This window comes from Salvia splendens, chromosome 20 (assembly GCF_004379255.2).
Source record: "Salvia splendens isolate huo1 chromosome 20, SspV2, whole genome shotgun sequence".
NCBI classification, from domain to species: domain Eukaryota; kingdom Viridiplantae; phylum Streptophyta; class Magnoliopsida; order Lamiales; family Lamiaceae; genus Salvia; species Salvia splendens.
The window spans coordinates 8,084,987-8,139,688 of record NC_056051.1 but is presented as its reverse complement, the minus strand read 5'-3'; the positions used below and the strand labels follow the sequence as shown (position 1 = coordinate 8,139,688).

General features: G+C 39.0%; 5 protein-coding genes and 1 long non-coding RNA gene across 6 annotated transcripts; 2 read left to right on the top strand and 4 right to left on the bottom strand.

Annotated features, from left to right (window-relative positions):
* Positions 1-2,254: 2,254 nt before the first annotated feature.
* On the bottom strand, positions 2,255-6,049 carry LOC121782452. The gene is made up of 3 exons (XR_006046411.1): positions 4,919-6,049; positions 2,563-2,628; positions 2,255-2,477 (listed from the first exon to the last, which is right to left on the bottom strand). It is a non-coding gene; the product is annotated as an uncharacterized LOC121782452 (long non-coding RNA).
* A 2,685-nt stretch (positions 6,050-8,734) lies between these two features.
* LOC121782592 lies at positions 8,735-11,766 on the top strand. The gene is made up of 4 exons (XM_042180495.1): positions 8,735-9,143; positions 9,621-10,243; positions 10,663-11,178; positions 11,355-11,766. The coding sequence occupies exons 1-4, from the start codon at positions 8,876-8,878 to the stop codon at positions 11,511-11,513; spliced, it is 1,566 nt and encodes a 521-aa protein (XP_042036429.1). The 5' UTR covers positions 8,735-8,875; the 3' UTR covers positions 11,514-11,766.
* Positions 11,767-11,876: 110 nt separating this feature from the next.
* Positions 11,877-15,646, bottom strand: LOC121782593 (putative 12-oxophytodienoate reductase 11). The gene is made up of 5 exons (XM_042180496.1): positions 15,516-15,646; positions 13,432-13,572; positions 13,216-13,346; positions 12,700-12,873; positions 11,877-12,621 (listed from the first exon to the last, which is right to left on the bottom strand). The coding sequence occupies exons 1-5, from the start codon at positions 15,593-15,595 to the stop codon at positions 12,029-12,031; spliced, it is 1,119 nt and encodes a 372-aa protein (XP_042036430.1). The 5' UTR covers positions 15,596-15,646; the 3' UTR covers positions 11,877-12,028.
* Positions 15,647-18,201: 2,555 nt separating this feature from the next.
* On the top strand, positions 18,202-22,777 carry LOC121781419. Its single transcript, XM_042179162.1, has 5 exons — positions 18,202-18,899; positions 20,103-20,155; positions 20,633-21,255; positions 21,674-22,189; positions 22,366-22,777. The coding sequence occupies exons 1-5, from the start codon at positions 18,202-18,204 to the stop codon at positions 22,522-22,524; spliced, it is 2,049 nt and encodes a 682-aa protein (XP_042035096.1). The 3' UTR covers positions 22,525-22,777.
* Positions 22,778-22,887: 110 nt separating this feature from the next.
* Positions 22,888-26,632, bottom strand: LOC121782883 (putative 12-oxophytodienoate reductase 11). Its single transcript, XM_042180869.1, has 5 exons — positions 26,527-26,632; positions 24,443-24,583; positions 24,227-24,357; positions 23,711-23,884; positions 22,888-23,632 (listed from the first exon to the last, which is right to left on the bottom strand). The coding sequence occupies exons 1-5, from the start codon at positions 26,604-26,606 to the stop codon at positions 23,040-23,042; spliced, it is 1,119 nt and encodes a 372-aa protein (XP_042036803.1). The 5' UTR covers positions 26,607-26,632; the 3' UTR covers positions 22,888-23,039.
* A 16,233-nt stretch (positions 26,633-42,865) lies between these two features.
* On the bottom strand, positions 42,866-44,559 carry LOC121780977 (12-oxophytodienoate reductase 1-like). Its single transcript, XM_042178645.1, has 5 exons — positions 44,448-44,559; positions 44,146-44,286; positions 43,937-44,067; positions 43,621-43,797; positions 42,866-43,548 (listed from the first exon to the last, which is right to left on the bottom strand). Exons 1-5 carry the CDS (start codon positions 44,525-44,527, stop codon positions 42,956-42,958), a joined length of 1,122 nt encoding a protein of 373 aa, XP_042034579.1. The 5' UTR covers positions 44,528-44,559; the 3' UTR covers positions 42,866-42,955.
* Positions 44,560-54,702: the final 10,143 nt, after the last annotated feature.

Sequence of the window (54,702 nt, the reverse complement as noted above, 5' to 3'; positions counted from 1 at the left end):
GCATGGCTTTGGTTTCGCACGTTGATTTCCTCACCACGTGTCAACATGAGTATGGATCGGTAGTATATTCAACTTCATGTATTGATTTAGATTCAAATTTATTTTTTGATATATTATTAATATTATTAATTTTTACTAGTATTTTGATTAGTAGAATCTTGACTCTCCAGACGGGTCAAATTCCAACTTACTTTACTACGATACAAAAAAAAAACAAAACAAACAAAACAAACAAACGTTAAGAATATCTTTTATTGCAATTAATAACATTAATTTATGAATTTAAATATAACACCAACCTTCAAAAAATGTCTTTATTATTGGCGTCACAACTAAATTAGAGGACGCAATCCTAAAAAAAAGTTAAGTTAATTTGTTATTCATTTATTAATGCTTTCTTTTGCTTCGTAAATTGTTATTATTTCTTAAAAAATTTCAACATGGGTAATTATGCTTCAATTTTTATATCCTTAAAAATAAGTTTTTTATAGTGTTATATCTCTCTGTTTAAATCAATATTATATACAAAAATTTGTATCAGATTATCTGACGACTAAAAAAATTAACCGCCTACAATCTTACAAATTGATACTGTATTAAGTTTACATGCTTATTGAATTTAACAGTATTTAGACTATTCAAATTTCAATCCTTCAGTTATGATCGTGACATCGTGTAACACTCATCCTTAGCCAAAACAAAAGGCATCACTCTTGTGAATAAAATAATCCCAAATACCAAAAGCAAAAAGCTCTTTTGATTGCAATTTTTTAAAGAAAAAGGTGCTTCTTTCCCTATCACAACGCACGAAGGAGAAATCAAGTTGCAACTATTTTATTTTTAGGCCAAGAAAAATATTTATTGGTGTCAAAATATTCTATATAGGTATGCGAAAGAGAAGAAATTAAAAAGAAAAATACTTTTGTATCCAAAAAAGATTATTCCGTTTAATTTCTTATTTGTTTGTGCGTGTGGGCGGATTGAATAATTTGAATCCCATTTCCATTAAATATTATGTAAATTTATTTTTTTAAAGTTTGTATATGGAAAAAAAAATAAGGGGAATATTCTTGTAATTGTGAGTTGTATTGCCCTTGCATTTTGTCAATATTTGGTTATAAAAGAAAAACATCTAGCTAGTAAACTGTAGTATATTACTCAATATACTCATTTTAATGGGTGCCAACAATTGTATTAGAAATAGACATATTTAAAATAGATCCCTAAAATAATTTGTTCTCTAAACTTGTGCTTTGTATCATGAACTCTCTCTCGTCATTCTTTTGGCTCAAGTCTTTCATTTTACTACAAAAAAACTGAAGGAAAACAAGAGTGTTGCGTATGAGTGTTGGCCCAACTCAATTGATAAAATGCTATTTTTGCCACCTCTTTAAGCATTTGTTCCAATATTGTTTTAGATATTTTAGTGTTTTTATTTTGCTTTGTATCACGGATTTTGTCTAGCCGTTCTTTTGATTCGAGCCCGTCATTTTATAAAAAACACTTAATAAGCAAGGGTGTTACATAGGAATGTCGAAGTGGTCCAAACCAACCAATTATAAGTATTAAATTAATTTCCAAATATCTTTGTAGAATACCATGACAATGAGAATATTGGAATTCGATTCAATGTAGTCTAATCCTAACCCAAGAACATTAATATTACTCCCTCTGTCCCATGCTACTCGCACTTTTCATTTTAGGCCGTAAATTTGGGATTGATTTTTTTGTGTAATTAAAAAAGAATTTTAGGTGTAATGAGACATCACTTAATAAAAGAGCTCTTAACTTAAACTAACATATTAATTAAATGCATTAATTCTAACTTAAATTATAAATAGTGTAAGGACTTTCTGACGAGCCGAAAAGCAAACGTGCGAGTAGCACGGGACGGAGGGAGTATAAATTAAGACAACGAATTAAATAATAATCCTAAACCAAGAACATTAATAGTAGAATATTACTACAACGAATTAAATAATTGAGCTATTAGTAAGAGAGAGGTTGTAATATACGCTCTTCTAATTATCTTAGCCCTAAGCTTTCTTTGGATTTTTAGAACACATGTCACCTCCTAGTTATGTTTGATAAAGGATTTTCTTATTTTGCTTTTGTGTTGGCTTGACTAAGAAATCATTGATATATAAATACTCTTGAATAAAAAGAGACGAACGAACCAAGATCGTGTATGCGTGTTTTTTTGTTCGTTAAAGCAAAAGACAAGTTCATAATGGATACAAAGTCGACACCCTGGTTTAAAACGAATACAAATCCCAAAGCTTAATGCTAAATGCATAAGTGGATGTATATGAATTAAGTATTATAAAGTTTTTGTACAAAGGAATTTAAGAATACAAGATATACACTTGGGCCTCTTCTTCCCATGCCACAAGTACACCCTCCATGGCCATGTCGGGCTGAGGGCAGCGAGCCCGTGTCTCGGACAGCAACATGGCAGCCCAAGGTTCCCTTCCCATCTACAAAATACAAACAAAGCTAATTAAATTAATTGAGGTACCAAAGCTAGCAAATAAGTTAAGTAAGAGTAAAGGACAACTATACTTTTAAAGGAGACTTGCCCAAAGATGACAGGTATGCTCCTGCACCTTCACTCGTGTCAACTGAGAGCTGCATGGGAAAAAAACAAAGCCCTTAATTACTCCATGAAACAAGCCAAATGGCAGCTTAGAGTATCCACAATGGCGGCGAGCTCCAAATCGGCGAGAAAAACGGCGAGCGCACACCGATTCCCGGGCGCTCGCCGATCGGTTGGCCGCCATTGCAGGCTCCCGATCGGCGAGCCGATTTTTTATTTTTATTTTATTTAATTTTCAAAACACTATATATACGCGATTTGCACGTCATTTTCATTCGCACCACTTGTTTTAATGAGTTTTCTCTCTATCTTAATTTCTGTACAAGAGCAACAACGCGAAATGGAGAACAACAACGAGTCTACTCCAGTGACGAGCGGGTCTCAAACTCCCACGGTACCCGTGGGAAGTGGATGGGGTCCGATGGCCGGGTACTACAACATGTACCCTTGGCAGCAGATGATGCCCGAGATGGCATCCGGGGGTAGTATGCCGAGATGGCAGGGGATGGCAGGGCGGACCGGCGATGCCGGGCGGGCAGGGGGTACCCGAGATGCAACCCGGGATACAGATGATGCCGGGGTGGGCACCTGGGATGCAGATGATGCCGGGGTGGCACCCGGGGATGCAGGGGACGTCGGTGTGGACAACGTCTATCGCCCCAGTTTTGATTTTTTGACTGCTTCTTCGCACACATCGACCCCATCGGAGATGCAGTTCACTGGGTGTGATACTTTTTCCTTAGAGGAGTTGGAGATAGATCTCGGGGATGCGGACACTCCCGTTCAAACGGGGAGTAGGGCGGGGTCGGGGCGATCCAAAGAAGAAGAAGGGCAAGGGCAAGAGGGTGGTCGGCGAGTCGTCGCAGCCGGCTGATGACGAGAGCCCGGCACGGAGGAAGTGGACGAATGCGGAGAACGTCACGCTGTCCAAAGCGTGGGTGAGTGTTTGCGATGATCCCCTCGCCTTGAACAATCAGAGGATCGTCAACTTGTGGGCTAAAATAGCAGCAGCCTACAAGGCATTTTGCCCGGAGGGGAAGCCACGCAGCAGGGAGGAGTGCCGGAAGGGGTGGGACCAAATCAGGGTTGTGGTCTCCCGATTTTCGGGCTTATACACCAACGCCCTCCGCATGCAGACCAGTGGCCAAACTGACGAGGACTGCAGGAGGATAGCGCAGAAAGCTTTCCCCGTGCCCGGGCTTTATAAGGAGTTCACCTACTGGAACTGCTATGAGGTGCTGATGGACTCCGAGAAGTTTCGGGCAGGTGTCAATGCTGGCTGGCCGAAGAAGCAGCGACTGAACTATATCGGTGATTACAGCGGCGATTCCCACGACCTCCCCGAGGATGTTCAGGAGTTCTCGTCCCCTCCCGCGTTTACTCGCCGCACTTGCCCGGTTGGTCAAAGTCGGGCGCAACGGGCTCGCCAGGGGTCCAGGAGGTCCAATCGCCATCCCCTTCTGTTGGCAGGTCGACAGCCGAGCTCGCTTTCTTCGCGCGTCAACAAATGCGGGCTCAGATGTACAAGATCTTAGCTGACTGGAAGGCGGCAACTGACCCCAAGGAGAAGAGTTTTCTTCACTCACTGCTCGTGAGTATGCGAGCCAATTTGAATGCCGCCACGGCACATACGCGGGCTCAGATGCCGCAGATTTGGGGGCCCCGAATAGTGGCGACAACGGCAGCGGCGGCGACGACGGCGAGGAGTGAGGCAGAGGCGGGGGGCTCGTGTGTGGAGAAGTAGTTTTTTTAAATTAATGTACTTTTTTTAATTAATGTACTTTTTAATACTATTCTTGAATTTTCCCGTAACTGTGTCGTAAATTTAATTCCGTATTTTGTGTGATTGTTAATTATTTATTTTTTATAATTTTGTTTATTGTGGCTAGGCTATGGCTGGCCTATTGCTTGTCCAGTTGCTTGTACTGATGATGTGGCAGGAGGAGTTTTTAGTGCTGATGATGTGGCAGGAGGAGTTTTTAGGCTATGGCTGACCTATCTCTATTGGAGATGCTCTTACATACTCCCTCTGTCCCCGAATAAGAGTCGCTAATTTCCATTTTGGGTCGTCCCCCATTAAGAGTCACTCTTCATTTTTACCATAAATGGTAGTAGGCTCCACATTCCACTAACTCACTCCACTCACATTTTATTATAAAACCAGTATAAAAATGTGGGTTCCACATTTCACTAACTTTTTCAACCAACTTTTCTCTACATTTTTTAAAACTCGTACCCGGTCAAAGAGCGACTCCTATTAGGGTACGGAGGGAGTATTAGAGACGAGAGCAGTTGCTTTTCAAAAATAGAACCAGGACTTACCCAAATTAGAGTAGCCATATCCGACTCCCAACAAACCCCTGGATCCTTCCTTGTACACATGCAAAACCACCACCAAAAATTTCAGTTAAAGTTGCTGCAGAATCATAAAAAGGGAGTATTTGCTGCAGAAAAAGAACAAAGAAATACAGCAGCTCCAATTAAGGCTCACGAGTACACACTCTGCCTATAAAAAAAACCAGTAACACAACAAGTTTGAGAGTAAGAGAGCTGAGGTTTTAGGAGCTAAATTTCAAAGCAGCCGCAGCTTTCAACAGGTAAAACACACTACAACTTAGCATCATATAGAAGCACCACAACTTAGAAACCTCAAATAGCATGCTGAAATATATGGAAGAAACAGTAAAACTTGCACACTCTCTGCCTCGTTTGAAACGTCATGCTTAGGATAAGAAAATCTAAAGCTTTATTCCACTTCTAATGCATACCACAGTAAGCACAAGAACAACAAGCTTAGGCCTTCTCTCGCCCAACAGATTTTCACAATTTACCTCAGCTATGAAACTCATGTTTAAGAGTAGAAACTGACACACATATTAAGAATCAAAGTAAATAAAAGGGAAATAGGCTAAGACAGAAGACTTAGCTCTAGGCCGACAACCGAAGGGTTGCCGGCGACGAACGAGCACCAACGGAGCCCGGAAGTCGCTGTAGGTCACGGGACAGCAGCGGTTGTTCCACCGCGTCGGGAAGCGGCGAGGCCTCAGCCGCGTGGCAACGACGGCACCAGCTCGTCGTCGTTCTAGAGCTGGCGGCTGGCTGGAGGTGCTGCACTGCCGTGTAACAGCCGGGAGGGAAGAGTCACGGAGGCGACGCCTCCTCCTCTGTTCCGACGAGCTGCGCGGGGTGGCTGTCTGTGTGAGACGGAGGCCGAAGACTCCACGACGGCGGTAGGAACCATCGGAGCGACCCCCGCCTGAGTCGACCGAATCTTGGTCGATTGAGAAGGACAGAGAGGGAAAAAGACGGCGAGGAGATGCACTGCGACACCGGCGACAGAGCGCCGGTGAGAGGGCAGGGACGCTGCTGTCTCCGCCAGTGTCTAGGGTTTTCTTCCTTTTCAATTTGGGGATTTTGTGGTTTGGAAATGAGAGAGGAGACGATGGAGATGAGAGTACAAGGTTGGGCTTTTCCTTATGGGTCACTGAATTAATTTTTAACTTGGGCCTAGGATCATTAAAGAAAGAAATGGACAAAATCATTGTTGGGCATGCTGTGCCAATTTAAATCTGGGCCTCTTAATTTAACTATGGGCTAGGAAATTAATTGAAGAATGGGCTGTCTTCATAGGAATTAATCATGGAGTTGGGCCACCAATTAAAATAAAAGTAGGGGCTAAGAATCTAAATTATTTTTACGAGCCCTCCTAACGTTTTGACCGATCAAATAAAGGATGGTCCGCTATCTAATCCCGCGACAATAAATTTATTCCCCGGACTAAGGTTTAGTGCTCGAATAATTAATTTTAAGAAATGGCACGCTAATTATTTCCAAAGTGATGAATGGACCTCTGATTATTTTAATGCTCGAATAATTTGCATAGGAGGTAACGCTCTCTTTGGTAAACAAATAATTTTGTAAACCTCCAAATAAATTAAATCTCTCGATTTAATTAATGCTCAAGGACTTCCTATGAAATAAGGTAAAAGGAATAAAATGATCATGCATTTAACATGCATTCACGTTAAGTTATTTGGCTTCTTAAGCCTAATTAAGTATTATTTTTATGCTCCTAAAGGGGCGTCTTCGCGCGTTGTTTAAGACCAAATCAAGAACTTTTCGGCTAAGGAAATAACTTTTGAGGTGGGCATTCTTTTCAAAACGTAATTTTAGTACGAATATGTGAATCTTTTCCTAAACATGTTTGTCATGCCATGTTTTGCTTTTACGATTACCTATCTGCTTGGCTATGTCAATCATGTTAAATCGAATTCGGGTCCTAGTAGAGCCGCAAACCCTATTCGGACTAGTGTACACATATGGGGATCGTGAGCTAACTTTCAAGTTGGCAGGTCCAGTGACCGTCGTGGAATGTGGTCACATTCCCGGTTCACATACGTTTCAGATATGGTATTTATCTTTATGTGATTGTGCAATCAATTTTATGAAATTAAAGGAAATTTAGTGACTCGAGCCTTTTAAATAAAAACCTCGTGTTCACTCAACTGTGGCTGACAAATTTAAATGCAACTTATATTTTGGCACCATGTCCACTAAGTATATTAAGTACTCAGCCCTGCATGTTTCTTTTCTAACGTGCAGGTTGAGCGTGTACGAGGAGGCGAAAGTGTTGGGTAATTTTTTTTAATAAGTAGCAATAGGTAGCCCAAAGTAGTGTGTCTTCACGCATGCTACTTTGTCTTGGACTCTTCCGCTGCAATAGGATTATGTACAAGGAGTTATGAACCTGGTTATTATACTCTGATTTTATTTTGACCGTGTACCACCTTCGCCTTCGGAATTAATGTTTTGAGTTTGACTTATTCTTTATGTTTACCCCTTTATTTTAAGACTATTTAGTCACGTTATAGCCATGCTCACTAACAATAGGGAGATGTGGTCGTGACAGAGGTACCAATACCTTTAGTAAGATTCATAAGACAAATCAATATTGCAGTGGAGTGGTTTAATTAAAGTAAATTATCTTTAATATCCAACAATACTTAAACAAAAAAGTAGTCGTTCTAAGATTTTGATATAGTACCACTAACACTTTAAAATTTGTATGATAAATCCATTTCTGTTTATATCAATTAGTTAGGGGAATTCTATTTGACTTTAGTCATTAAGATGATTTTACAAATATCAGTATAATTTCAACTCGTTACATTTTTAATGACACGAACATTTAGGTTACAAGAAATGATATAATATAATTAACTAATCAATTCGATGTCTATATTTTTAGAATCTTTTTATTAAATATTTATACATTTTCTTCTTTGCTTGTGAATATCATGCTGCCATAAAAGTAATTATACTAATATCTTAAAATGGGATTCTTAGTCTTTGATAGGATAGGTTTATTCTGCAACACCTAAAGTCTCAATTATTTTAAGAACTGCCACAAACATCATTAAAGTACAGTTTATTATTTTTCAATTTATTGCAAAATACATTCCAATTCATCTAATCTCCGAGACTCAATTTTTCTAAAGATGTAAATTTGCAAAATATTACTCCTCCTTCATTTAAAAATATAATACATCCATAAAAAAAAAACTAATATTTTATCATTTTGGGTTATCTAGAAAATGCTATGAAAAGTTTTAAATAAATATTAACCCTACACGTCATTCTAAATATGAATCGCACATTTTCCCTCTCACTCTCTTACTTTACCAATTGCCTTTTAAAACTCGTGTCATTCACAATTTTATCTGCTTCTTATGGACGGAGACGGAAGTAGTTGAATTTATGATTATATTGGTATGTCTCATAAAACAAAAACTTTGTATTTTAGGATATACTCCATTAATAATAATTCAATCAATTTGTGTTTTTATCTCTCCTGTCTACTTATTGTGAATTAAAACTCGCAACTTTTCAAAAGTTTCCAATTTTAAAAGACGGAAAAGTAAAAAGTGGAGTATAATAAAGATAATCCAACATTTTTTAAAATATGAAAAATTCCAAGCAAATAATATTTGAAAATTGAGTAAATTAATTGATTATCCTAAATTTTAAAATCTATTTCCACGTAGGTGATGATTATCACTACGCACTATATTCATCATCAAAGATTATACAATTGACTTGGCCTTGCTTTGAAGACAAGTATATATGAATTATTGTTAGTTACACACCTTGTTTACCTCACCAGTCCTCCACTTGGCCTCAAACTGCACCTCAAAGCTCCACAAATTCCAGTTCAAATTATTACTAAGAAACAAACAAGAATCATTTCGCATTTCTGAATTCAACAAGCCAAAAAAAAAGATGGGTTTTTTTCATCTTCGTCTCTTCTTACCTCTGCTGATTGTTGTTCTTGAATTTGGGCAGAGCCATTTGGGTTCCATAACCCAGTCATCAGAAGGATATTCAAATTCTTATGTATCAGCATTGGGAGATCCTGGGATGAAGAGCCCTAATTCAAGATTTGCATTTGAAGCTTGGAATTTCTGCAATGAAGTTGGATTTGAGGCCCCAAAAATGGGCAGCCCAAGAATGGCTGATTGTGCTGATCTTCAATGCCCTAAAATTGCAGGTTTTTTTACATTTTTAATGTTTTAATAAAAATATATTGTTTGAAATGAAATACTACGAGATAGCTTTGTTAACAAAACAAGTTTGTTGATGTTATTTTTACTGAGATGAGATTATTAGCTGAATTCATAATCATTTTGGTTGCTGATGCTATTTTGTCACTTTGGCTTGTTGATTATGTTAGTTTTGAAGATTGTTGACTCCCACAATTTACTACTCCCTCTGTCCCAAAGAATATGCACTTTGAGTTCGGCACGGATTTTAATATAAAATTGGCAAAGTGAGAGAGATAGAGATAAAAATTAATTAAAGTATTATTAGTGGAGTATGAGAGAAAAAAGTTTTCAAAATTGGAAAGGGCATATAATCTTGTGGGACAGACTAAAAATGAAAGAGTGCATATTATTGTGGGACAAAGGGAGTACCAAGCTGCCTCCGCCTCTGTCTATACGAAGTTGAATAAACGTGTTGTAAACAGATTTTTCGAGCAGCTCGTTCGTTGATGAGGAAAGCAAGTGTGAATTACACCATAAAGTGAAGGATTCAGACAACAAACTGAAAGCTGGTGACAGATTCCCTATCAGAGACTTCAAGTCAACCTCAGATCCTGATGCTTATGCAGTCGAGAAGGAGCTTTACCTCGGATCGCTATGTGGCTCTCCCGATCCTTGGTATTTCTGGATGATCATGCTGAAAAACGGCAATTTTGACAAGAACACGACACTCTGCCCCGAGAATGGGAAGAAGGTCGCAAAAATAGTCACAGACCGGAGCTTCCCTTGCTTCGGTGAAGGGTGTATGAACCAACCCCTTATGTTCCATAACAAGTCCCGACTGGTTTTGCTTCAAGATGGAAATGTCTCTGTGGTTGGAGGGTATTACGGGACGTATGATCTTGATGCTGATCTGAGTGGGGGGGCAGGATCCAATTCTTTCTTCTCGGCTTCATGGCAGAAGAATCTGAGCACGGGGAGCTGGATTGTGTCGCACAAGCTGACAGCGTCGTCTAAGTATCCTTGGCTTATGTTGTATCTGAGGGCGGATGCTGCAAAAGGGTTCAACGGAGGATATCACTATGACGGGCGTGGCATCATGAAAACGGTCCGTTTTAGTAGTTTATTGCTTCTTGCTCGGATGAATATCACTTTCTGGTGCAAAGTATGCACATTTCTTCGTAAATGTCTCGTATTTTCGACAATGAAATGATTTATAGTATCCGATGAATTGATTTTGTAACAAAATCAAGGGCACACCTGCTTTTTTAGTACTAAAAAGTCGTACTGGCAACTAAATATCTGCAAAAAGTTGTCCTTTTGCAATTTATTTTCTGCCAGCACGACCTTTTGGTACTGGAAAAAACTTTGGTCGTCCTGTATTTAGATAAGGGTCGAATTCCTAAGTACTAATGTATCATTTTGGAAAATTTTGGACATTTTGGAAACACAGGGCATAATCTGGACTTTAAAGTGATATTCAAGTTTAAATGTTTTTGCTTAAATGTTTTTTTCTGCATTTTACAGGTGCCGGAGTCTCCCAATTTTAAGGTGAGAGTAACACTCGATGTCAAGAAAGGCGGAGGTCCGAACAGCCAATTCTATCTGCTCGATATCGGAAGCTGTTGGAAGAACAACGGAGATCCGTGCGATGGGGATGTCCTCACGGATGTGACGCGATATAGTGAGATGATCATCAACCCGGCAACGACAAGCTTGTGTCGTCCCGACAATCTGGTCTCGTGCCCGCCGTACCACACGAGTTCTACTGGAGAGATGATACACAGAAATGACACGTCACTGTTCCCTTATTCCGCATATCATCTCTATTGTGCTCCTGGAAATGCTCGGTATCTTGAGAAGCCTTACGACATTTGTGACCCGTATAGCAACCCACAGGCGCAGGAGCTCGTGCAGATCCTCCCTCACCCCGAGTGGGCCGTCCACGGCTACCCTGAAAGGAAAGGAGACGGGTGGATTGGAGACCAGAGAACTTGGGAGCTCGACACTGGAGCCCTCTCTAGCCGTCTATATTTCTATCAGGTGCGATCAATGAACCAAATCGCCTTAAACTGATGTTTTTTCTGCGTCTGCCCCTGTTCTAATCTGCTACCCAGCCTGAGTTCCATGATTGAGAATATGGATGCATATTTCCGTGGTTTGAGGTGATCGGTCTAGCAAAGCGCCTTCGTTTAATTCTTCTCTGAAATCTTGTGCAGGATCCAGGAACAAAACCAGCAAAACGAGTGTGGATTTCAATCAATGTTGGTACAGAAATATATGTTAGCCCAGCTGGGGTTACTTCGGAATGGACAGTAAGCGACTTTGACGTTTTAGTTCCTAACAAAGTTGAAGAGGGTCGAAGGGAGTACATGTAACGAGCAACACGTAGGTAACCACGTGATGAAATGGAAAGCTACCCGTCGCCATCAGACTAAGTTCTGAATTAGTGGATGCGGCGGCCGGTGAGTTTATTGAAACCATTGAACTCGGAATATGGTAAAGTTTGTGCCTGTATATATCTTATTTACCTAATACACTGATCAGTAATTAATGTTTGTATAAAAATCTTCTCTACCTATTCATGTAAAATTTGTTACGGTGAAAGAAATCCTCATATTTCCACATTAATATGATCTACATCGAGCAATATGTGGAGTCGCTTTGGATATGAAGGCACACAAATATTTCTTTACTATAAAGCATACAAGATAGGTGATAATTCAACCTACAACAAAATCTCAACACAAAGACACCCCTTTATTGATAATTTAATAAATAGATACCATGGAGATATGTAATTCCTTATTTGGCTACAACAGTTTCATATTTACTCCAAATCTTTCCAATCATACCATGGATCAAGAAATGTAACTTTCAAATCTTTCAGAAATCAAGTAGTTTCATCAAGAAATGGATAATCAGTATAGCCTACAACAGGATCAGGTATATAGAAAGTGTCCCTATCATATTTGTTCAAAGGAGCATTCAACTCAAACCTCTTAGGCAGATCAGGATTAGCCAAGAAAAGGCGTCCGAACGCAACGAGATCAGCGCGATCCTCCTCCACGGCCTTGTTCCCGTCTTCCCTGTCGTAGCCACTTGCGACAATGAAGGTTCCTTTAAATGCCCGTCTCATCGGGACAAGGCTGTGCGGGCACTCGAATTTCTCGTCCGCGGTTTCCATCCTCGGCTCGACCATGTGGCAGTAGAGAATCCCGTATCTGCTCAACGTCTCGGCCAGGTGAAGGCCAAGAGTGTTAGGATCCGAGTCCCCGGACTCCATATAGTCTGCAAAGGGCGAGAGCCGGATGCCGACCCTCTCTGCCCCTATCTCGGCTGTCACGGCCTCGACGATCTCATGAGCGAAACGACATCGGTTCTCGAGAGACCCTCCGTATTGATCGGTACGGTCATTCACCCCGTCTTTCAAGAACTGGTCTATGAGATAGCCGTGAGCGCCGTGCACCTCGATTCCATCAAAACCTGATGATGAGAGAGAGTTGGCAAGGATATTGGCGTAAAACAAGCGTAGGTTTGTGTGCACAATCACGAGTGGCTTACCGGCTTCTATAGCATTCCTTGCAGCAATTCTGAAGTCATTGACAATTTGTGGGATTTCTTCGGTTGTGAGGCGCCGTGGAGGTGAGTATTGCATAACATCGCCACTAGGCTGGGTTTCTATGGTTAGTTCTTTGTCCGTGGATGATATCGGAGCTTGCCCGTTTGGCTGAAACCCTGTATGATGCAATGCAGTCAGTAACAAAGGACGGAAACTGAAAAGTTGTTAATCTGAGGCCAAATGTCTCACACTTTTTAAATTCAAAGTTGCAATTACCAAAAATAACATACGATGGAAACAAACAGATGTTAATGGTCGGATGTAACTAACACAACATTTACACGAATTTCCAAGAGTTTTCGAGAACATCTACGAAATTCTCCACCACTCGACCAACAACAACTCAATGATAAAACATGGAAAGTTGTAATTGCAACGTCTTAAAAGTAGTACTACGAAATTTGCAAATCCAGGTAAACGTTGTGTCATTTCCGGCAAACAATCAAGGAAGGGAATACCTGTGTTTGAAACCCTGCCAACATGCCAAATCTGGCAAAAGAAGACTGCACCTTTGGCATGAACCGCGTCTACAATCGGCTTCCACCCCTCCACTTGCTCCTTTGTCCAGATCCCCGGAGTCTCAGGGTATCTACAAGAGCAAAATGTTCGTGTCAACAAAGAACTACAACGAGAGAAGATGCAGAATGCTTGAAACAACAGCATCATCAAGTTACCCTTGTGCAGTATCAGAAACTCCGGTTGCTTCACTCAGCATAAAACCGCCTTTGCTTGCTCTCTGAGAGTAATACAACACGGCATGGGACTGAGGCACGTTGTTGTAAGACCGCTGCCTCGTCATTGGCGCCAGAACAACTCTGTCCAAAACAGAATGAATTAATACACTTTTCATGAAAACACATTCTGCAAGAGCAATGACTACTTTATCTGTTGGAACTTATGATTCACAAATATTCAAATAGTGGTTTGGGCCGTTGGAAACAAATTGGGTTGTCTGACTCATAAAAGGAGTAAGTTGTTGGGCAGTTAATTAGTTGAGCCCACACTATAAAGCTCGATTTGTGAGTGAAGGAGAAACATTACAACACACACATACTCATTCAATCTCTCTCCCTTTCGTGACATTCTCAAGAAGAAGAAGAAGCAGAACTCGGAGTGGATCTTAAGGATTAGCTTCAGGAGCTGAGATTGGTAAAGGAATTAGCCGCAGTTAGTTCTTGTTAGTAGTTAGGTTGAGGATTGTATTGTGGTGTTTCTGGAGAGAGATCTTCATCTTGTATTGTTCCACACTCAATAAATCGTTGCTAGAGTTTCCCCGTGGACGTAGGATTCATCCGAACCACGTATAAGCTTGTGTGCTTTTTACATTCTTGCTTCTTGGTTATTGTTTGTTCATCCGATCGATTTCACATTATCCAAACACAGTGATCATCTTCGTGCTATTTGGAAATTACTAGTGCGTAGAGTCAACTCAGACGAGCGCCCTCTAACTACAGACAAGAGTCAGAATGTAGCAGAAAAAAGTGTACGATGCCAAAGCAACCATGAGTATTAACAACTCAACAAGGCCAGCTCAATCCACATGAGAGTAGTAGAGACATTTTGAAATGGAGAGACGTGTTAAGAAGAAAAGAAAGACGAAAACAACGATCTTGATCATATCGAGATATGCCCTCCTTCTGAACACAAGCAAAAGGCGACTTAGGCAAGGAGAAAAGCATATTCATATCGATGAACAGCAACTTTTTGTTGGATCAAGATCGTCTTCGTCTTGTGTCAATGAACTAAATCACACATTTGTCAATCAAAAGAGGCCGAATACAAGCTTTAGACAACCACCTCAAAGCTACATTAGGCCATGAATCTCATGAATATGAAGAACTTAAGAGAGCCCCCAACTTCTCATCTTCACCAATGTTTCTGACGATTGAAAACTCAATTTACAAACTTTGTAATCTATGCCAAGAAAAATATCATTACAAATTTACACACATTTTGTTAAGATACAATCCACACACAAAAAGGACAAAGTGGCAAATGAGTAATTCAATACTAATTTTGTGAGTAAATATGCCTTGAGTCCACCTAAAACAAACCATAAAACAAATCCTAAAACACATTCACAAAGATGTGTAATGGACCCCACCATCACTTATTAAAATTATTCATGTTTATAAGATTATTTTATTTTGTTGTGAGTGTGTTTTAGGATTTTGTTTTAGGTGATCCCTTCCTCCGACGCATTAGCAGCTCCAAACAATTTTTACCACACTAGTTTCAATTTTCTTCAATCATTTTTATTTCAACACATTAATTCAACTTAAGCGCCAATTTTAACTAAAATTTTCCACAATACATAAATTTCTTGGACATTTTTTCCAAGATCCATTCCCAACTGCAAAGCCTTTAAACTCAACATGAAAAGGCTAAAAATGCAGGAAAACACAAACATTATCCACAACATTAAGGAAAAAGACAACTAAATTTCACAAAATAAAAGATAACTTTTTTAATTAAATAAAATCCTAAACCCTCCTGCCAAACAAAATTTATAGTAGCTTGGTAAAAAAGTTCCAATAAATCTGAGTAGTAGTACTCCCTCACTCTAATAATAATGACACGAGAGTTTAGGAAATTTTGTTTTGTGAGTGAGGTGGAGGGAGAAAATAGTATATCTATATTAATATAAAAGAGAATTTTTAAAAAATAAAAAGAAAATATTAATAAATTAAAAAAGAAAGTATAATATCTATGGAATAGAATTTTTATTACAATTAAAACAGATGATGACTGAAATTACCTATGAGAGAGCTGAAAATTTCCCATTTGGTAAGGTGTGAGAAGTGGGATTTGCGGCTTCTCTTCAGCTGTGTTCCCCATGTTTTGAAGTGGTGTATGAAAAAGGATGAATTGATTCTTCTATTTATAGAGGTTGAAAATGGAAGAGACCGGATGCTGTAAATAGATATAGTGTAGTAGTACTATTTTGTAAACAATTTGTATTCGTACTCTTTTGTAAACATTATGATTAATAGGGCAATTGAAAAAAAAATATGAAGTTTGGTCAAATTTTGTTCTATCTCGCAATTATAAAAAATGGCCATTATATTATTGATTAAATATATTAAATGATGTCGGTTAAATAGACAAATATTTTGGTCACATGATATTTTCCGTTATCCAAAAGTAAATCATAATTTTCTACAAAAGCATCAAATATTTTGGTCACGTGATATTTTCCGTTATCCAAAAGCAAATCATAATTTTCCACAAAGGCATCAAATATTTTGGTCGCACGGATTTTGGATATGGATTTTAATGCATAATTATTAAAATATAAAAATATTTAAAAGGAACACGTAATTGAAGTATTATTAGTGAAAAATGGATCACACTTTCATAAAAAGAAAAGACTTTCATAAAATTTAAAAATAAGAGTACATATTTATGTGAAATGGACAAAAAGAAAAGAGGAGATACCCTTGGGACGGAGGCATTAATATCCATTATGAATAATTATAATGAAGAGTGTTATATTGCTAACTCAATACTGAATTGCTAACTACAATTAAATAATAGCCTTTAGATATTCAAATCAAGGGCCTAGATCATCAGCCCCAAAATTTCAATACGATCAACAAAAAACGTCAATAAGGGTATTAAGGTGAATTTACAACAAATTAGTTGTAACTAACTTTTAAAAAATATCACATAACTTTAAAATTCATATAACTTTCTTGATTTAAATTATTTTTTCGCACAACATATATCAAATTAAAGATAATTTCATAAGAATTCTAACGAGATCTTCCTTGCATATGTTCCGATGTCAAAATTTGAAAAAAAATAAAAAAATTTCAATTTTTTTGTATAGCAGCAAATGTCTAACATAGTATATAAAATATGTCAATATAATACATGTATAATGTCAATCTGAAAGCAATGTGTTGACATTTTCAAAGCATTGTGTTGATATTTTTAAAACACTATATTGACATTTTCATCCAAAACCCTAATTTGATAGCTTTATTTATTTATTTTTATTTAATTAATAAAAATAAAAATTACACATGGCAAATTTTAGACCACTAGATTTATAAAATCCTATGTTCTTAAATTAGTTGTAGTTAGCAACTAGATGGTGAGTTAACAATTGATCACTCCCATAATTATAATATTATAATAGTCGACTATGTAAACGTTTTCCATTCACAATTAATTAGAGATCAAAGGCGCCGTAATCAGAGATTTAAGGAGCAATAAATTAGAGATTTAAGTAGACATAGACATATATGACAACGAACGGAGACAGTACTATACATTATGATTAGTTATAATAGTTGACTGCATAAAGATTTTCCATTCACAATAAATTAGAGATTTAAGGCGCCGTAATTAGAGATTTAAAGGGCAATAAATTAGAGATTTAAGTAGACATAGACATAGACATATACGAGAACGAACGGAGGGAGTAGTTATAATAGTTGACTGCATCAACTTTTTCCATTCACAATAAATGATCAATTTGAATTTGTATAGGACTGAGGGAGTATAGAGAATAAATGATCAATTTGTATGGGACGGAGGGAGTATAGAGAGGGAGAGAGATGAAATACCCCTTGGTGGCAAGTTCTTAGAGCTTGCCATGGGTAGATAAAATAAAGATGCGGCAAAAGGGTTCAACGGAGGGAGGAGGTATCTCCTTGAGGATATCACGCTTTATGTCTTCGTACTCCGGATTCAGTCCCGATAGAAATCTGAGTAGCCTCTTGGTGTTGGAGTAAGCTCGAAACTGATTCACTCCTTTCTCGCAGCAATCGATCGGTTGTTTCTGACACCGGTCGACATTAATCCACATCCCGTGGATTTTCCGATAGTATATTTCCAGATCCATGCTTCCCTGTTTGATTGTGTTTGCCTTGTCCTCTAGGTCATATATGAGCTAGAGATCGGCCTCACTTTCATAAGTGACGGCCAAGCTATCCTATCCCAAATTGCTTTGGTTGTCTGGTGATGGGCGAAATTCGCGGTTTTGATGTTGTCTACTATCCACGATGTTAAGAAATGGCTCATCATAGCAAGTGAAAGTGCATGGGAGCTTAGGATAAGGAACACAACGCATAATCAAGAAGAGTAGTTCAAATGTTAGTTGAGCTACGGCTACTAGCCGTTGGAAGTATGAACGGCAGTTACAACCACTTTTGTGAAGGCCTTATTCACTTGCTTAATTAGTTAATTGTATAAATAGAGATAGCTTGATTTAGAAGTGTAATTCTTTTTGTAAAATACTTCTTGAGATTACACATCAATAAGATTCTCTCGGTTGAAGCTCTCTCAAACTTTCTCTTCTACATACTTGTTCTTGTTTTCATTCGGTGGTTATTCATACTCAACAATTGGCGCCGTCTGTGAGAAGCTTTATTCTCACCGATCAACAAGCTTTTGAATGGCAGCAAGACTTGAAGTAGAGAAGTTCCCGAGCAAGAATGTATGGCTTATGGAAAATGAAGATGAAGGCGGTTCTGGTGCAGCAGGGGTTGGCCGCGGTCCTCACACCAGCAGACTCTGATGAGAAGGGCAAGGCTCCTGCGCTGGATGAAAAGGCTCGAGCGAAGTTAGAGGAGATGCAGTTAAAGGCCCATAGCGCAGTGATACTATGTCTCGGAGATAAAGTTCTGCATGAGGTTCAAGGGGAGACAACTGCACCTGGGATCTTGAAAAGGCTCGATGATGTTTATATGGCCAAGTCTTTAGCCAACCGCCTTTATATGAAGAGAAGACTATATTCATATAGCTTCTCAGAGGAAAAGTCCATCGTGGAACAGCTTGAAGATTTCTGCAAGACTGTTGATGATCTTGAAGCAATTGATGTCAAGATTAGTGATGAGGACAAGGCCATCTTGGTCCTTAATGCCTTGTCATGCTCCTACGACCAGTTAAGAGATGCTATTCTTCATGGGAGAGATAAACCTATTATTTACAATGAGGTCCATTCTGCCCTCATGGCCAAAGAGTTGCAAAAGGGTGGTTCAAGAGTGTTTGATTCCCAGCCTGAGTCCCTCAACATCAAGAAATTTAGCAAGAAGGGGTTTAAGAAGAAGGCTGGGGAGAATAAGAATGAGAGCTCTGGGATGAAAGAAACCCGGTCTTGCCCTGGTGCAAGAAGCCAGGGCATTTGTGTTAGGTTTAGTATACTGAAAATCATGTTTCGAGCGAGTTCGCACGAATAGAATCTTGCTTGCGTACGGAAAAACTCTACAATCCACTTTTGACCCGATTCAGTATCATTCGAGCAGTTTGCACGAATAGAATATTATTACATTGTGCGTTTATAAGATGTTTTATAAACATTTAAATGCCTAAGAAGTAAACAAAGCCTAAGTCTTTTGCATAGTAGACTGGTTGTGGGCTGCGCTCACTTTAAGGTACTACAGTCGGTTCTAAGCAATGCTTTGCAAAAGAAAAGAAGAATTTCACAAACTAGATAGGCTTTGACTACCTATCGTGAAAGGTTGCAATGCCAGTCCGATTATTTCTAAGCCTTATTGAAATAAGATGACGTTGGTGTGGTATAGCACTGAATGGATCTAACAGCAAGACGAGTCTTTATACTATCTACTGAAAGACGAGGTCTTGATAATTAAATTCTTAATCTACATACGTTAGCATTGAGCATACGACATTGAGTATCTACTACTTTGACTTACCAAAGGTGCGGGTTTTTCGTCACCCAACGATCCAGGTATATTGGGTAGTGGTAATCATTATCTAGCGGTGCTAGAATTGCTATTATGTTGAATCGTGCACGAGGAGAGTCTCGTTTGATAATGTCCTCAAGAGGAGCTTGAACAATGTTTTATTATTCGAAAACTGGCCAGTTGGAGTTTTATTACTCTATGAATAATAAATAAGTGTTTCTTGCTAAGTCCACTCTTGGAATTAATAAGATGTTAATTAATTAAGTCCATAGCAGATTTTAATTAATTAATGGATATTTATATCTTAAGCGCGGGAAATAAATAATAAATAAAATGGAAACCCGGATTACTTGTAATTTCATATTTGGATGAGGATTTCAATATTACGTCAATAGTGGCTGCTCGTAATATTCCAATATAAGCTTGTATTAAATTGTGGGTTCAATTTAATTAGTAAAAAGCTAATTGGGGAGCCCATATCCAAAACCTTCCATAGATCCCTGACTGGACCCAATATGTAACTATTATAAATAGGAGAATAAAGGAGACAGAAAAGATATATTTTAGAGTGAAAATTTTCGTCCCCATCTATTTGGAGAGGAGATCGAAAATTTCAGTGATTTTCTCCTCTGTGAGATTTTCAGCTCCTCCTCCGTGAGGAATTTGTGTCTTCTTTATTCGAGTCCTAGTGTTTCGATAAGAATGGCTGATTGTGCTGATCTTCAATGCCCTAAAATTGCAGGTTTTTTTACATTTTTAATGTTTTAATAAAAATATATTGTTTGAAATGAAATACTACGAGATAGCTTTGTTAACAAAACAAGTTTGTTGATGTTATTTTTACTGAGATGAGATTATTAGCTGAATTCATAATCATTTTGGTTGCTGATGCTATTTTGTCACTTTGGCTTGTTGATTATGTTAGTTTTGAAGATTGTTGACTCCCACAATTTACTACTCCCTCCGTCCCAAAGAAAATGTACTTTGAGTTCGGCACGGATTTTAATATAAAATTGACAAAGTGAGAGAGATAGAGATAAAAATTAATTAAAGTATTATTAGTGGAGTATGAGAGAAAAAAGTTTTCAAAATTGGACAGGGCATATAATCTTGTGGGACAGACTAAAAATGAAAGAGTGCATATTATTGTGGGACAAAGGGAGTACCAAGCTGCCTCCGCCTCTGTCTATACGAAGTTGAATAAACGTGTTGTAAACAGATTTTTCGAGCAGCTCGTTCGTTGATGAGGAAAGCAAGTGTGAATTACACCATAAAGTGAAGGATTCAGACAACAAACTGAAAGCTGGTGACAGATTCCCTATCAGAGACTTCAAGTCAACCTCAGATCCTGATGCTTATGCAGTCGAGAAGGAGCTTTACCTCGGATCGCTATGTGGCTCTCCCGATCCTTGGTATTTCTGGATGATCATGCTGAAAAACGGCAATTTTGACAAGAACACGACACTCTGCCCCGAGAATGGGAAGAAGGTCGCAAAAATAGTCACAGACCGGAGCTTCCCTTGCTTCGGTGAAGGGTGTATGAACCAACCCCTTATGTTCCATAACAAGTCCCGACTGGTTTTGCTTCAAGATGGAAATGTCTCTGTGGTTGGAGGGTATTACGGGACGTATGATCTTGATGCTGATCTGAGTGGGGGGGCAGGATCCAATTCTTTCTTCTCGGCTTCATGGCAGAAGAATCTGAGCACGGGGAGCTGGATTGTGTCGCACAAGCTGACAGCGTCGTCTAAGTATCCTTGGCTTATGTTGTATCTGAGGGCGGATGCGGCAAAAGGGTTCAACGGAGGATATCACTATGACGGGCGTGGCATCATGAAAACGGTCCGTTTTAGTAGTTTATTGCTTCTTGCTCGGATGAATATCACTTTCTGGTGCAAAGTATGCACATTTCTTCGTAAATGTCTCGTATTTTCGACAATGAAATGATTTATAGTATCCGATGAATTGATTTTGTAACAAAATCAAGGGCACACCTGCTTTTTTAGTACTAAAAAGTCGTACTGGCAACTAAATATCTGCAAAAAGTTGTCCTTTTGCAATTTATTTTCTGCCCGCACGACCTTTTGGTACTGGAAAAAACTTTGGTCGTCCTGTATTTAGATAAGGGTCGAATTCCTAAGTACTAATGTATCATTTTGGAAAATTTTGGACATTTTGGAAACACAGGGCATAATCTGGACTTTAAAGTGATATTCAAGTTTAAATGTTTTTGCTTAAATGTTTTTTCTGCATTTTACAGGTGCCGGAGTCTCCCAATTTTAAGGTGAGAGTAACACTCGATGTCAAGAAAGGCGGAGGTCCGAACAGCCAATTCTATCTGCTCGATATCGGAAGCTGTTGGAAGAACAACGGAGATCCGTGCGATGGGGATGTCCTCACGGATGTGACGCGATATAGTGAGATGATCATCAACCCGGCAACGACAAGCTTGTGTCGTCCCGACAATCTGGTCTCGTGCCCGCCGTACCACACGAGTTCTACTGGAGAGATGATACACAGAAATGACACGTCACTGTTCCCTTATTCCGCATATCATCTCTATTGTGCTCCTGGAAATGCTCGGTATCTTGAGAAGCCTTACGACATTTGTGACCCGTATAGCAACCCACAGGCGCAGGAGCTCGTGCAGATCCTCCCTCACCCCGAGTGGGCCGTCCACGGCTACCCTGAAAGGAAAGGAGACGGGTGGATTGGAGACCAGAGAACTTGGGAGCTCGACACTGGAGCCCTCTCTAGCCGTCTATATTTCTATCAGGTGCGATCAATGAACCAAATCGCCTTAAACTGATGTTTTTTCTGCGTCTGCCCCTGTTCTAATCTGCTACCCAGCCTGAGTTCCATGATTGAGAATATGGATGCATATTTCCGTGGTTTGAGGTGATCGGTCTAGCAAAGCGCCTTCGTTTAATTCTTCTCTGAAATCTTGTGCAGGATCCAGGAACAAAACCAGCAAAACGAGTGTGGATTTCAATCAATGTTGGTACAGAAATATATGTTAGCCCAGCTGGGGTTACTTCGGAATGGACAGTAAGCGACTTTGACGTTTTAGTTCCTAACAAAGTTGAAGAGGGTCGAAGGGAGTACATGTAACGAGCAACACGTAGGTAACCACGTGATGAAATGGAAAGCTACCCGTCGCCATCAGACTAAGTTCTGAATTAGTGGATGCGGCGGCCGGTGAGTTTATTGAAACCATTGAACTCGGAATATGGTAAAGTTTGTGCCTGTATATATCTTATTTACCTAATACACTGATCAGTAATTAATGTTTGTATAAAAATCTTCTCTACCTATTCATGTAAAATTTGTTACGGTGAAAGAAATCCTCATATTTCCACATTAATATGATCTACATCGAGCAATATGTGGAGTCGCTTTGGATATGAAGGCACACAAATATTTCTTTACTATAAAGCATACAAGATAGGTGATAATTCAACCTACAACAAAATCTCAACACAAAGACACCCCTTTATTGATAATTTAATAAATAGATACCATGGAGATATGTAATTCCTTATTTGGCTACAACAGTTTCATATTTACTCCAAATCTTTCCAATCATACCATGGATCAAGAAATGTAACTTTCAAATCTTTCAGAAATCAAGTAGTTTCATCAAGAAATGGATAATCAGTATAGCCTACAACAGGATCAGGTATATAGAAAGTGTCCCTATCATATTTGTTCAAAGGAGCATTCAACTCAAACCTCTTAGGCAGATCAGGATTAGCCAAGAAAAGGCGTCCGAACGCAACGAGATCAGCGCGATCCTCCTCCACGGCCTTGTTCCCGTCTTCCCTGTCGTAGCCACTTGCGACAATGAAGGTTCCTTTAAATGCCCGTCTCATCGGGACAAGGCTGTGCGGGCACTCGAATTTCTCGTCCGCGGTTTCCATCCTCGGCTCGACCATGTGGCAGTAGAGAATCCCGTATCTGCTCAACGTCTCGGCCAGGTGAAGGCCAAGAGTGTTAGGATCCGAGTCCCCGGACTCCATATAGTCTGCAAAGGGCGAGAGCCGGATGCCGACCCTCTCTGCCCCTATCTCGGCTGTCACGGCCTCGACGATCTCATGAGCGAAACGACATCGGTTCTCGAGAGACCCTCCGTATTGATCGGTACGGTCATTCACCCCGTCTTTCAAGAACTGGTCTATGAGATAGCCGTGAGCGCCGTGCACCTCGATTCCATCAAAACCTGATGATGAGAGAGAGTTGGCAAGGATATTGGCGTAAAACAAGCGTAGGTTTGTGTGCACAATCACGAGTGGCTTACCGGCTTCTATAGCATTCCTTGCAGCAATTCTGAAGTCATTGACAATTTGTGGGATTTCTTCGGTTGTGAGGCGCCGTGGAGGTGAGTATTGCATAACATCGCCACTAGGCTGGGTTTCTATGGTTAGTTCTTTGTCCGTGGATGATATCGGAGCTTGCCCGTTTGGCTGAAACCCTGTATGATGCAATGCAGTCAGTAACAAAGGACGGAAACTGAAAAGTTGTTAATCTGAGGCCAAATGTCTCACACTTTTTAAATTCAAAGTTGCAATTACCAAAAATAACATACGATGGAAACAAACAGATGTTAATGGTCGGATGTAACTAACACAACATTTACACGAATTTCCAAGAGTTTTCGAGAACATCTACGAAATTCTCCACCACTCGACCAACAACAACTCAATGATAAAACATGGAAAGTTGTAATTGCAACGTCTTAAAAGTAGTACTACGAAATTTGCAAATCCAGGTAAACGTTGTGTCATTTCCGGCAAACAATCAAGGAAGGGAATACCTGTGTTTGAAACCCTGCCAACATGCCAAATCTGGCAAAAGAAGACTGCACCTTTGGCATGAACCGCGTCTACAATCGGCTTCCACCCCTCCACTTGCTCCTTTGTCCAGATCCCCGGAGTCTCAGGGTATCTACAAGAGCAAAATGTTCGTGTCAACAAAGAACTACAACGAGAGAAGATGCAGAATGCTTGAAACAACAGCATCATCAAGTTACCCTTGTGCAGTATCAGAAACTCCGGTTGCTTCACTCAGCATAAAACCGCCTTTGCTTGCTCTCTGAGAGTAATACAACACGGCATGGGACTGAGGCACGTTGTTGTAAGACCGCTGCCTCGTCATTGGCGCCAGAACAACTCTGTCCAAAACAGAATGAATTAATACACTTTTCATGAAAACACATTCTGCAAGAGCAATGACTACTTTATCTGTTGGAACTTATGATTCACAAATATTCAAATAGTGGTTTGGGCCGTTGGAAACAAATTGGGTTGTCTGACTCATAAAAGGAGTAAGTTGTTGGGCAGTTAATTAGTTGAGCCCACACTATAAAGCTCGATTTGTGAGTGAAGGAGAAACATTACAACACACACATACTCATTCAATCTCTCTCCCTTTCGTGACATTCTCAAGAAGAAGAAGAAGCAGAACTCGGAGTGGATCTTAAGGATTAGCTTCAGGAGCTGAGATTGGTAAAGGAATTAGCCGCAGTTAGTTCTTGTTAGTAGTTAGGTTGAGGATTGTATTGTGGTGTTTCTGGAGAGAGATCTTCATCTTGTATTGTTCCACACTCAATAAATCGTTGCTAGAGTTTCCCCGTGGACGTAGGATTCATCCGAACCACGTATAAGCTTGTGTGCTTTTTACATTCTTGCTTCTTGGTTATTGTTTGTTCATCCGATCGATTTCACATTATCCAAACACAGTGATCATCTTCGTGCTATTTGGAAATTACTAGTGCGTAGAGTCAACTCAGACGAGCGCCCTCTAACTACAGACAAGAGTCAGAATGTAGCAGAAAAAAGTGTACGATGCCAAAGCAACCATGAGTATTAACAACTCAACAAGGCCAGCTCAATCCACATGAGAGTAGTAGAGACATTTTGAAATGGAGAGACGTGTTAAGAAGAAAAGAAAGACGAAAACAACGATCTTGATCATATCGAGATATGCCCTCCTTCTGAACACAAGCAAAAGGCGACTTAGGCAAGGAGAAAAGCATATTCATATCGATGAACAGCAACTTTTTGTTGGATCAAGATCGTCTTCGTCTTGTGTCAATGAACTAAATCACACATTTGTCAATCAAAAGAGGCCGAATACAAGCTTTAGACAACCACCTCAAAGCTACATTAGGCCATGAATCTCATGAATATGAAGAACTTAAGAGAGCCCCCAACTTCTCATCTTCACCAATGTTTCTGACGATTGAAAACTCAATTTACAAACTTTGTAATCTATGCCAAGAAAAATATCATTACAAATTTACACACATTTTGTTAAGATACAATCCACACACAAAAAGGACAAAGTGGCAAATGAGTAATTCAATACTAATTTTGTGAGTAAATATGCCTTGAGTCCACCTAAAACAAACCATAAAACAAATCCTAAAACACATTCACAAAGATGTGTAATGGACCCCACCATCACTTATTAAAATTATTCATGTTTATAAGATTATTTTATTTTGTTGTGAGTGTGTTTTAGGATTTTGTTTTAGGTGATCCCTTCCTCCGACGCATTAGCAGCTCCAAACAATTTTTACCACACTAGTTTCAATTTTCTTCAATCATTTTTATTTCAACACATTAATTCAACTTAAGCGCCAATTTTAACTAAAATTTTCCACAATACATAAATTTCTTGGACATTTTTTCCAAGATCCATTCCCAACTGCAAAGCCTTTAAACTCAACATGAAAAGGCTAAAAATGCAGGAAAACACAAACATTATCCACAACATTAAGGAAAAAGACAACTAAATTTCACAAAATAAAAGATAACTTTTTTAATTAAATAAAATCCTAAACCCTCCTGCCAAACAAAATTTATAGTAGCTTGGTAAAAAAGTTCCAATAAATCTGAGTAGTAGTACTCCCTCACTCTAATAATAATGACACGAGAGTTTAGGAAATTTTGTTTTGTGAGTGAGGTGGAGGGAGAAAATAGTATATCTATATTAATATAAAAGAGAATTTTTAAAAAATAAAAAGAAAATATTAATAAATTAAAAAAGAAAGTATAATATCTATGGAATAGAATTTTTATTACAATTAAAACAGATGATGACTGAAATTACCTATGAGAGAGCTGAAAATTTCCCATTTGGTAAGGTGTGAGAAGTGGGATTTGCGGCTTCTCTTCAGCTGTGTTCCCCATGTTTTGAAGTGGTGTATGAAAAAGGATGAATTGATTCTTCTATTTATAGAGGTTGAAAATGGAAGAGACCGGATGCTGTAAATAGATATAGTGTAGTAGTACTATTTTGTAAACAATTTGTATTCGTACTCTTTTGTAAACATTATGATTAATAGGGCAATTGAAAAAAAAATATGAAGTTTGGTCAAATTTTGTTCTATCTCGCAATTATAAAAAATGGCCATTATATTATTGATTAAATATATTAAATGATGTCGGTTAAATAGACAAATATTTTGGTCACATGATATTTTCCGTTATCCAAAAGTAAATCATAATTTTCTACAAAAGCATCAAATATTTTGGTCACGTGATATTTTCCGTTATCCAAAAGCAAATCATAATTTTCCACAAAGGCATCAAATATTTTGGTCGCACGGATTTTGGATATGGATTTTAATGCATAATTATTAAAATATAAAAATATTTAAAAGGAACACGTAATTGAAGTATTATTAGTGAAAAATGGATCACACTTTCATAAAAAGAAAAGACTTTCATAAAATTTAAAAATAAGAGTACATATTTATGTGAAATGGACAAAAAGAAAAGAGGAGATACCCTTGGGACGGAGGCATTAATATCCATTATGAATAATTATAATGAAGAGTGTTATATTGCTAACTCAATACTGAATTGCTAACTACAATTAAATAATAGCCTTTAGATATTCAAATCAAGGGCCTAGATCATCAGCCCCAAAATTTCAATACGATCAACAAAAAACGTCAATAAGGGTATTAAGGTGAATTTACAACAAATTAGTTGTAACTAACTTTTAAAAAATATCACATAACTTTAAAATTCATATAACTTTCTTGATTTAAATTATTTTTTCGCACAACATATATCAAATTAAAGATAATTTCATAAGAATTCTAACGAGATCTTCCTTGCATATGTTCCGATGTCAAAATTTGAAAAAAAATAAAAAAATTTCAATTTTTTTGTATAGCAGCAAATGTCTAACATAGTATATAAAATATGTCAATATAATACATGTAGAATGTCAATCTGAAAGCAATGTGTTGACATTTTCAAAGCATTGTGTTGATATTTTTAAAACACTATATTGACATTTTCATCCAAAACCCTAATTTGATAGCTTTATTTATTTATTTTTATTTAATTAATAAAAATAAAAATTACACATGACAAATTTTAGACCCCTAGATTTATAAAATCCTATGTTCTTAAATTAGTTGTAGTTAGCAACTAGATGGTGAGTTAACAATTGATCACTCCCATAATTATAATATTATAATAGTCGACTATGTAAACGTTTTCCATTCACAATTAATTAGAGATCAAAGGCGCCGTAATCAGAGATTTAAGGAGCAATAAATTAGAGATTTAAGTAGACATAGACATATATGACAACGAACGGAGACAGTACTATCCATTATGATTAGTTATAATAGTTGACTGCATAAACATTTTCCATTCACAATAAATTAGAGATTTAAAGCGCAATAAATTAGAGATTTAAGTAGACATAGACATAGACATATACGAGAACGAACGGAGGGAGTAGTTATAATAGTTGACTGCATCAACTTTTTCCATTCACAATAAATGATCAATTTGAATTTGTATAGGACTGAGGGAGTATAGAGAATAAATGATCAATTTGTATGGGACGGAGGGAGTATAGAGAGGGAGAGAGATGAAATACCCCTTGGTGGCAAGTTCTTAGAGCTTGCCATGGGTAGATAAAATAAAGATGCGGCAAAAGGGTTCAACGGAGGGAGGAGGTATCTCCTTGAGGATATCACGCTTTATGTCTTCGTACTCCGGATTCAGTCCCGATAGAAATCTGAGTAGCCTCTTGGTGTTGGAGTAAGCTCGAAACTGATTCACTCCTTTCTCGCAGCAATCGATCGGTTGTTTCTGACACCGGTCGACATTAATCCACATCCCGTGGATTTTCCGATAGTATATTTCCAGATCCATGCTTCCCTGTTTGATTGTGTTTGCCTTGTCCTCTAGGTCATATATGAGCTAGAGATCGGCCTCACTTTCATAAGTGACGGCCAAGCTATCCCATCCCAAATTGCTTTGGTTGTCTGGTGATGGGCGAAATTCGCGGTTTTGATGTTGTCTACTATCCACGATGTTAAGAAATGGCTCATCATAGCAAGTGAAAGTGCATGGGAGCTTAGGATAAGGAACACAACGCATAATCAAGAAGAGTAGTTCAAATGTTAGTTGAGCTACGGCTACTAGCCGTTGGAAGTATGAACGGCAGTTACAACCACTTTTGTGAAGGCTTTATTCACTTGCTTAATTAGTTAATTGTATAAATAGAGATAGCTTGATTTAGAAGTGTAATTCTTTTTGTAAAATACTTCTTGAGATTACACATCAATAAGATTCTCTCGGTTGAAGCTCTCTCAAACTTTCTCTTCTACATACTTGTTCTTGTTTTCATTCGGTGGTTATTCATACTCAACAATTGGCGCCGTCTGTGAGAAGCTTTATTCTCACCGATCAACAAGCTTTTGAATGGCAGCAAGACTTGAAGTAGAGAAGTTCCCGAGCAAGAATGTATGGCTTATGGAAAATGAAGATGAAGGCGGTTCTGGTGCAGCAGGGGTTGGCCGCGGTCCTCACACCAGCTGACTCTGATGAGAAGGGCAAGGCTCCTGCGCTGGATGAAAAGGCTCGAGCGAAGTTAGAGGAGATGCAGTTAAAGGCCCATAGCGCAGTGATACTATGTCTCGGAGATAAAGTTCTGCATGAGGTTCAAGGGGAGACAACTGCACCTGGGATCTTGAAAAGGCACGATGATGTTTATATGGCCAAGTCTTTAGCCAACCGCCTTTATATGAAGAGAAGACTATATTCATATAGCTTCTCAGAGGAAAAGTCCATCGTGGAACAGATTGAAGATTTCTGCAAGACTGTTGATGATCTTGAAGCAATTGATGTCAAGATTAGTGATGAGGACAAGGCCATCTTGGTCCTTAATGCCTTGCCATGCTCCTACGACCAGTTAAGAGATGCTATTCTTCATGGGAGAGATAAACCTATTACTTACAATGAGGTTCATTCTGCCCTCATGGCCAAAGAGTTGCAAAAGGGTGGTTCAAGAGTGTTTGATTCCCAGCCTGAGTCCCTCAACATCAAGAAATTTAGCAAGAAGGGGTTTAAGAAGAAGGCTGGGGAGAATAAGAATGAGAGCTCTGGGATGAAAGAAACCCGGTCTTGCCACTGGTGCAAGAAGCCAGGGCATTTGTGTTAGGTTTAGTATACTGAAAATCATGTTTCGAGCGAGTTCGCACGAATAGAATCTTGCTTGTGTACGGAAAAACTCTACAATCCACTTTTGACCCGATTCAGTATCATTCGAGCAGTTTGCACGAATAGAATATTATTACATTGTGCGTTTATAAGATGTTTTATAAACATTTAAATGCCTAAGAAGTAAACAAAGCCTAAGTCTTTTGCATAGTAGACTGGTTGTGGGCTGCGCTCACTTTAAGGTACTACAATCGGTTCTAAGCAATGCTTTGCAAAAGAAAAGAAGAATTTCACAAACTAGATAGGCTTTGGCTACCTATCGTGAAAGGTTGCAATGCCAGTCCGATTATTTCTAAGCCTTATTGAAATAAGATGACGTTGGTGTGGTATAGCACTGAATGGATCTAACAGCAAGACGAGTCTTTATACTATCTACTGAAAGACGAGGTCTTGATAATTAATTTCTTAATCTACATACGTTAGCATTGAGCATACGACATTGAGTATCTACTACTTTGACTTACCAAAGGTGCGGGTTTTTCGTCACCCAACGATCCAGGTATATTGGGTAGTGATAATCATTATCTAGCGGTGCTAGAATTGCTATTATGTTGAATCGTGCACGAGGAGAGTCTCGTTTGATAATGTCCTCAAGAGGAGCTTGAACAATGTTTTATTATTCGAAAACTGGCCAGTTGGAGTTTTATTACTCTATGAATAATAAATAAGTGTGTCTTGCTAAGTCCACTCTTGGAATTAATAAGATGTTAATTAATTAAGTCCATAGCAGATTTTAATTAATTAATGGACATTTATATCTTAAGCGCGGGAAATAAATAATAAATAAAATGGAAACCCGGATTACTTGTAATTTCATATTTGGATGGGGATTTCAATATTACGTCAATAGTGGCTGCTCGTAATATTCCAATATATGCTTGTATTAAATTGTGGGTTCAATTTAATTAGTAAAAAGCTAATTAGGTGAGCCCATATCCAAAACCTTCCATAGATCCCTGACTGGACCCAATATGTAACTATTATAAATAGGAGAATAAAGGAGACAGAAAAGATATATTTTAGAGTGAAAATTTTCGTCCCCATCTATTTGGAGAGGAGATCGAAAATTTCAGTGATTTTCTCCTCTGTGAGATTTTCAGCTCCTCCTCCGTGAGGAATTTGTGTCTTCTTTATTCGAGTCCTAGTGTTTCGATAAGATCAGCCCACCCTGATGTCGAGATACAGTTCGGGACACCAGTCAGAAGATCTGTGGTCTAGTATTGAAGATCATCGTGGAGAAGGCGCGAGCAATCGACGATTCTTTGGAGAATCATATCGGTAACTCTAAATTGTAGAATTCATGTTTAGGATTTATATTCTATGAGCATGAATTATTTGAGTTCTAGCATGGAATTCTATGTTAACATGTGAATTGATTAATCCCATAATCTGTCAAATAGATCCTACGTCTGATTTATTTATTTTGTACAAGTCTTCCGTTGTGAAGGGGCTCCAAAACCTCAACAATTGGTATCAGAGCCAATTTTTGGCTCTGATTATGTGGATTAATTTCATGTTATGTGAATTGCTTGAATGCATAATCGTTGTTTATATGTTTTGTACGTGTAAACAAGGTTTGAACTCTATGCGTAAAGTTTAATCATATATGTGATTCCGTGATGTAATTAATTGGGTATTTAGTCATGAATTTGTTCTGACTATTAATGATTACATGGAGTTCCAAATCAAGGAATTGTGATCACGACTGATCACTAGAATTTCTTGCGCTGAACGTTTTCAAGCACCACAATTAGTTTTGTGTCATGGGTGTTTGCGATGACGAAGCAGCGAGCGACGTTGTCACGCAGGAAGGAGCGGCTGTGGTGCGAGTGGGAGCCCTTCGTGGGAAGTTCCCGGGCTCGATAGGCAATCAGCGAGCAGACGTTGCAGCGCCGATCAGACCGCGACACAGCAGCTGCGACAACAGCGCGCGACGGATTGGGCCGAGCAGACGGATGCAGCAGCATCCGTGGCGGTGAAGACTTCGCAGCAGAGTGCAGCGACGTCTTGGGCGATCTGCTGCGAGACCGGGCAAATCAGTCTGCTGTACTGCCGGAGGTAACGCGGAGCAGTGAACGCAGTATAGATGACGCTGCAGCAGCAAGGCGGCAGTTCGATCGACGGCAGGCTGACCAAGCTGTATCGGCAGCCCAAGCTCTCGAGCTGGGCAGTTTGCGCGACGCAGAACAGCAGCAGCTCGCGAGTCGAGTGGGAGTCCTTCGTGGGCAGTTCCCGGACTTGACGGTCGACGGAGCCGAGAGCATGCGACATGGCAACGCTTAGTCCCGCAAGATTCTTTCCAAATTTTGATTGGGGTTTCCAAATCGATTCAATTTTGGAAATAATTTAAGATAAATATGGAAATAAGATTTGAATATATCTTTTGTGGATTTTATATATTATATAAGATTTGATTTGGTGTCAAATCATGGATTAATTAGATTCTTTCCTTATTTAATGGATTTATATAGATTTTATTTCTAGATGAATCCTAGTTATATTTGGAAAATAATAATCTAATTGTTGTCTATATACTATGGATTTATATGGATCTATTCCTAGATAAATCCTAGTTGGATTGAGATAATGATAATACTATTTTATTCTTATCCTTTGAATTTATATGAATTTATTCATAGATAAGTTCTAGATGGATTTAGATAGTGATAATATAATATTTTATTTTATTCTTATCTTTTAGATTTGTATGGATTTGTTCCTAGATAAATCTAAAATAGATATGAATAATTATAATATAATATTATCTAATTATTTGGATTTATATGGATTTACTCCAAGAATAAATCCTAGATGGATTAGGATTAATATTTATATTAATTTATTTTATCCAATGGATTTGAATAGATCTAATTCTATTAAGACAAATCCTAGATGGATTAAAATAAACATTAATCCAAGTTATCCTTATCTTTTGGATTTATATCGTAGATAGATTATGATAAAGATGATATATAAGAAAATCCTTATTGGATTTAGATAAACTTATTTATCTAAGAAATCCTAAGTAATATATGATACATTCTGGATGTCTATTCTAAATAGTATAAAGATTTGAATAAATCTTGGTTGGTTGGATTTTATTTATCTTATGGATTATGATGGAATCGTTTCTATCTAGTAATATCCTATAACGATTTAAATAATGATAATCATATATCAACGTTATCTTGAATTGAAGGATTTGATTTTATCGAAATAAAATCTAGAATAATCCTAAATGGATTTAGATAGTTAACACCGTCTTGATAAATCCTAAATGAATAAGGATAATAATTATCCAAGATAAAACATAATTATTTAATTAATTCTCCCTTGACTAGATTAAATAATTATCGTTAATTATCCAGTGTGTTCAAATGCCATGCATTAAATGGATTTATCTGCTTATTTGGTGTTTATATTTATAAGTAGATTATCTGTCTTATCTGCTTATGTGATAATTATTCAAAAACCATATAAAATATCTAAGCGATAATTACAACAAGTGCGTTGTATATGGTCTCCATCAATTGGTTTGCAATTTATGAAGCTTTTTTCTAATATTATCGCCACGTGCTCTGTGGGGACAATAATCCTAAGAAATAGCAAGTTCGTGAGGGCGGACTTCTCAAAAATAAGTAGTATGAACTAGAATGTGGTTTCCAATATTATCGCCACATGTTCTGTGGGGACAATAATCCTAAGAAACTGCGAGATTCAGAAGTTCACACCGAATTTATGAGATACCTTGATCTTGTTAGCAGCACATGAGCATTGTTATGGGATTGTGTTGTAGAAATGAGACTCTGTAATCCTAAATTCGGTGGTCTTGCTTAGGCAACATTAGGCGGCCATGCCACTCTGTGGTCTCTGGACTATTCTTCGATGATTGTGACCAGTAAAATTGTAAGATTTTAATGCGTATTGACCTCCTCTGGAGGATACAAAATTTTAATTTTACAGTTGCAAGATACATAATTGTTTTGTGGTTATTTGCGATTATGTATTGAGCATAAGTATGTGATAATAAGTTTATTTGCCAAATCTTCATTATGTCATTCAATATCTTGTCTGCGATCCTTAAAGAAATAAACTCGAATGCCAAAATTATATAGACTAGAAACGTAAATGGATAAGATTCTCATCGCTAAAACTTGGAGTTTATACTCACTGATTCATGTCCTCTATCTCCTCGACATAATTCCATGAAGATTGTTCGAGAATGCATTTTGCATGTACTTGACAAGTTCTTTGAGGAATAATGTCAAGCTATTTTCTTTTAAATAGCATGACAAGTCTTGGTTAGTGACAATGAAAGATGGATATCAATAGAATCTGTCAAGATGATTCGATTGGAATATTCTAGATGGACAGAATGTTTTGAGGAATCTTTTGATCACTCAAATAGTTTTCTGACTCAAGTCATCGTCTAAAGTAATAAGAAATGACTATAAGAAGGTTTAACTGAAAAGTAGAAAACCTTCAGAATATTAGTCATTATATTACTGTTATAGGAAAGTAACATGACAGATGACGAATTCATGAAGGCTGCATTTTTCCTAAGTCCTAGTTCATTAGAACAAAAGACTAGATATGGAAATGAGAGAGCCTGAATTGTCATCAAAGTTTGTTTAAAGCAAGTGAATGTGCTTAGTAAGTTGGATTGACCTCTTTTAGAGAAGGACAATGACTTACATGACAATGCGACTTCTTAGTAAGAGATCTTAATCCAGTTAGGTTTTTGTTGCAGTGAGAGCTTTTAATGCTCAATTATTGTTTTATGGTTGATGTTTAAGGCATCATAGTACTGAAACAATATAAATGCAACAAGGTTGAGTATTAAACAACACATCAACTTCTTAAACAATGAATGATAAAGTATATATGGCTCTTAGTCTTAAGGCCAAGAAAATACTTAGTTATTGTTCAAACTGATCTAGACTATCAAGATTTTAACAATTTGTTAAATAGCTTGAAAGTCGAGAATGTCTATTCGATGTACTATGAGTTAGAATCATTTGATTCAGAATACTTATAGAAGTGCAACGTAGAAAGACTAGCAAGTCTCAAAGGTTTATACCAATAAGGAGACGAGCATAGCGTTATGATCAGTAGAGGGAATCTAATCTCCATTAACGAATCCAAGCATTCTTTCAAAGAATGGGATAGTCATGTAAGAAGGAATCGGAGTCTTTCTAAGACAAGTTTGATCAAGTGATGAGTTGTACTCATGAAAATCTTATCATTGATGGGATAAGCGTAAAATATAACGAGATACACCTTAAAGAAACTACCATCATCAGTACCTTCTACAAAACACGAGTTGTGGACTAGAGTGACTCTAGTCTAGCACAACTCTAGGTGTAATGTTGTTCCAACGCATGTTGGAAAGGTATCCAAGTAATTGGAGTTGAGTACTGAGGTATGTTTTAATGTTGTCCCAAATGATGTAAGATTATAAGTTCTGTAATCTTCAAAGATAGAATTCTTTAATGAAGATCAAGAGAGGAAATAAAAGCATAACAGCGTGATAACTCTCAGGACAAAGAGAGATATCGAATTTTCCACATTACCAAGGAGTCATACCATTAGAAAGTTTTGCACTAACAAAATTAACTTCAACACCTAAGATTGTAAGAACCATGTCGTAGTGGGAGCGTTCCTAGGAACATAACAAGTTCATGGGTCTAAGAGTGTCGCAAGACTCGGTCTTAGATTAACTTAAACATAATCCCTTTAACTACAATGTAGAATTGGTTCATTTGGATATTCATCCTTGAAATGGTGATAGATTCCAAACTAATATCTTAGATAGACAACGTGTTTTACAAGACTTGCAATACTACCTACAGGCTGTGTCAGTCAGTGGGAGCTAGTATAATTGCAAGTGTAAATGTAGATCTCAAATGGCTAGATAATGACAATGGGCTATGCCCAAAGAGAAATATCATCTTCTCGTTGTCGTTGTGCCAAGATTTGTTCGATCCTTATGTCTATCAGAACTTACATACATTAGAATGTATGTATTATGATTGTCAAGACATCTTTCTATTAATTGAAGTCTTGAGGAAATCATCTACATGGAACATCCTAATGGGTATGTAATAAAGGGCAAGAAATACATGATTGGAAGCTTATGAAGACCTTTGTGGTCTTAGGCAAGCGTCTAAGTCAGAGTATATGAGTTTTATCAAGATTGTCAAATGTTTGAAATTTGACATGTGCCCTTAAATGTGTTGTAAGCACAAGGAAGTTGAAAGTGGATTAAATATGGTATTATTGGTACTCTACGATGATGAAATCTACAAAAGTTGCAAACAACTAAGATTGACATCTAGCGTAGGAAACTGGTTGTCTACCCAGTTTAAGATAAATGATTTAAGAGAAACTAATTACATTCTAAGCATCTAATTCTTAAGATTGCTAGAAAGAATGTTGAGATTCTCTTAGGAATCCTATATCTATACATTGCTTGGAACATTTTAGCATTAGAATTTTCATGAAAGGTTTTTACCATTCAAGATGGAATTGTCTTGTCTCTAGTCAAGTGTCGTTGGACACTTAGTGAGAACAAGAATTATGAGACTAGTTCTGCAGATAGATGTCTCATGTATGCTATGATGTGTACTAAGTTTGATATTAGTTGTGCTTTTGCATAGCAAGTATATATCATTTTAACCATGGCAAAGGACTTTGATTGAGGTAATGGATATACCATAGTACTTGAGAAAGACTAATCGCTATATTCTAGTTTACCAGTCATTCATGTAATGTCCTTGGGGTTACACTGACTTAGTCTTAAGACTAATCAGTGATAGAGTAAGTCATCCTCATCATATATGTTTACATTAGGAGTATACTCCTAGTAGCTTTGATCGTAAGTTTGAGAATGCCTATGAGTATTTTCACTCTAGCAAAGGCTAACTCAAGAGGAACACGAGATCATAAGCTAAGCAATCACATAGAGAGATGAAATTAATTAAAGATCAAGTACGCAGCAAAGACATAGTGGTGCAAAAGATATTATCAGAGAACAACCAAGCAGATTTTTCACAGAAAATGCCTTTGTGGCAACATGTTTGAAACATGATGTGAAATGAATGGTAGTTCGATATATCTAGCTTCAAGACCTGCTTTGTCTATAAGTGGGGGAGTTTTTGGCAGTGGGTATACTCGAAAGCATGTTTTGAGTATAAGTGGGAGATTGTTAGGTTTAGTATACTGAAAAGCATGTTTCGAGCGAGTTCGCACAAATAGAATCTTGCTTGTGTACGGAAAAACTTTACAATCCACTTTTGACTCGATTCAGTATCATTCGAGCAGTTTGCATGAATAGAATATTATTACATTGTGTTTGCTTGTGTGTTTATAAGATGTTTTATAAACATTTAAATGCATAAGAAGTAAACAAAGCCTAAGTCTTTTTCATAGTAGACTGGTTGTGGGTTGCGCTCACTTTAAGGTACTACAGTCGGTTCTAAGCAATGCTTTGCAAAAGAAAAGAAGAATTTCACAAACTAGATAGGCTTTGGCTACCTATCGTGAAAGGTTGCAATGCCAGTCCGATTATTTCTAAGCCTTATTGAAATAAGATGACGTTGGTGTGGTATAGCACTGAATGGATCTAACAGCAAGACGAGTCTTTATGCTATCTACTGAAAGACGAGGTCTTGATAATTAATTTCTTAATCTACATACGTTAGCATTGAGCATACGACATTGAGTATCTACTACTTTGACTTACCAAAGATGCGGGTTTTTCGTCACCCAATGATCCAGGTATATTGGGTAGTGGTGATCATTATCTAGCGGTGCTAGAATTGCTATTATGTTGAATCGTGCACGAGGAGAGTCTCATTTGATAATGTCCTCAAGAGGAGCTTGAACAAGGTTTTATTATTCGAAAACTGGCCAGTTGGAGTTTTATTACTCTATGAATAATAAATAAGTGTTTCTTGCTAAGTCCACTCTTGGAATTAATAAGATGTTAATTAATTAAGTCCATAGCAGATTTTAATTAATTAATGGATATTTATATCTTAAGCGCGGGAAATAAATAATAAACAAAATGGAAACCCGGATTACTTGTAATTTTAGATTTGGATGGGGAGTTCAATATTACGTCTGTAGTGGCTGCTCGTAATATTCCAATATAAGCTTGTATTAAATTGTGGGTTCAATTTAATTAGTAAAAAGCTAATTGGGGGAGCCCATATCCAAAACCTTCCATAGATCCCTGACTGGGCTCAATATGTAACAATTATAAATAGGAGAATAAAGGAGATATAAAACATAATTTTTTAGAGTGAAAATTTTCGTCCCCATCTATTTGGAGAGGAGATCGAAAATTTCAGTGATTTTCTCCTCCGTGAGATTTTTAGCTCCTCCTCCGTGAGGAATTTGTGTCTTCTTTATTCGAGTCCTAGTGTTTCAATGAGATCAGCCTACCCTGATGTCGAGATACAGTTTGGGACACCAGTCAGAAGATCCGTGGTCTAGTATTGAAGATCATCGTGGAGAAGGCGCGAGCAATCGACGATTCTTTGGAGAATCAAATTGGTAACTCTAAACCGTAGAATTCATGTTTAGGATTTATATTCTATGAGCATGAATTATTTGCGTTCTAGCATGTAATTCTGTGTTAACATGTGAATTGATTAATCCCATAATCTGTCAAATAGATCTTACGTCTGATTTATTTGTTTTGTACAAGTCTTTCGCTGTGCAAGGGGCACCAAAACTCCAACAATTTGAAGAAAGATTGCTATGGCTGGAAGAAGAAGCTAGCTGCAGAAAACAAGTCGCATACCAATCTGATAAGCAGTGATGGGGAAGATGCTACTGAAGTAATGAATGTCATGGATAGGATTGAAAATGAGTCTGGGATAATGGACTCAGATTGTTCTTTCCATATATGTCCAAACATGGACTGGTTCTATGATCTTGTTGAATGCAATGGATCAGTTTTGCTAGGAAACAACAAGGTTTGCAGCATCAAAGGCATTGGAAATATAAAGCTCAGATTGATGATGGATCTGTCAAAATTCTCTCCGAGGTTAGGTACATCCCAAAGGTCAAAAGGAATCTTATATTCCTTGGTACCCTTGAAAGGAACGGATGCTCTTTTGTTTCTGAAAAATGAGAGATGAAGATTTGCAAGGGAAAACAGGTTAAAATGGTGGCACAAAGAGCTGACAGTCTATACTATCTGCAAGCTGCTGTCATAGTTGGTGAATCTCATGTCACTGTAAAGGATGATCTGAGGAGCTGGCATCTCAAGTTAGGACATCCTGCTGAAGGTACTTTGAAAGCAATGATCCAAAAGAAAGTGATTGAAGTCGGCAGCATAGAGAAAATGGGCCCATGTGAGGATTGTTTGCTTGGAAAGGCTAAGAAGCTTTCATTTCCAGCAGGTACCCATAAATCAACGTCACCTCTTGATTAGTTCAGAGCCTTAGTCCTAGCGGCAATGAGCTTACACATTATTGTATGAGGTGCCGAGTTCGAGCCCTCTTGACATCAGTTACAATTTCCTCATTTCTATAGTATAGGAGTTTATTTGTAATTTCCTCCTTTATTGTAGAAGTTAATTTAAAAAAGAAAACCTCACCTCTTGATTACATCCATTCAGACTTGTGGTGACCATCTCCAGTCAAGAGCCTAGGTGGAGGAAGATACTACATGTCTATAATAGATGACTTTTCCAGAAAGGTGTGAGTATATATCTTGAAAGAAAAGTCTGAGGCCTTCAACACCTTCAAGATCTGGTGTATAGAAATGCAAAATGAGAAAGGCATGTTCCCTAAAGTGCTCAGGACAGATAATGGTTTGGAGTACTTTTCAAGTGAATTTGATGCATTTTGCAAGGATAGAGGTGTCAGGAGACACAGAACCGTGCCTGCAAACCCCCAGCATAATGGGGTTGCAGAGAGGATGAACCGCACCTTGATGGAAAGAGTTAGATGCCTCTTGTCATCTTCTGGAGCAGGCAAGCAGTTCAGGGCCGAAGCAGTGAGTACTGCATCATTCTTGATCAACAAGTGCCCTTCCTCTGGCATAGGAGGCTCAATATCAGATGAGAGATGGTATGGATCAAAGCCAGACTCTAGATTGAAGCCATTTGGATGCAAAGCCTTTGCACACTTGAAGCAAGTGAAATTAAGTGCTAGAGCTCTACAATGTGTTATGCTTGGCTATCATAGGGGGGGTAAAAGGTTATAGGCTTTGGTCCATTGAGCCTGGGAATGAAAATGTGAGACAACATCCCTTTTCTATACAACAAAAATGATAAAGAGTCTACTGATCTCAATGCTCCCTTAACTGAAGTAGGACCAGATACTTCATCTGATAGTGAAAGAATAGACACTGATGAGCAAGCTGGAGTTCAAGGAGTCTAGGGTGTTGGAGCTGATGATCTGCAGCACCAACAAAGTCACCCTCAGGACTACCAGATAGCAAGGGACGGGCTAAGAAGAGCCAATGTGAAAGCACCAGCAAGATTCAATGACTATGAGATGCTCTATTATGCTCTTCATGTGGCTGATCAAATAGAGGCTACTGAGCCTAGTTCCTATGCTGAGGCAATCAGTGGAATAGAGAGATCAATGGATTCAAGACATGAAAGAAGAGGTTGAGTCAATGATAAGCAACAAGACATGGATTCTGGTTGACAAAGCTGAGTTCGGAAAAATCATTGGATGTAAGTGGGTGTTTAAGAAGAAAGTCGAATCAACAAGTTCACAGAAAGTAAGATTCAAAGCTAGACTCGTTGCAAAGGGCTTCAACCAAGAAGGGGGGATAGACTATAATGAAATCTACTCTCCAGTTGTGAAGCATAACTCCATTCGAGTCCTATTGGCAGTGGCAGCTAAGAGGGATTGGGAATTGGAGCAATTAGATGTTAAGACAACTTTTCTGAATGGAGACCATCAAGAAACAATCTATATGGCACAGCCACAAGGCTTTGAGGTCCCTGGCTCTGAACAAAAGGTGTGTATGCTTAAGAAAAGCATATATGGTCGTAAACAAAGCAGTAGGCAATGGTATTTGAAGTTTGGTGAGAGTTTGTCAAATCTGGGCTTCTCTAGATCTCTCTATGACAGTTGTGTATTTGTGAAGAAGGAGAAGGATAAAGCACCTGTGTATCTTCTTTTGTATGTAGATGATATGTTGATATCAGGGACAGACATGAAGGAGGTCAGAAAGGTGAAAGAACAACTAAAATCAGACTTTGAGATGAAGGATCTTGGCTGCACAAGGAGGATCATTGGAATGGATATAGGCAGAGATAGAAGCAAGAAGAAGTTATGGTTGTTCCAAACTGACTATATTCAAAAGATATTAAAGAAGTTCATAGTGCATAACATGAAGGCCACGGCTACACCAATGGCCATGCATTTCAAACTGTCCAGTGATCAGAGAGCCAAAAGTGATGAAGAGAAGAAGGAGATGCAGCTAGTTCCCTACTCTAATATTGTTGGGAGTTTAATGTACTTGATGATATGTACAAGGCCTGACGTAGCCCATGCTATAAGCACAACGAGCAGATATATGGCAGATTTTGGCAGACATCACTGAAGTGCTTTGAAATGGACTTTAAGATATCTAGGAGATGCAGATAAGTTAGCAATAGTGTTTACTGATCAAGGTGGAGCTGAGAAAGAGCCTTTGGTGGGCTACTGTGACTCAGACTACGCTGCAAACCTTGATACAAGAAGGTGTATCAAGGTCACAGACTGGGTACATTTTCACCTTGTTCGGATCAGCTATATGTTGGAAGTCAACTCTCCAAAATGTGGTGGCTTTATCCACAACTGAAGCTGAGTACATTTCCTTAACTTTAGCAGTAAAAGAGAGTAAATAGCTACTTGGACTCGTGGCTGAATTTGGTGTGCAACAGAAAAGTGTAGCGGTACACTGTGACAACAGTGGAGCCTTATGTCTTGCGAGGCATCAAATGTTTCATGAACGTAGCAAAGACATTGATGTAAGGCTGCACTTCATAAGGGATGAGGTAGAAAGTGGGAGGGTCAAAGTGATAAAGATTGATACGGCTCATAACCCTGCTGATATGTTAACCAAACCCCTAGCCAAAGAAAAGTTTCAATATTGCTGCGAGCTTGTGGAATTGCATGCAGTGGTTTTTTTAGTATTGCTCTGATTAGCCAAGGTGGAGATTGTTAAGAAATGGCTGATCATAGCAAGTGAAGGTGCATGGGAGCTTAGGATAAGTAACACAACACATAATCAAGAAGAGTAGTTCAAATGTTAGTTGAGCTAGGGCTACTAGCCGTTGGAAGTATGAACGGCAGTTACAACCACTTTTGTGAAGACCTTATTCACTTGCTTAATTAGTTGATTGTATAAATAGAGATATCTTGATTTAGAAATTCTTTTTTGTAAAACACTTCTTGAGATTACACATCAATAAGATTCTCTCGGTTGAAGCTCTCTCAAACTTTCTCTTCTACATACTTGTTCTTGTTTTCATTCGGTGGTTATTCATACTCAACACACGAGAAGACGATCAGATCTGTCTCCTCCCATTCATCGTACTCCTTGCTTCCTGGCATGCAGTGGTGGGATTGGCTTCCCGTTTATATGAGAGTAGCCTCCCCTACTCCCGATAGCAACTTTCATTATTCGTGACCATAGCGGGTAATTTCCTCCATTGAGTTTGAATGCAACTGCTACATTCTTGCTTGCTCTTATTTTGCGGTTTGCTGACTCTATTGCTGGTTTCTCGTCGTATGACATTTGGAATCGATTTGGGATTGGTTTTTCTCACTTTAGGTTTTTGTTATTTAGCGGGAATAACTATGGATATATCAGTAAAAGCAAGTAGGTTAGAAATTTACCTAGATTCATTTAAATCGACATTAAACAATATAGGTGATAATTCAAACTACAACAAAATCTCAACATAAAAAAACACCTTTATTCATACTTTACTAAATCATACCATAGAGATATGTAATTCCTTTTTGGCTATTGATCTAACTTCCAAATCAAGCAGTTTCATCAAGAAATGGATAATCGGTATAGCCTACAACAGGATCAGGCAAATAGAAAGTATTCCTATCATATTTATTCAAAGGAGCATTCATCTCAAACCTCTTAGGCAGATCAGGGTTAGCCAAGAAAAGGCGTCCGAATGCAACGAGATCAGCGCGATCCTCCTCCACGGCTTTGTTCCCGTCTTCCCTGTCGTAGCCACCCGCGACAATAAAGGTGCCTTTAAACGCCCGTCTCATCGGGACAAGGCTGTGCAGGCACTCGGTTTTCTCACCTAAAGTTTTCATCCTCGGCTCGACCATGTGGCAGTAGAGAATCCCGTATCTGCTCAAAGTCTCGGCCAGGTGAAGGCCGAGAGTGGTAGGATCCGAGTCCCCGGACTCCATATAGTTTGCAAAGGGTGAGAGGCGGATGCCGACCCTGTCTGCCCCTACTTCGGCTGTCACGGCCTCGATGATCTCACGAGCGAAACGACACCGGTTCTCGAGAGACCCTCCGTATTGATCGGTCCGGTCGTTCACCCCGTCTTTCAAGAACTGGTCTATGAGATAGCCGTGAGCGCCGTGCACCTCGATTCCATCGAAACCTGATTATTATAGCGTGTATATGAATGAAATAACAAGGGTAGTTTTGTATGGAGGATCAGGAGTGGGCTTACCGGCTGCCATAGCATTCCTTGCAGCAATTCTGAAGTGGTTGACAATTTGTGGGATTTCTTGGGCTGTGAGGCGACGTGGAGGCGAGAATCCAGCATTATCGATGTCATTAGACTGAATTTGTGAGGTTAGTTCTTTGTCTGTGGATGATATCGGAGCATCCCCGTTTGGCTGAAACCCTGCATCATACAATCAGCCAGTAACAACCATGCGTTTTAAAGTCTAAAATTGATCCATGCAAATAACAATATGTTAGAAGTGATGTGAATCAAGTCAAAACTCAGTTGACCGTTAAGTTTTAACAGAATAGCATAATACCTGTGTTTGAGACCCTGCCTACATGCCAAATCTGGCAAAAGAAGAGGGCGCCTTTGGAATGAACCGCATCTACAATCGGCTTCCACGCCTCGACCTGCTCCATTGTCCAGATTCCCGGAGTTTCGGGGTATCTACAACAGCAAAATAGTCTTGTCAAAGAACAAGTAGGACCTTACACATATAATGCTTGAAACACATGACATAATCACCCTTGTGCAGTATCAGAAACTCCGGTAGCTTCGGTCAGCATAAAACCGCCTTTGGTTGCTCTCTGAGAGTAATACAACACGGCGTGGGGCTGAGGCACGTTGTTGAAAGACCGCTGCCTCGTCAGCGGCGCCAGAACAACTCTGTCCAAAACAGAATGAATACTGAATACACATTCTGCAAGAGCAATGCCTACTTTTTCCAATGACTATTAACAACAACAACAACAATATATCCACATGAAAGTAGGAATGGAGAGACTGATATTTTTAAGGGAGTGAGATGGATGACTGATTTACATCACCTATGTGAGAGCTGAAAATTCCCCATTTTGTAAGGTGTGAGAAGTGGGATTTGCGGCTTCTCTTCAGTTGTGTTTCCCATGTTTTGTATTGGTGTTGTGTTGGTGTATGAAAAGGAAGAAGTGCCCATTTACCCAAATCGATTCCTCTATTTATAGCTGACTAAACTAAATTATCCACCGGCTGCTATAAATAATAAAACTACTCTTTTCCACATCACTGCTTTAAAATATTCCGAAATAGTAACACATTTATGCTATTCACTTTCAATTTAATTACAGCTTGGTTTGGTTGTTAACAAAGGAACGGAAAAAGCCCACTTTCCATAGTATAGCAGCTTTGACAGACTTTGCTTGATAGCAAACAGTGGGTTGTAAATTGTAATGGTGAACAAAAACTTGGGAAAAATTATGAAACCAAATACCAAACCAAGAATAATCTACGACCGCAATTATTGAGAATAATATAATTGAGGGGAAAAAATGTCATTCATCAGTATTTTTAAAGATTTAATTGACTAAACAGATTTTATTCTAAATATGATATTTTGATTGAGATATATAAATTAAAATGAAAAGATAGAAAATTGATATATGACAAAAATGGAGAGAAAATGTGATTGCAAAAATGAAAATAGACCTTACCTCATATAAGAAAAATTTACCTAAAATAAAATAAAACTAATTTTTATGGATATACTAAAATTAAAAAAATAGAACAAAAATGTTATTATGAAACTCTTTTCCACAATAAACACCTTGGCAGTAAGCAATGACGTACGCAGGTTGGATTTTTCGTTTTTGATACTACAAAGTAAAAGAGAGACCGAATCTGGACATCTTATCTTTTACACCATTGAATAAAATTTTACTACGTAACACATGACAATTTATGGCAAAGTGAAGAAGCTTAACTAATACCACGTCTTTTCTTTTGCTAAATTAGATTATAATAGGAGTTTGCATTTTCTAGATGGTATACCCTCCTTGAGTAGGAGTGTATTTTGTTCTGTAAATTTATTCAAATTTCTTCGTCAATGCCTCTTTACAATTCTTTATGTATGTTATTGCTCCTTCTAAATTGAATTTTTGGCTTGTTGATTATGTTAGTTGTGATGATTAACTCTCACAATTTCCTACCAATATATTTACATAAAATGCCTATACAAACATGAATAAATGTATTTACAATTCTGTAAACAGATTTTTTGAGCAACTCGTTGGTTGATGAGGAAATCAAGTGTGAATTACAGCATAAAGTGAAGGATTAAAACAACAAACTGAAAGCTGGTTGAAGCGCGGGATGCTTGTGTGCTGCTGTGTGCAGTCGGCGTAAGAATGCTAAGTATTTGCAAAATAAATTCTTAGGTCCAGAGGATTCGTTAGAGCACAAGGTCTAGGAGATCATGAACTTTCAGAATTCAGTCGTTGTCACAACAACCCCGATTCAAAACCTCAACCCTCTATACTATTGGCTAGTATAGGGAAGTCTGGATCGAATCCACGAGGATGGAAGGTTAGAATGCATTAAGAGAACTTTGGAGGGTTCGGCTGCTGCCACGCAACAAGAGGGTTGGGTTTTAACTACTAGGCCTGAGAAATTAAACCTAATCTATCCTAACTACTAGATCTGGAGAATTAAAAATGTTTTAAATAACGATGCAATCATGATTCGAGAGAAACTTACGATCATCCTCCAAATTTCCTAGATCAAGTAAATGAGTTCCCTAAAATAGCTAGACACAAGGTATGCAAAAGTAAACGACAAAACAGATTTCCCTAACTGGCTACTGACAGAAAGCTGCAACTAACAAACTAAAAAAAACTCGACTATAACTACCGATCGACTTCATCTTCTTCAGCAAACGAACACGAAATGAGCAAATCAAAACATAAAAACAGAGCATCCTTCAAATTGAACGATGAACGCTATGATTAAACTAAAAACTACCAGATCTAATCTACTGGACCAAGCAAATCAGCAATAACAGAAGTTTCCATGCAGATCCAAACATACGTACTCAGATTCAAACATTTAAAGGAAATCTAAGCTAGATCTATCTGATTCATCACCAACCAAACCAGATCAGCAACCTTCAACACCATTTCAACTCCGATTCAACCTCAATTCAATAGATCAACTCCGATCTCACCGATCTTAACTCCAATCAACAATTCAATTGCGAAAAACACCCAACTCAGTAAAACAGGACAGTAAGCATCAGAATCAAAACGAAAACTGAAAACGAAGCTAGATTAACCGTAGAACTGCAAAACGAGTCACAAAACAGTCGCCGAATTTCCGGCAAGGAATTCGGCGAAAGAAAATATGTGCGAAAAGTAAATTGTTTCTTCGCCCTTAACAGGACGGTGTTACACTTCCAAACAACAGAAAACACCACACTATACTACCCCAGATCTCCCATGAAACCAAATGCGTGAGCTAAGTGAGTGAATTTAGAGAGCGAGACGAAACACCTAGGGAATTTTCTAACTAAGAGCCTCCCATGTTTTCGCAAGCTTCCTTATATTTATAGGCGTGGCTCAAATCCCTAGGGCAACGGACTTCGTGATTTGCCATTTGTGCCCTTGAGGATTTCGCTCTTTTTGTCTTCACTTTTTTTTCTTCTATTTCCTCTGCTCCGGTAATTGATCTTCATTCCTGGGTCTGACAGATTATTCACGCACCTGGACTTATAAATACGCGTTAGCACCGTAGAAAACACAGAATTTATACCCAAAATAGATGCATGAAACGAGCCTTATTACTGATGATAGATTAAAACAAAAGTTAAGAAAACTCCCATGTTAAAGCATGGCAGCAGTCAACCCCCCTATTCACTACTCACACACTCGACACACCAACTTCTCTGTGGGATCGACCCCGAACTTGCCGTTTTATTGTTAAAGTAGTGCAAAATCGGGAGTTATAAATATTTTCTTGCGTGAGTCGGTTCGAGGATTGATTGATTAAGTGGCAGCGACAATTTGCTAACTGGTCCAACCGGTTCAGTTATCTTCCATATAACTTGATCCAATACTAATTCGTTGTTCTCGGTCTCACCAAAATGGCGCCGTTGCCGGGGAAGCATGGTGTTACTTTATGTTTGTGTGTAGAGCGCATGAGTAAATAGTTTATTTCTTTCTTTTCTGGTGAATTATGTCCCGTCGTACCAAAGAGGAAACCAGCAAAGAAGCCAACAGAACTACTTCCCCCAGAACCAGCCAGAGCAATATGGACCTTCTGACCATTACCAGCAAGGCCATGGAGGAGGCCGACTTAATCAGAGAAATTACAGGCAGCAAAATGAAGGTCCAGGGGATATGATGATCCCACACCAGCCCCATGATGCTGTGCGAGAGATACAGGAAGCCCAGAGAGAACAGAGAGCTGCATTAGAAATGCTTACGAAGCATTTGTCTCAAGTCGCCATGTCGCTAGGGGAGTTGAGAGGAAATGAAGGAAAGATTCCGGCCACAATGCAACCACCAGCGGGTCGAGAAAATGTCAACACAGTCTCTTTGAAATCAGAAGGAGTTTATCAAAGCTCAACTGCAAGTTTTCCGGCACCCAGGACCAGTCATAATACGAACTTTGAATTCAGGACCCTTGATCAAGTTACAGCGAAGGAAGAGTCTGACATCCGTGAACAGGTTGCTGAGAAGAGAAGGAGGGTCGAAGCAGAAGAAGTGATCCGACCTGGTGATCTTCCCCCCAAGAGAACTGACCCAGGGGTATTTAAGCTCCCAATTTCCATCAGAAACGTTCAAATGGAGCACGCAATGTGCGAACTAGGGGCTTCCGTCAATATCATGTCGTATTCTATATACGAGAAGCTGGAGAATGCTACGCTCGTCAAAACTAATATGGAAATACAGCTGGCAGACGGGTCTTGCATTTACCCCGAGGGCGTTCTGGAAGATGAAATCGTCAAGGTGAACAGATTTGTGTATCCCGCCGACTTCTTTATTATATAAATGACGGAACCAAGAGCGGGTGAGTCTATTGGAATCCTTTTGGGGAGACCTTTCTTATCCACCGCCAACACAGTCATTGACGTCCGCCATGAGACAATTAATCTGGAGTTTAAAGGAGAGCGGCTTACAGTCGGTAATAATGAAGCTGCAAGAAGGCCACAAGACAGAGAAAGCATACAAACAGTAGACGCCATCAGCCCTCGGAAACAGAAGCATTCGAAGGAGAAGTCCTTCAAGGAGCCACCCTCTGGTTCGGCTAAAGGTGAACTGATCAGGAGAGAGACAACAGATTGGTTTGAAACAACAATGACTGCAGCAATGGATGATCAAGCCACTGGGAGGGCAATTATGGAATTTTTCCATCCATCACAACCCGCCGAGGCAAGAGAGGTTACTCAACCAAGCAGGGTCAAGAAACCACCAGACCAAACCATCCCATTAAAAGGAGTACTGAAGAAGAATCTCTCACTTACAAGGCAACTACTCCCCGTACCAACATCGCCAAAGGTTTTCAAGAACCTGTTCAGCCAGACAGATCACACACCAGTCGAACCAAGCTTGCAGAAACAGGGAGAACTACTCTCCCAACATCAATCCCAGCTGATGCCTAAGAAGCAAAGTTTAATTTGGTCGGACCATCGAGCAGTCATGGCAAAACTTCCGTACCCTATTAACCAGGAGGAGATCAGAGCAATGTTAAGACACGCTGGGGCCCATGGAAGACATAAAGGATTTCGCCGGAGGAGCACAGGTCCTGACGAAGTCTCCCCAGAATGACGTAAAATTTAAATTTCCTGATGTCTACGAGACCGCGTTCCCATTTCTAAGAGATCGATTCATGAGTTATTCTACGGCCTTGACTGGAATCACTCCTCTAAAGTGATATGTGAAACTAGTAACCATGCTGTGGGAGCAATATTAAGTCAGAGAATCCAAGGGAAGGGTCATGTTTTCCTCTACGCGTCAAAAGCATTGGGTCGGGCGCAAAGGAACTATGATGCGACCGAAAAGGAAATGCTGTCAGTAGTCTTTGCATTTGAGGAGTTCAGACATCACCTACTTGGTTCCAAGGTGCTGGTGTATACTGACCATGCGGCCATCAAGTACCTGTCATTGAAGAAGAAATCAAACCCACACTTGATCAGATGGTTACTCCTCCTACAGGAATTTGAATGGGAGGCAGTTGATAGAAAAAAATGTGAAAATACAGAGGCGAGTCACCGGCGCCGAGTTCTGCAGAAAGAAAAAAAGGGAGCCACTCCAGACAAGTTCCCCGAAGGGCACCTGCATTTGATCAAGTCCAAGTCTGAGGAACAGCGGGTCTGCCAGGGAAGGAGGATTGATCAAGGCAAACAGAGTAGTTGGGAGCAATTTGCACCCAAAAGGGCAAAGCTCGCAAGAAGGACCAACGGTTTGGAGGAATGAGAATTACCCAGAAGGAACAGAATAGAGGTGTTTGTAGTTGACTACATGTCACTACCAATGCCTAGCTCGCAACAGTAAATAGGTATAAGGTGTGATCGGGGTATTCATGGATAATCTGCTTGATCAAGTGACAAATTCTAAATTCTTAATCTGATCAAGTGATATTCCAAGGAAACCCGGTCGAACCTTTGTTAGTGTAAATAGTTTTCTTTTTTTAGTGTGTTAAGTTTTATTTTCTTAGTAAATCAAAAGTCGGAAGTAGAGGAAAGAAACTGATCAAGTGGAATCATGAGAGTGGACATCGCGATTTAAGGGTCCGCGTGATCAGTGCAATTTGAATTTAATTAATGGTACAGTGGTTGTGTTGATAAGAGCAGGTGATGATAAGACGTGTGCAGTAATTAGAGAGGTGTCAGGCGGCGCCGACTGTTGAATTGAAAAGACAAAAGAACCATATCGGAGAAGCCTTGCCATCTGGCATTCTAAAAAGGCGCGCCGGCACGCGAAACATCGCAAAGATCTCAACAGACGCGAATCTCAACAGTCGGAGTCCAAGCATAAAAGGGGGTCTTTCGGATCTCACTTTTGCATCAGCTACCTTTGTGCTATCCTCATCTAATTCTCTCCAATTCAAATCACCCGCAAACATAATCAGAAAGAAATGAAGGACAATCAACTCGAGGTTTCCAGTACCTCCTCGTTTTCTTCAGGAGCCGGCATCAACAGTGATAATCAGAGATCCTTATTACCACCCAGCCCATCAACTACCAGAACCCCTTTATTACCTCCTAGGATCATCGACCCACTCCCAGTTATGAACCTGAATGACATAAGGTGTGTGGGCTTCTTACTCAGAAGTTTTCCCACCGACGCTGACCCCGTGGAAATGCACATCGCCATCAAGGCTCGCCTAAAAAATTCTCGGTCTAAGGACTTCTCTACGCCACCGCCGACAGAGGGTATTGATAAGTCGTATTCTAGGCCTTGGTTACGGGTCAGTATGATGTGCGTAAATGATTAGATTTGCAAAACAGTTGCTCAAAGTGTGCAGGTTAAGCGTTCTAGCCAGTAGGAGAGTTTCGGAATGATTCAAGTGAGAAGGGCGTCAGAAAGATCTCATACTGACCAGTATACATGTCAAAACGGCTCGAGATGGAGAAGAAAGATAGCTGGGAAGATCAGCCGCTAGCAAGGGGGCAGAAGAGTCATTTCATCGCCTGAAGTCTACCCTAAAAATCAAGGGAGGCCTCCCTATATAAAGAAGCCACTTGGAGAGAGAAGAGGATCATCGAGTAGTTAGAAGACTCCTAAGCTTAGTTAGCAATCTCTTCGATAGATCACTCCTTTAGCATTGTCTTTCGTATTTCTCGTTCCTCGCCACAGCCATGATCACTTGAGATCCAGAAGCTCCCGGAGTTCCAGTCATCCTCGTTCCAGCCAGCAAGATCATAGTTTAGAAGTTCCATCGCCCGGAGTGGCAAAACACTTTTATTGTGCTTTTCGTAGTTTAATTTACTTGCATTTTCCTTAAGTTGGATCTTATTTGCTTTAGACTTTTGTTGCTTTGAAGTACTTGTTGAAGATCCGAACATGTTTAATGCTATGAAGTTGATTTCTGTTCAAATTGTCATGCTGATTTCTTTTCATTCTGCCTAGTTAGTTTAGATCTAATGTTTCCGGTTGTTTTAAGTGTTAAATTGTTCGTCTCTGTTTTCGTCGTAACTTTCTCTAAGTTAGTATAATCTTGTAACACCCGGACTTTTTATAGTACGTGGAACAACACCAAGCTACTATGAGGCAATTAATGAATGAGATGTTGAGATGGGTTTTAGTGCTTGGCGCGCATAAATCGAGGAACGGTTGAGGAATTTATATTTGGAACAACACCAAATATAAATTGTTGCGTTTGGCGATTTTAATCTTTGTTGGAGACAAGATAACGAAATTAGTTAAAGCTCCATGAATTTTAATTATCGAAAGAAATGCGAGAAAATAAAGTATGTGTATAGTTGGGTCTCTCAAATTAAATTAGAGCCCAATGAGTATATAAAAAGTGGCTTGGGCCGACCCAAATAAATTCAAATCAAGTCCAAATGTCCTTAACAATTTTAAAAGAGTGTTGGGCCATCAAATTCCCTTATATATATTTTTTTTAGCCCAACTCCACAAATAATTGTTGAGCCAATTCATTCATTTTGCAAGCCCAAATTTTTCCTCTCTCTTTCTCCTGCGCCAACTTCTCCATCCAAGTAACCTTCCACCCTCCATCTTCACAATTCAATTCTGCAAAATCAAAGGTCACACAAATTTAATTCTAGGATTCATTTATCTCCTCTCCTACCCTTTCACTTCAACATTCTTTTGTTCAACAAATACAGAGAGAGCCGAGAGAGATACAATGGAAGGAACTGCTGCCATTTTGTTTTCTCATACGTTTCACAGTCAAATTTATAGCAACGAAGGTATAAATCCATTTCCTTTTATCGATGTTATTCATATCATGTTCATCATACATCACTCTCACTCATAATTTCCTTCAACAATCAAACTCCAACAAGCGAATGCCCATCACTGTGTAATCGAAGCTAAAAACGAAAAGAAACATAATTGAATGAGAACTTATCTTTCGGGGTTGTGCGGGGCTGTTCGGGTTGGGTTCGGGACGTTTCGGGACTGCGCAGTGGCTGTTCGGAGTTGCTCGGGGCGGCGCGGTGTCGTTTCGGAGGTTGCCGAGCAGTGAGTGGAGGAGCAACAACGGTGAGGCGCCTGCCCGGCGTTGCTGTTCGGCTGATCGGTACAGCAGCAGCTCTTCTGGCGACGATGGCAGCAGCCTGGCTCCACAGTGGCGGCGAATCGCTGCAGAAGACTGACCCGGTGACGGCTGGGAGACAGCAGCGGCATCACGTCTTCTTGGCGAGACAGCAGCGGCATCGTGACGTCGACGGTGGAACGACGATGGGGCAGCCGGCGACGCAGAGGAATCGTCAATTTTCGCCGAGGAAGGGAGGGAGAAGAAGCTGCTGTACAGTTTTCTAATTTGGGGATCCATTATGAATTAGGGATTTGAAATGGGATTGGGTTGTGTTTTGAGAAGAAGAAATGAATTAGGGGAAAGGAATTGACCGATGGAAGTGGAGGAGATGTTTTGGGTTTTTTTTTCTTTTTCTTTAAATTGGGCTTTGTTGATTGATTAAGGAGAAATAAGGTTTGGGATTTATTTTAATGTGGGCTATTTCTTTTGGGCCCACTAATAATTTAAATGGGAGATATAAGGTGGGGAAATAATTAAGGCTTGGGCCTTCTAATTAAATCCTTGGGCCGATAAGTTAATCGTGGGGAATTATTTATTTCTCGGAATAATCCCAAGTCCGAAATAATATGTTTTCGAAGAGAAATAGTTGCGATAATTTAATTATGCGCTTAAATATTTTTTGGGAATTTATTCCTACATCGTGGAGAAAAATACGAGGAGCCAACGGAGGGAAGTATTGGTGTAAGCGGCCGACCGGCGTTGCCCGCGACACCTTGGGCGACCGCCGAATAACCAAAAATGCACGGAAACCGAGAAAGAAGATTTAAGGAATTTAATTAGAGTACATGCATTCTAATTTTCGTCGTTTCCGCGTTTTGATATGAATGTTATGTGTTTTCCGAAAAGGTGGTTCGCACGCACGCTAAAAGTCGGAACGAGGAATTTTACGGAAATCCTAAGCTTTTAAGGTGGGCTTTACTACTTAAATTCTTTTATTTTGAAATGATATGTTTATGGTGAAATAAGGGTGGTTTAAAATAGTATGTCATGCCGTTTTTATGTTTTGAATTGCCCATCTGATTGTCTACTGGGATAATATCCTACTAGACTTTGATAGTTAACGAATTCGGGTCTGACTAGGGAGTGAGTCCCTACTCGGACTAGTGCACTGATAGGGATCGTGAGTCGTCCCCTAGGTCGGCCGGTCCAGTGATCGAGATTGTGGCCACAGTCTCGTTTACATGATGGTTCAGATATGGTATATGTTGGAGGATGATGTTAGTCCGCGCGGACACTTTTTAAAGAAATGAACTTTAGTGTTTCTCGGCCTTTAAAGTAAAACCCGGGATTCACTCGATGATGGCTTGACATATCTTAACGATGAATGTTTTCGGGCATGAGTTCACTGGGTGCATCAAGTACTCAGCCCCTGCATATGTTTTCTCTATGTGCAGGTTGAGCGAGGTCGGGAGGCGGAGGATGTTGAGTGATGATTCAAGAACTGGTCCGGTTACTATTATGTCTTCATACATAGTAGTAGCTAAACTCTCAATTGCTTCCGCTACTCTACGTTTTAAGAATTTCTTTTATTTCCATTGGATTGTCAAACTATGTCATTCATGTTATGTACTTTCGAGATTTGAAAATTTGAATTGATAATGGAATTTCGCCTTTTGATCTACATGTTGTACCCCTTGATTGTTTCCCCCCTTCTTCCCCGCTTCTTAATTCCCCCACTAGTCGCGATCCACCGTGCTTTCTATCCTTAGGAAGTGCGGTCGTGACAGAATGGTATCAGAGCAAATTTTCCTTCCGCTCTGGACCGAGAGTCTTTTATTCAATCTAGTCTAGACTCGTTTCGCTAGACTAAGAGAGTATTCATTAAAGGCTCAACATTCCGTCTCGCTGCGCTCAACGAAAGAGAAGGTAAAATGTTTTGAAATGAGAAATGTTTATGCAATTGATGTTGGACGTGATAATGAATGGAGTATGATTGATAATGTTATGAGATGAGCAAATTTCGGGACGAAATTTCTGTTAAGGTGGACAGAATGTAACACCCGGACTTTTTATAGTACGTGGAACAACACCAAGCTACTACGA

What these genes read in the sequence shown, in the direction of transcription:
- LOC121782883 (XM_042180869.1), bottom strand. Translation starts at nt 26,606, where the DNA reads ATGGGGAACACAGCTGAAGAGAAGCCGCAAATCCCACTTCTCACACCT. An exon ending in AATTTTCAGCTCTCTCATAG is followed by an intron (nt 24,584 to 26,526) that starts GTAATTTCAGTC and finishes TGTTTTGGACAG; the next exon opens with AGTTGTTCTGGCGCCAATGA. An exon ending in AAGGAATGCTATAGAAGCCG is followed by an intron (nt 23,633 to 23,710) that starts GTAAGCCACTCG and finishes TCTCATCATCAG; the next exon opens with GTTTTGATGGAATCGAGGTG.
- LOC121781419 (XM_042179162.1), top strand. Translation starts at nt 18,202, where the DNA reads ATGTATGGCTTATGGAAAATGAAGATGAAGGCGGTTCTGGTGCAGCAG. An exon ending in GGCGTGGCATCATGAAAACG is followed by an intron (nt 21,256 to 21,673) that starts GTCCGTTTTAGT and finishes TGCATTTTACAG; the next exon opens with GTGCCGGAGTCTCCCAATTT. An exon ending in GCCGTCTATATTTCTATCAG is followed by an intron (nt 22,190 to 22,365) that starts GTGCGATCAATG and finishes AATCTTGTGCAG; the next exon opens with GATCCAGGAACAAAACCAGC.
- LOC121782593 (XM_042180496.1), bottom strand. Translation starts at nt 15,595, where the DNA reads ATGGGGAACACAGCTGAAGAGAAGCCGCAAATCCCACTTCTCACACCT. An exon ending in TGGCAGGGTTTCAAACACAG is followed by an intron (nt 12,874 to 13,215) that starts GTATTCCCTTCC and finishes TGCATCATACAG; the next exon opens with GGTTTCAGCCAAACGGGCAA. An exon ending in AAGGAATGCTATAGAAGCCG is followed by an intron (nt 12,622 to 12,699) that starts GTAAGCCACTCG and finishes TCTCATCATCAG; the next exon opens with GTTTTGATGGAATCGAGGTG.
- LOC121780977 (XM_042178645.1), bottom strand. Translation starts at nt 44,527, where the DNA reads ATGGGAAACACAACTGAAGAGAAGCCGCAAATCCCACTTCTCACACCT. An exon ending in AATTTTCAGCTCTCACATAG is followed by an intron (nt 44,287 to 44,447) that starts GTGATGTAAATC and finishes TGTTTTGGACAG; the next exon opens with AGTTGTTCTGGCGCCGCTGA. An exon ending in AAGGAATGCTATGGCAGCCG is followed by an intron (nt 43,549 to 43,620) that starts GTAAGCCCACTC and finishes TATAATAATCAG; the next exon opens with GTTTCGATGGAATCGAGGTG.
- LOC121782592 (XM_042180495.1), top strand. Translation starts at nt 8,876, where the DNA reads ATGGGTTTTTTTCATCTTCGTCTCTTCTTACCTCTGCTGATTGTTGTT. An exon ending in TCAATGCCCTAAAATTGCAG is followed by an intron (nt 9,144 to 9,620) that starts GTTTTTTTACAT and finishes TGTTGTAAACAG; the next exon opens with ATTTTTCGAGCAGCTCGTTC. An exon ending in GCCGTCTATATTTCTATCAG is followed by an intron (nt 11,179 to 11,354) that starts GTGCGATCAATG and finishes AATCTTGTGCAG; the next exon opens with GATCCAGGAACAAAACCAGC.